We start from the raw sequence: 72,089 nt of genomic DNA, 5'->3' as shown, positions 1-72,089 counted from the left end.
CTTAGGAGCAGGAGGTCCCGTTTAACTATATATGAACTTCTGGTGCAAATCGTAAGTCACATTATTTCAATTTAATTAAAATATTTCCCCTGAAAGAAGTTAGAATAACCGGCACGTCTCTACTGTTAAAAGAAATATTATTATTATTATTATGATAAAGGAAAGAAAAACAACTGTTGGCGTGCCACGTTTATCACACATGCCAAGAGCCGCTTCCTAATAAATAGAGCAATTATCCCATTCAATTTTGGGGCTTAACTTTTAAGGGGAAAGAAGATAGAAAGGGTCGTGTTGCATACATATCTCCAGAGAAGTCTGTTTGGTTACAGCAACACCTATATAGCTTTTATGGAAAGCTGGCCTCTATTAAGGTGTTACAAACGTGATGAAAACCCGGAAAAATCCACGTGGTCAGCTAGTTGGTGAGGTGAGAATCCCGACTAACTACCATTGTTGAAAATTTTCTGAAAACAGTAAAAATAATTGCTACATAAAACAATCATATGAAATATTTTGTGGTTTTTAAAAATATGTTTTTCTCTTATTTCTACAATAGTAAGACAAACTGATTGCTTGCCCAGTAATGTTACAATAAAAATTGGAAAGTTACTAAATACAGAATATTCAACCGTTTTCAAATCAAGAGCACATTTAACAAAATATAATGTATTTCTAGAAAATATTGGCATTTACCAAATGTCGCCGGTAAAGCTAAGCAACTCGTTGCTAAATATTTCTGGTTTGTTATCAACCGCTCAGAACCTATCATCCTGTGACTAATGTACATTTAGAATACTTTCAGTTAAAATTCTTATATATTCGTTACACATTATCAATCTTCGCATTAATTATTCTGGGCAAAACGTTATTTCAATTCAAAAATTTTCACCTAAACAAAGTTAGATGACTGGCATGACTATTGTTAACAGGAAAAGTATGATTAAAACTTTCAGCCTATTTCCTCCCCATTTCAAACAAACAAAAAAGGCTGACACCAACGACTGCTTTTATATCTAGAACCCTCCTCCATTGGTACACTTTCATATAGAGCTTCATGACCTTAATAAGTTCATTAACCGATGCCACGTCTTAATAATTGGTTCCTTTTATTCTGCAGTTTTATATTTATGAGACTCATTGTGACTATTGCAACTCGACAGCAAAATGAAAGATGAGACAGCAAATCTTGAAAACCTTGATAAAGTTTTTATTTCACTATTAAAAAGAAGGTTTTTTTTACAGAATTATAACGTTTGTTTAAAAAATTTAAAAGTAAAATCACTGTTCAGAAAATTTCTTGGCTATATCTTTGCAGATGAAGTCCTATTTTCCACTTCGATACGATAACCATCGAAGCCACGTCAGTCATCTTAACACAATGTAGCATTATCTTCTCCACAGGAGCTCAATTGGAGGTATCATTATTATCGATAACAGCAGTAGAGTTTCTGGTGAGCATTTTCTGAAGGAAAAAAAGAAAAAAGGATTAAGACATAATTACAACTAAAATTTCAAGTAAAAAATAAAAAATTCAGTTACCAAAGTAAAATCTGAACAACTAAGAAGGTACAGAGTGATTGTAATAGTGTAAATCACAGTAGAAAAGTTTAAGACACTTTGTACAATATTAGTCGATTTCTCCCAATTAACATTAATTTTCTTTCGTTTCTCTTCACCATTTTCACCATTATTTTCTTTACCATTGTTTTCTTTACCATTGTCTTCAAAATCAGAGAATATTTCTACAAAACGTTGTCTCCATTTTTTTACGACATCGCTGGGAGGATTCAATATCCGCGGTGCCTCCTTATAGTCTATAACAGATTTCTTGCTCACTTCGTCCCATTCATAGTACAGCTTGTCCACACATTTCAGACAATACAAGAATAACATCAAGAAAATAATCGGTATGCCCAAAAAACAAATTGAAATGGCGATAATCTGTGAAAAAAAAAAAAGTACAGAAGAAGTTAATATCCATATAAATTCAATTACATCAAGTCTAATTCACTTACTTCGTACGAAGCAACTTCATGCGTGGCCATCTTAAGTTCAGAATTTACATAAGTTTTACTTAAATTTTCCAGTATCTTCCGTCCTATTTCGTAAAATATATTGGCCATGTTTAAACAGAATCGTGTCTCACACTATTTTGCAGAAAATAAGAGCGATAACGATAGACGAGATCGTCATACATTCACATTTATACTCGAGAAGGTAAGCGGTATGCAAATATTACGCTTATCTGTAGATGACGTAACAAAGGATATTGAAAGTACGTAATCTCGTATCGATTTTTAAAATGTTAATGAGATTTTTTTGCGTAAATATTTTATATTAAAGCAACCTTTATGCTTACGTAGTTGATTCAAATTAGCATATTTGGCTGCGTTATGTTCCTCCATTAATTGTCACCTCTGCAGTCTTGTGTATTATAGATGTGACTATTATTCTACTTAAATCTTGGATATCATTGGAAATTAATTAATAAAAATTTAAAAAATAATTTATATGTAAAGTATACTTTAAACTTGTATTTTATTTTTATTACGAACTTTATAGTTATAATAAAAAATATATATATATTTTATTTAAGAAGTATCCTAAATTGTTACTAGATGGCACTACACGTTTTCCTCCCATTATATTCTACAATATGACTTGATAAAGATATAAATGTTACTGCATGCACAGTATAACTTGTAATTCATAGAGTACGTTGCATACTTACGCTATAAATTATATTTATTCTTATTATCATGACATCATTGTTTAATTTATGTATTAAGACATATTCCTGCTAAAACTATCCTATTAAATTTAATTAAGTTAAGCAAACACTATATTAGAAACATCCTTGCATCCCTAATAGTTAGTGATATATATCTACATAATGAATGCTATGGATTTTTTGTAGTGGACCCGCAAATAAAATCCATACAAATTGCTTAACGTTACCAACTATAATAAGGTTCTTTCGTAAATTACGTAAAGGTATTTTTATACTTTTTAACTATCACCCCACCCCTGTGACGCTCCATAAGGCTGTCGCGTGTACCGACCCCAATATTATATAAAGCCTCTTCTTACAATAAGGAATAATTCACACAGAATTGCCAAGAATTCCATTAACTAATACTATATTTTCCCCCCTAAGTTTCCCCCCATCCTGCAGCCACTCCCTTGTAACTCATCGTAACAGTTACCTGCATGCCCACTCACTTATGGAAAGCCCCATATCAACAATACTAATAACTGTTTATTATTGGTGTTTTATTATTACAAGTATGTTATTATTATTATTATAGGTGCGATAATAGTTTCCTTACAAAAGATGGACCACCTGAAAAAATGTACAGTACTTTTAACGTGTTTATATGAGTGTGTACACATTAAAAGTGAATCTCATTAAATGCCATGGCATCTAATTGAAAATGCATATAAACATGTCTGATGTACTGTACCTATAGAAATGTATTTTTAATGTGTACACATGTATTTATATGGACATTCAATTAAACAGCATGGAGTGAATGCCATCTAATTAATATGCATTTAAATATATGTTAACATATCTGAGATGTGTTATTAATAGCTGCAAACAACGGAAAAGCCGTTTTATTTGTTACACTTAATCCAGAACACTGCAAATCTGGAAATGCTACAAGATAGTATCACATTGCAAGCGTGAAGTCCATCACAGGAGATCAATTATAGTCGTTGAACACGGTGTTTATTGTCTTCAAGTTATACAACTTCAGAATGGACAGTGTGCCACGCATGGGTTCCTGTCCACGAGGTCTTGTACAAATGTTTGTTGCTTGCAGCGCCAAAAGTGCCACAGAGGCGAGTTTCGGTGCTAATTTCAACTAGTTCAACTTTTTTTTGTGTGTATATTATTTTTTATAAATTAATAGAAAATTCTATATTATCATATTTTTTGCGTATGTTTTAATTTTGATTCCAGCAAATGAGAGAGAAAAAAATAAAATAGGAACAGATAATAGTTATCGTGCAAAAGTCTAATTATTTTTCCTGTTCAATTTTGAAAAGTTTTAGCATGATATCATTTGTATAATGCATTGAACCTTCTTTATTTAGGCTATTTTTCTTTTAAAATTGTTTAAAATTCTTAAATACAGCCGAATTTACTATAACGACCACCTTCCAACAACGACCATTTTTAGGAATTCACTCTTTAATAAAAATGCGTACAAAATAACCTCTAAACAACGTCAATTTTAAAGACATTTTTCATTAAAATGCATACAAAATAACCTCTAAATAACGGCCATTTTCAAAGACATTTTTAACTAAAATGCGTACAAAATAACCTCTAAACAACGGTCATTTTAAAAGACATTTTTCATTAAAATGCATACAAAATAACCTCTAAACAACGGCCATTTTAAAAGACATTTTTAATTAAAATGCGTACAAAATAACCTCTAAACAACGTCAATTTTAAAGACATTTTTCATTAAAATGCATACAAAATAACCTCTAAACAACGGCCATTTTCAAAGACATTTTTAACTAAAATGCGTACAAAATAACCTCTAAACAACGTCCATTTTAAAAGACATTTTTAATTAAAATGCATACAAAATAACCTCTAAACAACGGCCATTTTAACGTTCCGGTCAGTGGTCATTGTTTAGATGTTTGACCTTATTATTTTTATTTTCTCACTAATTTAATATTTCATTTTATTTCTAATTTTTTTTACAGTATTTAAATTTGTTAATATTTTTATAATATTAAAAATAACAGTATAAATTTTCTATTAAAATACATTACTTATAGTGGACTCTGACATAGTGAATACTCAATACAGTATAGTAAATTTTCGTTATACCGTAATAACCTGTCTGAAACGGAACCTAAATAAAAACGGAAATATCGGAACGTAAAACATATTCTGTACGGTTTACACAGGTTTTATCGTAATAAACAATTTTATTAGTTCGTAGAAAGGAGAATCGATAAACTATATACAGTAAAACCTGTGTAAACCGTGACAGGTTTCCGTTTTATTCAGGTTCCGTTTTACACAGGTTTTTTACTATTTTAAAATTACAGCAATTTAATTTTTTTTTTTATCTTTTTCAATACTGTATAACGAGGGTGCAAGAGGAGTAACCAGGGATAACGAGAGGTAAATTAAGGTAAACACAAACGTATTATTTCAGTTCAGTCAAGCATTTTAAACGATTTTAAACTAAGAAAAAAAAAAGGAAAAGTTAAGCAATAATTCACTTACTTCGTACGAAGCAACTTCATGCGTGGCCATCTTAAGTTCAGAATTTACATAAGTTTTACTTAAATTTTCCAGTATCTTCCGTCCTATTTCGTAAAATATATTGGCCATGTTTAAACAGAATCGTGTCTCACACTATTTTGCAGAAAATAAGAGCGATAACGATAGACGAGATCGTCATACATTCACATTTATACTCGAGAAGGTAAGCGGTATGCAAATATTACGCTTATCTGTAGATGACGTAACAAAGGATATTGAAAGTACGTAATCTCGTATCGATTTTTAAAATGTTAATGAGATTTTTTTGCGTAAATATNATTGAATTTCTTTTTTTTTTTTTGCAGTATTTTTTCATTCTAAATATAGAAACTTTCTTTAATTTTCTTCCTTTATATAATGCCTTGATACATTGATAATTCGTTATCCGGAACACTAAATCCAGGAATTAAAAAAAAAAAAAAAAATACAATACGTTGAACTTGATAATTTTATGAGGAATTAAATGATATACTGATTAAAAATAAACACTGTTAAACCTCTAAACAACGGACATTGAAGAATGTGTACGTTATTCGAATGTGGTCTTTGTTTGGAGGTTATTTCGTATACTTTTTACTTAAAAACAATGAAAAATTTCAGTAAAAATTGGCCACTGTTTAGAGGCCAAACCTCTAAACAACGGACACTGAAGGAAACATTTAAAAAAAATGGGCATGGTTCGTTGTTTGGAGGTTATTATGTTGTTCGAAACAAAGAAAAATCTCCTTAAAAGTTTTTGTTTACCGATGGATGGCCGTTGTTGAGAGGTGGCTCTTACTGGAGGTTCGATTATAGAAGATTCGGTTACTTACATATAGAATTGCAGCACAGCTGGAGGATCGGTTGAGAGCAAACGAAATTTAATTAATTTTTTAAATTACTCTTTAATAAAATATCATTGACTCTTACTAAACGAGATTTTTTAAATTGATTTTTAAGTCTATTAACAATCGATTTTCTACTCTATTTAATTCTATGAAATGCAGAGGATTTTTTTAGGGGGGATTCTACCAAACGGTGACATCAAGAGAAACGAGAATGAAATTACTTTTTTTCTGGAAGTTTGAATCAATCGATACAAGAGGAAACATCAAATTTCCTAGGTTAGAAGAGGTAAATAGTGCGTGAAGAACTTCCCTCTTGTTCGACAAATACGTAATCAGTCCAAGGTCAGGTTAAAGTACACTTAGTTATAAGCATTCAGATGCAAAGGGTCAATGAGTTGTCGTGGTGTTAGACACTAGAATTTTCCTTATTTCATAATATATTCGTCAATGAATATCGTTAAGGTTGCTTAATATCGATACTTTCCTCTATAAATATACCCTCAAACGCCTCCGACAGTATACTAAACTGTACGCTGTATACTAAAATAACCGTATGTAGAGAAGGGTATATTATACAAAACGTGTACTTTATCATTAAAAACGACCTGCATAAAAGTTGGAGAATGTTTTAGTATACTCTCCTGACCCATAAATCTATATTTTTTATGCCTCTTCACTAATTTTCCTTCTTCTTTACTAAAATATTTTGAAAATTTACATAAATCTAAAGAATTTTTCTTTATAAATGTCTATGAAATAAAACCTCCATTAATGGCTACCTCCTTACAATGGCCACCTGTAAACGGCGGCCATTTTTTTTTCAGGAACTTTTAAAATACCTTCAAACAACGGCCATTCTTTGTTTCCTTTAATGGTTCATGCCCATTGTTCAGAGGTTTTAGTGGATTATTTTTAATACTTCATTTTATTTTTAACTTTATTTCAGTCGAACCTCCGATAAAGACCACCTCCCAACTACGTTCACCACTAATAACAGCCATTTTTTTTTTCCAGTAAATTACTTTTCCTGAACAAAACAGCAAACAATAACCTCCAAAGAACGGTCAATTTTTAATATTTCCTTTAGTGTCCGTTGTTCAGAAGTTTCATATTGTTTATTTATTTATCGATTTAATGTTCTAGAAAATGTTTATTATCCAGAATACTCAAAATTATCCTTCCAGGTAAAAGTTTTCATGTGTTAAGTCATAGTTAACAGAAGTTATTGACACGAAACCATTATTACGTGATAATATTACTCACTTTCGTTTACTTTATCGTGATTTAATGTCCTAGAAATTTTAATTCTTTATCCATTGCTCTATAAATTTACATTCTAGATAAGATTTATAATACATTTTCATTGTAAAAAATTCTTTTTAAATAATACTTTCGTAGCGTGACGGAGCGTGAGACTTAACAAGGAATGAAACAAAGAGTTAAGAGATTAAAAAAAATCCAAGAAAAATCTTCTTAATTTACAGAAAAACGTGGTTTTGTTCTACTTTATAATTCAATAAAAATGAATTATAAGTTTAATGAACTTCAATAAATTTTATTCGTCATAAAAGTAAAATTGTTTATTTATCCTTTAAAATTTAATGTGTTTGTTTACGAATTGTAAAAATATCCAGGCTAAACTTAAGACTGGTTATGACCATAAGCTATAGAATATAACGGGAAGGCCCTTCTCTTTATTAAATAACGGTATATGTAAAAATATGAGGCCTTAAACTATAACATAACAGGCCCTTTTCCCGTTTACCACTACACGTTATAAAGGCGGGTGAGAGATCTAAACTATAAATAAACTCCCTTCCAAATAATGGTATAAGAAAATAAAGCCCTGTGCTTCTAACTCTTATCGTGAGGTTCTAAGCTAGTGTGGAAATTCGGTCCTATAAATTTATAGGCCTAAACATAACTTGTTTATTATAGATAAATCAGATAAGCTGCTCTTCAGATATAAAGCATAAAACCACTGAACACTGATACAGTTGGATGCGGGTTCGCGCCTCAGCAATATCCTGGCCACGTTGGAGCCATCTTTTCTTCACGAGTTTAACACCTAAATAGGAATCAGTAAACCACCCGAGAGGCATTTCCTATGGCCAGATAATCCAAATATTATATTGCATTATTGCACCAATCCTTGGGTGTATGATTTATGATGAAAGCATAAATTCATGCAGTCTACAATACAAATTGCGGCCTTACGAAAGACTTCTGTACCGGAATATAAATTAAATAAGATCGATCTAAAACAGTCGTGAGCAATACGCGGTCCTCGGGGTCATAATTTACATTATTTTAAAAATTAAAATAAGCATGACAATAGAAACAATGTTTTTTTTCTTTCTTGTAAAATGTCATTGAAGTTCATGAGTTGTTTGACACGGATAACACGGATATGTCATATCCATCCTCGTCATTTCGGTGTGTTGAATCCATGATAGACTTGCATGAAATGCTTTGTTGATACCCAAAGGGATTTTATGATCACTAATCAAAGGCATATCCGGGTGGGTATACCAAGGAATTTTTCATGGACACTGCTTTACTATTATGTCGTGTCTTTTATTATTAACTATTTATGTTAATCTGGCCGAACCCTGCAATGAGTATGAACTGAAGGCTCCCTTACTGCCCATAGGGCAAAAAATAATCGTATTGTTCTCGTGCATAAAAATAGGATAGGACAGGTAAATGAAGCGCAACACTTGGGTGATCTACCAAGAAGGGCACCTCCCGGAGGACGTTCTATAGGATTTAGGAAACTGGCCCCTATTTAGATGTTAGACGAGTGAAGAAACCAATCCATTGGTGAGGTGCGAATCCATCACTAATACCACCGTTCAATTGATGGGCGCATAAAAACAGCAAATTAATGAAATTTTCAAGTGATGTTTAGTTAATTTTATGCAAACTAAATATTGCTAAGTAACGGATTTTGTTCCCTTGAGATCCTACACGCAATTTTAAGACCTTTTATGTAATAGTGTCTTAAATATTCCTCAAAGAAGTGGTACCCACAAAGTATGGCCGAATGGATAAAATACTCTTAAAACACTGGTAGTTTCGAAGAATTTTTTTCTGTTTAAGCAGGTTTCGTTTTTGACAGGTTTACTGTATGTAAATATCATCAGTGTAATACGAAATGCCAAATTTACATGTACATTTTTACTGATCACTTCTGTATAGAATTATTTAGCTATAAAGTAAGTATTTATAAGAATGTAACCTGAATTAATAACACTAAACTTATTGTAAATAGGACAACTCGCCTTAAGACGGATCGTCTTAGCGAGGATTTTACCACGAACCAATTAACCTCATAAAAGTGAAATTCTACTAACTTATTTTGAATAAATTCAATTACTTTTCCATATATTTAATGAAATATTTAAGAAAATTTTACCTAAATATTTAATAAAATTCTCAGACTGTAAATTCATTTATATAAAATGCATGAATACAGTAAATAAACTGCATACTTATTCTTCATAACAGTAAACTATTGAATACACATTTTCCTCTTTCACTTATGTGATTAAAACAATGTTTTTTTGTATTATTTTATCCCCAAAATTTATTCTATTTGGGAATTTTTGTATCAGCTATATCAAGTATTTTGTTCTACTAATAATATTCTATTGTAAAGACAGGTAGAAAAAAAAAAAACAATAGTAAAAATGTATACAGTTACCCATATAAAATACAGTTATGCAAGTAATTTTATGCAGATAATAGATATATAGTTAAAATAGGTTTACAATTAACAATTATAAACACAGGTAAAAAAGCAAATAAACATAGTTAAGAAACAGTTAAATATATATAAAAATATAGGTATAAATTATACAAGTAAAGAGTTATTTGTATAATTTATACCTGTTATAATCAAGAAGTTATAATTTTGGTAATTATTTTCTACAAATTAAATGTAACAAAAGTGAACTTATACTTAAATTATGCATGCAGACATTGCTTAAAATAGCTTAAGTTATAAAAAAAATAAAATAAAATAAAACACCTGAAGATATAAGAAAGGTAATATCATAAAATTGCACTAGTTTTTTTTACAGAATATTAATTAATAAATTAAAATATTTATTTAAAAAAAAATATACTAGTTTCTGTAGTTAATTATAATGTAGGAAATTTTATTATTGTACACCTTGGTTATTAATATAACAAGATAAAAAATAAATTACTGACCTACTTCTTTTGTTATCCCAAAAATTGCTATTTATTCATTCAATACATGTTTGATTCCATTTATTTAAGTGAATTTTATGATCTATCAAAATAAGGAAATATATATATATGTGTGTGTGTTTCTGTGTCTTTTTAAAGATTACAAGTGAAGAATATCAAATAATTGTTTTTCCCTCTCGTTTGCCACCATATATTTTTGTAATAAAAATGCACTTTCCCTAACATTTTCATCTTAGGGATTAACCTAGATCTAGATACACCCTCTTGCAAATAGATTATTTACAGAATCATAAGGTCTATGGTATAGTAATAATAATGATTACATTGTTGATTAAGGAAAAATTTAATATTTATACAAAAATAAATTGAAAAATACAATGAATTGGTTTCTTTCTAAACTATAAAAATCAATAATTTCATTTTTTCCTTACTTTACAGACAATGTCTGTATTGTGGTGTCATGAATCAATGTACTAAACAATTTTCTATTATTATAAATATGATTTATGGAAAATAATTGAGATTTTAAGATTATATTTATTAATTTTTCATTGTTTATGGTATACCAGAATTTCTGTACTACTTTATACCAACTTATAATTATACAAGTTGACCCCCCTATAACACTGTTGATTATTCTGTTTTATGTGAATTCTATGTTGTACGAGTCACTTAGATTTTACAAATGCGTGAGCTGTTCACAGCCTGCACACGTATTTGTAAAATCTAAGTGACTCGTACAACATGGAATTCATATAAAACGGAATAATCAATAGTGTTATAGGGGGGTTGTATGTACTAGCAAAATGTTATTCTTATAGTGTAGCTGAATCACTGTATTATTGTATACCAATATATAGCATAGCCAGAATCATTGTACTACTATCAGTGGTGTGTTATACTATGGGTAAGAAGGGCAATTTCCTGGGGTCCCAAACTAATCTCTAATAATAAAAGGTTCCCTATAACATTCCTAAAAAGAAAAATGTCTGAAGTGAACACTGTACTTGGGCCAAACAAATAGAAATTCGCCTGGACCCATGAAGCTATACCAATTTATAGAATAGCAGAATTGTTATACTACTTTATACCAATTTATAGCATAACCAAAATTATTATACTACTGTATACATTGTAAATCAACAACTTTATTTTCCCTTGAAGATGAAAACAATATGGTTATTATATGTCATGAAAAAGTGTATTAAGAAACTTCCTATTTTAGAAATGTAATTTATAGAAAATAATTAAGATTTTAAGGTTATAAATTAATAAACTTTTCAGTATTTATAGTTGTATACAACCATTATGGGCCAGTGCTACCATTAGGCAGTTGGTCTCAGAGGAGTGCAACACTGATCTTTAAGAATCACTGTTTTGTATAAACTAACTGCTTCAAAATAAGCTAAAAACTAGCTTTAAAATAAGCTAGTTTTTAGTTTAAAAAATTAGGAGGAAAAATACCTAAAATAGTTTATAAATTTCCTTTACAAAATACATATTTTATGCATTTATTTTAGGGAAACAATAAGTGAAACATATCTTCATTTATTCCTTCATTCATTGCACCAATTCACACAATTTATGAGCACTTAATGATGTGCAATAAGTGAAAGTACATTTCAGGAAAAAAATTCCAAAAGTATCTTACAAATTGCTTTCACACTGCTCTAGGCACAGCATCAGTTAATGTTTCTAATTTCCCCAGGAACACCTATCACTTAATTTCATTACAATGGCCATGCAATGTAGTAATATCATCTCAATGCAATTGAATGTTAGTTAATTCTTCTCAGTGCACTCAAGTATATGCAGAATACATGCACACTCGGGTGACTTTTGCACTCGAGTGAGTATAGTTCTTTTTTTTTTTTTTTATACAAAAGCTAGCTGGTAAGATGGGGTTGGATGTTTCATACTCGAACAAAATGGTATATTTACGGATGGTTTACTTCTTAACACTTTTACATGTTGCATGATTACTGAAGAAAGGTTCCTGACATGATTATTATTGTCGGAATGAACAATATTGATACGTAAGTAATGGTATCCTATAAGTCACGCACCATAGTCAAACTGTAATGTAATGAATTTTTCCTTTTCAGAACTATGTTGAGGCATAATCGGACATCTTGCAATATGGGTAGAATGATTACTCTGTGTGAAACAGGATGACAATCACATCAAATATGTCATTTAGACAGATATTTCTCCTATAGTGGATGACTTATGGGACATTATCAATGCTGATGCAAATGCCCACGGGTCCTTGTATATCGTGATTTATAGTTTGTAATTTCGTAGATATGAGGAAGGCCCTCAATATTATGTACTTAGAAGCTCATGATCCACTACTATACTCTGTAATAATTTCCATAAGTATTTAAAATTATATGTAATCAGTTTTTTTTCTTATACAGCTAAGGGTAAATGTAGTTACAATTAATATTTTTTTTTTACATAACCAGCAACCGTATGGAGTTTTCAAGGTGTTTCTAATTGTTATATTATGCAATATCCTATTCAATTAGTGTTTTAAAATAATTTTTAATTATAACTTTCACTAGAAACCAGAGCAATTCAACAAAGTTTCATTCTTTGTGGTATGAAAAATCAAAAATTTAACAGCCTATAGCCATGATATGACCCACATTCTGTTTCTACATTTAAATCATTATCAATATGTCTAAAGATATATTTAAGAGTCTTATTAGTTTAAATATTATATCTAGATTAAAGTTTTAATAATTGGTGTAAGTACCATGACACGTTTTTGCTAATTTAAAAGTTTAATTGCGATATTTTATGTTCATATTTCCTTAAATGAGCGATAAAATAATTAAATTTTTTTCAATTTTCTTAGTCAAAAACTTTGGTAATCTCAATTTTAATTGATTATTTTCCGTGTCCTATTAATAAAATATATCTCTTCATAGAAATTCTTAAATTAAACTATAAATTTCAAGATATTATTTAGTTATTTTAAGCTATTTGCGTCATAAATTCTTTAATTTTCATAAATAATAAAGATTAAAGAACATTGACACTTAATATTATGCCCATTTAACCCAAAAAGTGGGGTGTTTTTTGCGTTTTATTTGTAAGTTTGCATCAAATCATCAACTTTATGGGCAAGTTTTCTTGATAATTCTAATCTGATTAAGTTTTAAATATATTTATTAATGAAGGAAATAGAACTTTAGAACGATACCTTTAATGTATTGTAGTAAGCAAATTAATTTTTATAATCTCTAGAAAAATACAATATAAAGATTTTTTTCGGAATTTCTTCAGTCAGTAACTCAATGACCGATTAAGATAAGAAATCATTAAGTTACCTTCCAGAAAAATGAATTTTCTACATAAATAATCATTATTTTGTGCCAGTTATGAGAAAATCAAACATGTAATTAAATCTGTTTAACATCCCCATGGCTGAATAGATAACACTACTGAACAATGGTAATTGGTGGCGGATTCGTGCCTTATCGATGGGCTAACCACAAATGCATTTTATCGGGTTTTCTTCACATATCTTCCACCTAAATAGCGGTCAGTTCCTCGTGAGCCATCCCACGTTGGCATTGCCATATTCCATCACATTCATATGCAAGATGGTTCCAGAGGTTATTCTTAGAAACGAAGAAGCATCTTGTAAAAAAAAAAAAAANTATATTTAGGATAGTAGGTCATCTGACAATGAACTCCACTAAAGACTAGTTGTTTTCATTCATATTCAACCCTTTAAGGTTTACCTCGATAGCTTAGACACAAGTACTAAAAAAAAAAAATTAACCTCGATAGCTTAGACACAAGTACTAAAAAAAAAAAAAAAAAAATTGCTTCATACTTCCTTTTATAATGTTAAATTTTAACTTTTTAAATGTTTTAAGCACATTTATTTTATTTTATTTTATTTTATTTCAATAAAAATTCTTCAATTGACAATTGAACTACTGAACAGTCAAATTTTGGAAAAAACCACGAAGAAAGCCACTTTACGTACATAAAGAACAATTCGTTTTTGTTTTTATTACAAAACATAATGACAAAAACATGATTTTAAACTGACTCAAGATCAAGTGAAGGAGTTTATTGCTCTAATTTACATAACATAACAAGAAATCCAGACTGGGAAAGTAGAATAAAATATAGTTCTAGTGCTTTATTTTTATATTTAATTCTGACATAGTTTAGAATATAAACAAAGTAAACTTTTTCCCCTATTTTAAACACCATTTTTAGTTTATTTTTACAAAATTTCGTGTATTATTTCAAAAATTTTATCGTGTCAGACACATTTTTCATGATTTTACAAGCGACAAATCTCGCAGATATCATGAATTTTCACACCATTTTAAACTAATATTTTATTAGTTTAAACGGGTTAAATTATAAATATATTTTAACTGATTTTTTTTCAATAAATAATAGCAAATTTATAAGAAATCTCTTCATTTTTATGTACATTTACCATCATCTTCCTTATATGATCCCAAGAATGATAAAGTATCCTACGAATTTCATAAGGTTAAAAATCAATGAACTGTTAGAAAATAAAAATTAAATTATTTTCAAATAATAAAAGTTTCTCTGTAATTATCATTTATCATCGTGTCACTTCTCTTTAAAGGGAAAAGTTATATACACGTACTACATTTGTCTAAACTAGAGTGCACTCGAGTGAGTATAGTTTTTTTTTTTTTTTTTTATACAAAAGCTAGCTGGTAAGATGGGGTTGGATGTTTCATACTCGAACAAAATGGTATATTTACGGATGGTTTACTTCTTAAATCATTCATTATTAGTCTTATTTTTTAAAAAAAAAATTAATTGAAGAACAATGAACTCCACTAAAGACTAGTTGTTTTCATTCATATTCAACCCTTTAAGGTTTACCTCGATAGCTTAGACACAAGTACTAAAAAAAAAAAATCTAGTTAAAAATCATAATAAGTCATACCCGGTAAATAACGATTGAAAATTTTTTATATTTATTTATTTATTTTTTTAATATTTTTTTACAATTTTTTTTTTCACTTATAAAAAGCTCTTTTCTAGTTCAGTGATGAAGTAATTTACTTTTTTTGCATGTTTCTTTATGACAAATTTACTTTTTTCTGAACTCTCTTTAAACTATGGAAGAGGTTAATGATGAATAAACTACTTTTTCATATTATGTAAACGTTTGTTGTACTATTTCAATAAGAACCGGTATTATTATTATTATCATTGTAGAAAATTGCAAACTTGTAGAAATCTATTCTTTATATCACTTTAGACATCTTCATCCCTCCTTTTTTTTACCTTTGAAGAAGGAAAAAAAAAAGAAAAAGGAGAAGGAAAATCAGGTTAAAGGGCCCAGCTCCTCTTCACTTTCTATTTAACAGCCTTTCATTGTAAACTATTCTTTGACATCTTACACTTTTACTTTCTTAACTGTCCTAATTTATGATAGCTTACTACTTATTAAACATTAAATAATATTAAAAAAATATATAGATTTTTACAAAAATTTAAATCAGTATTCTGGAAAAAATATACTGTAATAATTTCTATTTTAATTTCTGTTAGAAAATGGTAATTAATATATTAATATACATTAATAAAGATATATCAGGACCAACTGGAAAATTGAATAAATAATTACAAAATTATAAATTAGAGAAAGTGTAAATAACTAAAGATTATCAAATTTTATAGCCTTTTATAACCCTATCAACTATTTTATCTTGCTTATTATTTAAAGTATATTTTCAATAGATAAACAAGAAGTGTTGTTATATACAATACAATGTAATGTGTGACACTCTCCTTCACAGTATTACTTATCTTGAAGGAAAAGCATTGTATCTAATTATAGGCAAAGACATAAGTAAATATTTATATAAAATACAAAAGAAAATCACTTTAGATACATCAAACTCTCTTTTATATAAGAGTAAGCTTTTAATTTTTAACAGTATTCAAGGATATAGCTTGTAATTTAAAGCTCTTCCTATTTATATATAGCATACAATGAAACAATTGAGATTTGTTTTAAACAGTAAAAACTAAAGTAAATTTTATCAGAGAAAAAAATATACTATAAAATAAAATAAACATAAAAATATCTTTATACAAAATATGAACATTAGCAATTACCCTAAATTTTGTATAGGAATTGCCGGAAAAATGGTTAGAAACATTGATAGATAACATAATAGTTTAACTTTAATTCAAAGGCAACTTTCCTGGAAGGTTTTTCTTTCTTTCCTTTCAGATCTCAATGTCCATTTTTATCAACTCAGGTCTGTGTCCTTGTTTAAAATTTTCCTCCTTCAAAAAACCATTTTTATAATCAAAAATATACAAAACAGAACCATACATTACAAGATAAATTAAAGTAATACCCTTTAAAAGTACAATCTCTTATGACACTATTTATAAAAATTGACAATTAATAAATGTCAGAAACATTATTTAAATGTATTCATGAATACCTCTCTTACTAGGAAGAACATCTTTAAACATAGTAATAAGGAAAATGCATGATCTTGTTTTCATTTCCTCTACAGAATTCCTTCTCGAAGTTATCTAATTTTTTTTTTAATTATTTATAATTAAAAAAGAAACTTTATTTATATGCTTAAACATGGCATAACTGTGAAGAAGAGAATTAACAGTTGCTAGGTGCCATTTTTTTTTTTTTTTTGTTGTAATGCCAAGGTTGGATTCACTCCATTAAAGATTTACCAAATACTTAAAATATATGCAATTAATGAGATTTTTCAAGGCTCAGTATGCTATTTTAGTACAGGAAATGATGATAAATTGTTTAATAATTTAAGATTTTAGATAATCCATTGTTGTAATTTTAACAGAAGTTATTTAGTAATAGAAGTAGAAGGCCTTTACATAATAAGGAAATTTTGTATAACTCTTTATAAGGAATTTCATAACAACACTGAAAATGTTTTCTTTATAATATAAAGTGAAAAATGTTTTAAAAATTTCTTATTTCAATATATTCTTACAGTAACAAACATGACAGCATCAAGAAAATTGTGTTAAATTTCACATTATATGACTTCTTGTATGTAAAATATACTTGATTTTAAGAATTTAACCTCTTTATTCTGTATGTTTCAGGTACATCTGTGAATATCAATCATAAACTGAGCTCAGAGTAATGTGTTTTCTATTTATAAAACATGTAATATGTACTAAATAAAGTATTCAGTCTTTACACTTGTCAACTGACTTTAGGGCCACCCTCTCTGTTTAATAATTCATGTTAACATATACAGGCATTGGGTAGTTATGTATAAGAAATATTTTTAAATTAATTAATTGATTTTTATTGTTTTTTTTTTTTAATATCAATAAATAAATTTGAATATTAAAACTCATTTTATCAGAAAAGTAAACAATAATTACTGACACAGTTTACAGGAACTAGTTGATCAATAAATAGAGCAAGAAATAGTTCTCTTAAGCAAAAACATCATCATCATCATCAGAAATTCATATACTTTTTGACAATATAATGGAAGTATTTATTGGAAGTAAGGAAAAGATATAAAGAAAAAAAACACTACATACTCTTCCCCTTACTGATGTTATATCTACATACCTTATAACTGATTCCTATAATAATAATAATGGTAATAATAATAATAATAATAATAATACCATTTATATGCTAGCATCACTGAGAGGAAGTACAAAATTGTCACCATTTGAAATATGTTTTTGCTTTATTTATAACAAATTAGTTTTTGAAAATTATATATATAGGTTGAGTGAATCAATAGTTGATTCTATACAATGTTCTTATGTGTATAAGTTATTGTGGATACTATTTTCATCATATTTCTAGAATTGTTAAGGTTCGACAACCTTACAGCCTACGCTAATATCTCTTCTACAGTTCTTAGATTTCACACTTCAGTGATAAAAATATCGATATAATAACATCTGTACTACTGAAAAAATAATAATAACACTTCTTAACTATTTTTTTATGTATTTTTATGTGATTTTACCTTAAAAATCTCTATTTTTTAGCTTTGTTTTATTACATAAATGAAGGTAAAAAGTAGTTTTTCTCTATTTACTTAAGCATTAATTTGAAGAGAAGCAATTATTAAATGACGATTTAATTAATTTAAATATCATTTTTTTGTATTTTTTACATAATATTTTAACTTAGAAAAGTGTATTTTTACATAAATTAAGATAAAAAGTACAGTCGACCACCCCTATAACACTGCTACTTATTAAACATTAAATAATATTAAAAAAATANCCATGTTGTACGAGTCACTTAGATTTTACAAATATGTGTGTAGGGCTGTGAACGGCTCACGTCTTTGTAAAATCTAAGTGACTCGTACAACATGGATTTCATATAAAACGGAATAATCAACAGTGTTATAGGGGGTCGACTGTAATTATTTTGCACCATTTCCTTCAGCACTAATATGCCAGAAAGGAAAATATATATTTAAAAAAAAAAAACATTTAATTAATGTAAACATGATCTTTCTAATTTGTTTTTTTTATTATTATATTTTTAACAATATTTTCTGTTGAAAAAATTATATTTTTAATCATTTATTACACATTTTAAGTTGGAAAATAAAAATTATTTTGCATCACTTCCTGCAACACTAATTTGAAAAATAAAAAGGCCAAGAATTAAAAGGAAAAAAATATATTTAATATATAATAATTTAATACATTTTTTTAAAATCATTTCTTAATGAAAAATAATTATTTTGAACCGTTTCCTATATTTTAGATGTTAGAAAAAAAGTAATTTTAACTTAATTTCCTTTCAACACTTAGATTGAAAATAATGGTGACTAAACGAAGGGCCATTAAATAAACGAGGGCGAAACTATATTTTTAAGACTTTATTTCTTTTGTAGCTCTTTCAGGTTTAAAATAAATTTCCTTAGTAAAACTGTCTGGTGTGATTAAAACTGTTCAGTCACCTTGATCTTGAGAGTGCGTTGTCCCAGTTTAAAATACGATAGCAATATTTAAAATGGGTCAAGCGCAATGATTGGGTGATGTTCTCTTTATAAGTAAATGATTGTTGAATAACGATTGTATTATACGTACTGAACGGAGTAACAGATATAAGGTGGAACGAAAAATATACACACGCACTGAAAGGCCAACAGTGACGAGGTGAGTACGTTTACGAGCCGCAAAAATTCCCCATTGTCTTAACCCACAAATTTTCCATGTGTAATGGTACTTTTATAACTAATTGCATTCTTCTTTATTGATTTTATTACAGGTAGAATGAGGTCGTCCATATTGACCTTGTTGTTGCTATTCTTCTTATCTGCCGAAATTTGGGCGAAGCCAACGTGGCCGAAACATATTAAATATATTATTAAAGAAAAACCACGGTTGATAACCATCCCTCATCATGTACCGTGGCCTAAACCCGTGCCGATACCGAAACCGGTACCCATATTGAAGTCTCTACCTGTGGCCAAACCTGTGCCAGTGCCTCATATCGTACCGGTGATTAAACATATACACAAGTATGTTCCGGTTCCTAAAATTGTACCTATACCGAAACATGTACCGGTACCCAAGCCGTATCCAGTTCCGAAGATTGTACATGTCCCCAAGCCAGTAGTGGTGCCAGTACCGAAGCACGTTCCAGTACCCAAGCCTGTACCAGTGCCTGTATACGTTAAAGTACCCAAGCCATTCTTGGTACCCGTCCACAAGTATGTACCAGTACCAGTACCGAAACCGGTTCACGTACACGTCGAATTAATCCGAGAGAAACCGATCGTCATCAAAAAACCAGTGCCTATCATGTAAGTTTCCATTTTACTTTATCTCGATCAGTAATTTATCAATTTTACTTAACCTAATTAGATTTTCCGATCATTTTTTTTTATTTAATTGGCATATGTGTTACGTTAATAATTTGCGTCACAACCTCTTAATTATCATGTAAATCAGTAATTGAATCAATCCCCTTTAAACGTAAAGTAACAAGTCGATCGGTTAGAAAACACCATTAACTGATAGTTTAATTCTGATTAAGAATGTTAACAGTTGCTAATTATGTTACTGCATATTTAATTATGATTATTTTTACTAATTTACAGCCTTGAAGAGAAAAAATACCATCACCATCATCATGGTTGGCACGGATGGTAAACGATTAAAGGAATCAAAGGATCTCGTGTTCAATGTTCAACTGCTTACAATAAAATAACGCTCAAGGCAATAAAATATATTTTTAAAAAAATACTATTTAAGGATGTAACTATAGTAACAACACATATTTTTCCCTAAAAATCCTTAATAATTTAAGGTTTTTCGGTCTGGTAGGATCAAAGAATTTTTGGTGGCAAGAATTGATCTCGAACTGGCACCATATTTCCTTAATATTTGTAATGGTTTATTTACATTGACCCACATACCATAAATTTGGCAAAATTTATTTTATTTTTTCCTTATTTTTATAAATGATTTATTTGTCACAGTGTTTCTAATCTAAAATAAAAAAAAACAGGTTGTGTAACACAGGTTAGACCTGTCAAAGGAAACAAATCTCTGTATGAAAACATGGGATGCAGATGTAACTTAATATATTTTCTATGTATATATTTATATGCTGGTGTTGAGAAATGATACTGTTGATAACAATGAAGCTGAGCGTAACGGTTACTGGAATATAACTTCTGTACAGTTTTTTTTTGTTATGCTGTGTACATAGATTTTTATTTTGTTTTAAAGTTAATGATTTATAATAATAAATTTATATATTTTTTAATGCATTTACAAATTGTTTTAATTTACTTTTCAATAAATAACACAGTAAACGTTCTGAAAAAGATATATATATATATATTTAGTAACTGTAACTGTTAAGATACTGTAAATAAAACTGTTAACGAGGTCAAAGTTTTCATAATTGTATGAGAAAATTAATTTACAATCGAACCTTCAATAACGACCACCTCTAAACAGAAGACATTCTTTTAAATTTTAGCGAATTTTTGAAGTGATTTTACCCATCTTTTGGATGATTTTACTCGTCTTTTGGGTGATTTTACCCATATTTTGGGTGATTTTACCCGTGTTTTGGGTGATTTTACTCGTCTTTTGGGTGATTTTACCTGTCTTTTGGGTGATTTTACCCATATTTTGGGTGATTTTACCCATCTTTTTGGAAATTTTACTGACCACTTTTGAAGATTCTAACGGAATTTTTAGCGATATTGCTGAGATTTTAGCAAAGTAACCTCCAAACAACGGACACGCCCGAACAACGGCTATTTTTAATGTTACGTCGGTGGCCGTTGTTCACAGGTTTGACTATATTATAACCTTTTTTTGGTCTTGAGAAAAATGCCTTAAAATTTAATAACATTAAGCATAAATCTATTATTGTTTTTTGTAGGGCAGGTAATTAAGTTTTATGCCTTCCTGTATCGTTCTATAAATAGCGCATAAATGTTATAATTGTAATAATTATCATCTAAAAATATCAAGTTTAAATATATTAAAATTACGATTTTTTTTAAATCATAAACTTTTATATTAAAAAAAATGCATTAATCCAGCAAATTACCAAGCAAAATAGTTCGTTTATTCCTGAATTTTTTTACTTGTTTTATATATTTTCTTACTAATAAATATAAATTTTATTTTATGTAAAAATTAAATAAATAATTAAAATTCTTAAAAACTAAAGGTGTAATATAAAATTTAATTATGTATCTGTACCTTAAAATTTATAAAATATTTTAAAAATTTCCCTATAATTCCAAAAGAATCGTTAAAATAGCAAAGAGATCGCTAAAAGTTTTTAAAAAGATTACTAAAATTCGAAAACATTCAAAGAAAATACAAACTAAATTTTTTTAAATGCATTTAAAAATAAAACTGCCAAATAAAAATCGCCTAAACACACTAAAAATTACGTTTACAAAAAAATTTCATTAAAATACCTCAAAAAATTAATTCTCAAATAAAATCGTAAAAAATGTTTAAAATTACCCAGAGAACATCTTAAAATTGATAAAAATTATTCGGAGATAACGCTAAAAACTGATTAAAATTACCCACATAAAACCTTAAAAAATTATAAAAAATTACCCACAGAAAACCTTAAATAATTATATAAAAATTGCCCACAGAAACCTTAAAAAATTATTAAAAATTGCCCACAGAAAATCTTAAAAAATTACCCACAGAAAACCTTAAAAAATTATAAAAATTACCCACAGAAATCCTTAAAAAATTATAAAAAATTACGCACAGAAAACCTTAAAAAATTATTAAAAAATTACCCACAGAAAACCTTAAAAAATTATAAAAAAATTACGCACAGAAAACCTTAAAAAATTATTAAAAAATTACGCACAGAAAACCTTAAAAAATTATAAAAAATTACCCAGAGAAAACCTTAAAATAGTTTATAAATTTAAAGAAAAAAATTTAATATAACCGCAATTTTTGGAAAATAGAATATTTAATAAAAGGAATATCCGTAATGACACAATTTCTTTTGTTCTAATATTCAAATAAGGTCTATTATAATTTAATATTAGAAGCCATTTCCTTTTTTTTTTTAATTCGAAAAACATAAAATATTTATAATGGTAAGTATCCAAAAAATGTTATACATAAGCAAGCAAGCACAAGAGAATCAGACCTACTGAGTTACTTAATCTTGAACTAGAAATTGAGCAAGTAGGAAATGTTTAATATGCTAGTGTGTGAACTAGATAAACTTTATCCTTTAATCCTGACCGAACTCGTGTACCCAACTGATATTGCTTTCGTACGTATGTTGCCCTAGATATTTCGAAAGTGGACTTACCTCTGTGTTTTGGGAGATTTTTCTATATTTATATACAACGATAAGGGGTCGGGCATACACAAAAACAAATTCCTTTATTGTCTCTTAAAAAAGAACACGGGGAATCTTCAATACATTTTAATAAATACGGGGCCATAACTAATTCTCAGTAACGTCTTGGCTCATCTACTTATGCAAATTACGGTTTCTCAAGTTCGTTAACACCCCATCAAGTAAGTACTTTTAGTGTTTTTTAAAGGGGTATCGATGGGGGTGGAATTCCTTTCCTAGGTTAATCATTTACAAAAAAAATATTTCTTTGATTACTTAATTGATAAATTGTACCTTAAATTCGAATAAAAATACAGTTACTCAAGTGAGTAATTTAATTTTTACACCATAATTTCCGTATTTAATCTAAGATTATTGTGTAATTTACAAATAAAGAAAGGCATAACACGTTATCAATATTACATTCGGTGTAATTTCTGAAGTTCATACACTCCATTAGTAAGTAATTTATTGATTAACTTAATTATTTTAAAGGATAATTTAAATATAAATAAGTAAATTCATAAATAAATGCATTTTGAATCACCTCTTCTAGAGAAATGTAATTTTAGAATGCACCATTAACACGTAAAGAGGGGAATAATTCACTTATAATACAATTTAGCTCAAATAAATGGTAAAATGGATGATTAATGACTGCTCGAGTTCATTAATACTTAATTAAGTAAGTAATTTTTCGGTTATTTACGGGATAATTCCTGTATATAACGACAATAAAGTGAATGAATGCACGAAATTTCCTATGGCATGTTATAGATTACATAATTATATACTTTATAAACGTTTCTTCCTCGTTTATGTAATTTATAAGTGAAGTAAATATTGGTTCGTTTGCACGAAGATAAAGTTGGTTGCATTCATATACATGCAAAGTTAAAAATAAATACCACTAAAATGTCTTTATTGTTAAATAACAATTAGTTTGTTTTTTTTTTAAAGAATAAAAACCATTAAAGTAGTAAAGTTATTAAATGTTTCTAAATCGTAAAATCGATGCTGTTCCGTATAATTTGTCTTTATTTAAATTCTCTTACAGTGAATTTAATTCGAGCGTAACGGTTTATTATTTATGAAACCGTAAAGGACTATAATGGGAAGTTTTCTGTACGTAACTGCAAGATGTAGCTCAAAAAACAGCTTGATATACCTTATATTTTAAATATGCGAATCCAAAAATAGTTGGAGGGAATACCGTAAATTTTTAATGTGTTTTCGAGTTATTGATAGAAGAAACAATGGAAATTTTCTTCGATTTCAAAATGGAGAACAAAAAGAAGAGTAACTTGAATACATTTTGAAGTGTAGTTCTTGATAATCTAACAAATTTTTAAGGTGTAGATTAATCATTAATTTTAATATTCTCATTTTATTTAAATAGAATCTATAATAATTAAGAAAAAAATTATCTTTAAATATACAAAAGTTCACTTTTATGATTGCAAACTTAACCTAGATGATAAGATATCTCCCCGTGAAATTTATCTTATCAATAATTATAGTAAGAAGGAAATGATAAATCAGATTTACTACACGAAAATTTCTAAAATAAACACGATTAACGGGTTGAAATTGAGCGTTATAACCTTTAGAAAGAAAGTTTGTTATCCTGTAGGATGGATTTTCTCGTATTCGGTCAATTATTCGATAAAAATTGGGAGACAGGAATATATTTAGGATAGTAGGTCATCTGACAATGAACTCCACTAAAGACTAGTTGTTTTCATTCATATTCAACCCTTTAAGGTTTACCTCGATAGCTTAGACACAAGTACTAAAAAAAAAAAATCTAGTTAAAAATCATAATAAGTCATACCCGGTAAATAACGATTGAAAATTTTTTATATTTATTTATTTATTTTTCCGATATATTCCGAGTTTGGAGGGAAAAAATTCCCTCTTCCCCTTCTAAAGGCTCCATCTAGGTCATAGACACGGATCTTTTACCATCTATTTAAGGCTGATTCTCCTTTACGCGCGATTCATTTCTACAAGTTCCTTCCAAAGGATAGGTAAGTGTGTGCTCCTCTCTCTCTCTATTTATAAAATATGCATACAAGCATACTTAACTGAAAATGTTTAGTGTTGGGAATCGATTATAGAGAAAGTAGCTTTGTTAATTATTGTGTAGAGTGTTATTTTATTCCATAATTTATAGAGGAAATATATAATTATAGGCCTATAGTGTGTATAATTTCATAGTTTATATGTATTTATTTATAAATTGTCGAGAGTAAATAATGAGGTGGTTCTAAGGTTAGGTTCTAAGTAAACTAAGTTTACATGAGGTAGCTCTTAGGTTAGATAAGTAAACTGACTTTAATTGAGATAATTCTAAGGTAAATAAAGAGGTGGTTCTAAGGATAGGTACTATACTTATGTGCACATTATAACATAGGAGTTAATTTATAGTATTTATTCCTATAATATACCTATAATAATTTTGTAGGTCTGTTATATAGAATTTTTAATTATTCATACATATGTGAATCATAATAATGATTGATTATTTAACATTATCGGGTCAACGATTGCGTTCAGATGAATCTTCATAAAGCAAACCATTCAGACATTTTGAGGATGTGTTTGTGCTTGACTGCAAATATAGACGTTACGGTATTTATAGAGAACAGTAAACAGTTAAGTATTCTTTATATATGTACCATAGGCAGATAGTTCATTGATTGGTATTCTGTACCACGCTCCTGTTTTATTAAACTCGTCAGTGGTACCTTTTGTTGTGAGAACGAATATATCTCCCCCTTTTTTATAAGTTGTAAATACTTAAAATGTCATAAAAAGTAATGTTATACTTTCAAATTAATTTCCAATTGTCTTTGTTATGGTCGAAAGTTAATGACTTAATCATCTTTTGTGTTTCCTCAATTTGGAACTGTGTCACTGTGTAAGAAGGCCAGAATATCTTCCTTTAACCCAATTATTAAACTTTGCTAAGATTAAGTCATGAAAATAGAAAATAGAATATTAATTTTTTTTTTGATTTTTTCTGTTTTTTAAAAATACTTTTGTCTTAATCATATTTTTATTTTTATTTTTATTTTAGAAATGACGGCCATAATAGGCTATCAATTGATATTAGTGGCGATAGGAACACTACTACCGGGTATATGGGCGGGTGGAAAACATGGTCCCATTGTCCACGTGGTACACAAGGAGGTACCAGTGTTTCATAAAGTTGCTATTCCTAAAATAGTACCAGTACCGAAATTCTATCCCGTGCCCAAGCCCGTTCATGTACCACATCCAGTGCCTGTACCGGTAAAGGTACCGATTATCAAGACTATTCACAAAGTAATTACTATACCGAAACCAGTGCCAATTCCCAAGATTATCCATATACCTAAACCCGTGCCGGTCGGTGTACCAGTTCCAGTTTTTAAATCCATACCAGTGCCTATCTATAAACCACTTCATATACCAAAACATGTACCGGTTCCGGTTCCAGTGAAAATCCCAAAACACGTACCCGTACCNAGCTGGCAGCACTGTCACTTTTGTGTAGTGTTTTTCTGAGGACTATGTGTCATGCTGAATCGAACGTTTTTGATACTAGATAACTTCTAAAGTATAAATTTTTTTGTTTTTATATTTTTAAATATATTTTGTTTGTAAAAAATAAAGAAATAATTTTTAACGATACAATAGTCACGATTATTATTTTAAAAAGTTTACATTAGGCTTAACATCGACGAAAATTCAACGCGAAGCGACACGCAACGGAGAAAAATTTTAACACGGGATAGGTTAATGTATTTTTTCGTATATAATCGGTTATCCGAAAATAAGTTATCCGAACAACCCCAGTCCCCAATTGATTCGGATAAACGGCGCTCTACTGTATATACAGTACATTCTTCAAACCATAAAGATAACTTCTCAATTTACCTCATACTTAAATAAAGTAGTGGAAAATTATCAATTCGATCCTAAAAACAAGCTTAATTAAGCAAAATAAATTCGAAAATTCAAACTATAACTCAGATGGAATATAATAAAACCTGTGTGAGCCGGAATCGCACGAACCCGCTAGTGTTCGGTGGTGGTTTTATCCATTCCGCTACTGATGGGTTTGAATGAATAATTTTTATTTGCTCATAACATATAGGCTATATAATAAAGTTAAATGATTTATATTTTCTATCTTTTTCTCCCTCGGGGCTCCGTTCTATGTAATTTATTTTTTATTTGCAACACAAATCACGATATAGTTCCTACCCTTTCTGGTTACCGTTTAGTAGGCCTATAAATATTATCATCAGTTGTCTGTTTACACCCTCTTAAATCATTATCGGTTATCTATCCATAGTACTTTAAATAGATAACGGACGTTTTGTTCAATCAATCGATTCGATTTCGATTTCTGATTGATCAATCCGATCAATCAATCGATCGAAACAAAAGTTGTATCCTTAATGGACTTAATAAATCAAGAAAATTAATTAATAAAAGTAACAAATTTGCTTTTTAAATCGAATCATTATTAAATACAGTCAAACCTGTGAACAAAAAAATTGGCCGTTGTTTGGAGGGTTCGATTGTAATTGAATACCCTAATTCAACGTCCCTGTAAATATATAAATTTGGGTTAAAATATATATAAAAAAGAGATAAATTTTTATAATATAATTACCTTAATTCATGACATGAAACACAATCAGACCAAACACCTGCCTGTAGTCTTGAATTTGGGGGGCAGTTAAGTACACGGAATTGGATTGGAGGAGGGATAAGGCAACACAATGTCTTTTGGGTAAACTTTAACGGAATTTAGGTGTTTTTACACAAGACGAAAACCCGAAAAATTCCACGTGGTCCGACTCTTTTTAAGTGCGAACACGGGATCAACTAGTGGTGAAATTTGACTCATATATATAGGCTATATATATATACGCTATACTGAAAAAATTATTCTTAATAAACGGTATTCCGGGGTGTAAACTGTACTTCATTAATCATTTACAAGTGAAGTTCTCCTTATTTTAAAAATATTAATTCATTTCCTATCTTTCCATTTCAAAAATGCGTTAGACATTTTAAGATCACCTACTGTCCTTATTGTCCTACAATCGCACCTACAACTTTATCACTAACCTGAACCGAGAAGGGCAAAATATAAGTAGATTATACAGAAATCGTGTCTATTAACCTTTACTCAACCCTTCACCCTTGACCACAGTTGGGTGAAGTCGTGGGTTAAACCAGAACAACTATTTATTTTTAGTCAAGTGAGTTTATTAAACTTAGTCACAAGAATTTTAATGATGAAAATCTCTGTTATACATAAAAATCAAGATTATAAAAAGTGATTGTGTTAATATATGATATTCTAAATTTCTTAAATTTACTAATTTATTTAATTCTTTGGATATTTACACATCTGCTTATGCTCCCAAATAGAACGTGTTAATTAAATATAACAGGAATACATTACTTTATTACTGAAAAACTGCAAACTAGTTACAGTAGCTACTTATGTTTCCACATTTGGGTAAGAAGTAACTAGGCATTAAAAAATCATTATAATTTTTATTAGTAATAATGCAACCATAATAAAGTTTACATATTCGTGTACCGTAATCAATGTAATTTTATAATTATTTTATAGATGGGGTAAATAATGACCGTGGTAATCGTACGAGCAGCAGCAATAAAGATAGCCAACAGCTTGTTCGGAAGGAAACACAGATTGCTGCACACTACTAGCTGTGAAAATCAGTAGCTTGATATTCTATTTTTCGAGGAAGTTGATAGTTCCGTGCTTACATTAAATTTTAAAGTTCATTCATATTTCCATTTAATAAAGTATATTTTAAATAATTTTTATCTAATTGTTTTAAAAAAGTTTATAAATTATAATAATTTTTCAATGCCTAATTACTTTCAACCCTTCCCGTATATCGGTGATACGTAGTTTAAAAACGCAGTGTTTTTTTTTCTACAGTGGTAGCGCAGTTATAAACATTACCAAAACAGCAACAGAGGGCGCAGTTTGTTAAGCATTTTTCAAACGAACTGCGCCATCTATTGCTATTTAATAAAATAAATTTCTCTATTTTTACACCAAAAAATATTTTGGACTAGTGTCATTTATTATTACATATTTTATTTTTAAAAAATTTAATTATTCTGTTAAACAATAATTAATAATGTAATTATTGTTTTTTGATATATCTTGCGAAAGCTGCACTGTACCGGTGTCATGAAAAAGCATCAGGTGTTAAGGACTGCACGTCTCTACGCATCTATGAATGACCTTTCTCGTGAATCATCATACTTCTTTTGCAGATTGGGTCATCATGTGAGTTTGAAAGTTCTAAAAGATCAGACAATTCAACAACTCAGTAAGAGAGAAATACGCGTTACATTAAATTATCAATTAATATATTATCTTCGAATTGTTCTGGCACTTACTGAAGAAACTACTAGCATTTCGTGGAAGCCACTATAGAAACCAGTAACTCTACATGAAGAAATAACAGATGATGTGTTTTAATATGCAAACCAGAGAGCTGGCACGTTATATTAGCATAGCATGAATACAAATAACTGGTTACATATAGTGTATTTTATTTTGGGAATACAAGTAGTCGATGCATTTTGAAGCAAGCGTATCTCGGCTTACATGTAATGGTGGCAGAAGAACATAAGTACACGTTTACAAATGAGGAATCCAGCGATTTGATGATACTCCCTTTTATCTTGAGACTGCAGATCTGGTGTATATATATATATATAGAGTTTGTTCAAGAGAATAACTGTCATTACGTTCAAGCTCCTTCTTCCATCGATTGGGCAGGTCACGGATAAAACNAAAAAAATAGAGTTAAAAATCATAATAAGTCATACCCGGTAAATAACGATTGAAAATTTTTTATATTTATTTATTTATTTTTCCGATATATTCCGAGTTTGGAGGGAAAAAATTCCCTCTTCCCCTTCTAAAGGCTCCATCTAGGTCATAGACACGGATCTTTTACCATCTATTTAAGGCTGATTCTCCTTTACGCGCGATTCATTTCTACAAGTTCCTTCCAAAGGATAGGTAAGTGTGTGCTCCTCTCTCTCTCTATTTATAAAATATGCATACAAGCATACTTAACTGAAAATGTTTAGTGTTGGGAATCGATTATAGAGAAAGTAGCTTTGTTAATTATTGTGTAGAGTGTTATTTTATTCCATAATTTATAGAGGAAATATATAATTATAGGCCTATAGTGTGTATAATTTCATAGTTTATATGTATTTATTTATAAATTGTCGAGAGTAAATAATGAGGTGGTTCTAAGGTTAGGTTCTAAGTAAACTAAGTTTACATGAGGTAGCTCTTAGGTTAGATAAGTAAACTGACTTTAATTGAGATAATTCTAAGGTAAATAAAGAGGTGGTTCTAAGGATAGGTACTATACTTATGTGCACATTATAACATAGGAGTTAATTTATAGTATTTATTCCTATAATATACCTATAATAATTTTGTAGGTCTGTTATATAGAATTTTTAATTATTCATACATATGTGAATCATAATAATGATTGATTATTTAACATTATCGGGTCAACGATTGCGTTCAGATGAATCTTCATAAAGCAAACCATTCAGACATTTTGAGGATGTGTTTGTGCTTGACTGCAAATATAGACGTTACGGTATTTATAGAGAACAGTAAACAGTTAAGTATTCTTTATATATGTACCATAGGCAGATAGTTCATTGATTGGTATTCTGTACCACGCTCCTGTTTTATTAAACTCGTCTGTGGTACCTTTTGTTGTGAGAACGAATATATCTCCCCCTTTTTTATAAGTTGTAAATACTTAAAATGTCATAAAAAGTAATGTTATACTTTCAAATTAATTTCCAATTGTCTTTGTTATGGTCGAAAGTTAATGACTTAATCATCTTTTGTGTTTCCTCAATTTGGAACTGTGTCACTGTGTAAGAAGGCCAGAATATCTTCCTTTAACCCAATTATTAAACTTTGCTAAGATTAAGTCATGAAAATAGAAAATAGAATATTAATTTTTTTTTTGATTTTTTCTGTTTTTTAAAAATACTTTTGTCTTAATCATATTTTTATTTTTATTTTTATTTTAGAAATGACGGCCATAATAGGCTATCAATTGATATTAGTGGCGATAGGAACACTACTACCGGGTATATGGGCGGGTGGAAAACATGGTCCCATTGTCCACGTGGTACACAAGGAGGTACCAGTGTTTCATAAAGTTGCTATTCCTAAAATAGTACCAGTACCGAAATTCTATCCCGTGCCCAAGCCCGTTCATGTACCACATCCAGTGCCTGTACCGGTAAAGGTACCGATTATCAAGACTATTCACAAAGTAATTACTATACCGAAACCAGTGCCAATTCCCAAGATTATCCATATACCTAAACCCGTGCCGGTCGGTGTACCAGTTCCAGTTTTTAAATCCATACCAGTGCCTATCTATAAACCACTTCATATACCAAAACATGTACCGGTTCCGGTTCCAGTGAAAATCCCAAAACACGTACCCGTACCCGTCAAAAAAATTATAAAGATACCTAAACCTATTCCGGTTCCGGTTAAAGTTCCAATTTTTAAAGAAATTGTAGTGAAGAAACCATTCATTCTTCACGTTCCGTAAGTATCATTTTAATTGTTTATTTATTTAATTAGACTAAATAAACTCTTCTAAAATCTTAATTTTTCCATTGACAGTGTTTACATTAAGAAGCATACCAGCTACGGACATCATCATGGAGGATGGTGGTAATATCCCATTGTTTTTGGTGCTATATCGATGTAAATAATATATTCCAGCAACTTAAAAATCTATGTACATAGCTATTATTATTTTATATAATCTCATTATTAATTTTTGACTCAATAAAATTATTAAGCATTATTTTTTCTATAATATACTCCCTTTACATTATTCATCCATAAATATGTACCGGTGCCATAATATAAAGCAATGTCATTTTTCGAATGTAAGATCCATGCCAATGGAATAACTAGAACCTGTATTAGGAGGAGTCTAAGAACGTGCAAACCTATACCCTTATACGACTGTAAATGTGGCCATTAGCTCTGTGGATGAAGAGTAAATTCCCATGCGGTTTGCCATATTGAAATATTTTACCTGTACTTATTTCTTGATTAATTTAAAGAGGCCCGGACCTCCTGGAATGCTACTGGATCGTCCATTTGAATCTTTGACATCCTTAAATGACTTTCTATTCTAGTGATACACATGCAACTAAGTTTACATAGACCTATTTACTTAGTGAGATACATCCATGCACTCATGAACATGTAAGTCAAGAGAACTGGATTCATTGACCATGAACAAGTACATTTAATAAGGAAATAGCACGGTTTACTTTACATACAATAGCTATCTACGAAGCTTGAAAATCAAAATCTGACTCTCCGACACGAATTCTCGTCCATTCAGAACAGTAACAGTACGTTGGATACTGTAAATTTCAAGTAAACAAAATGGCCTCATCTAACTAAGACGCCATTTTGAATAATAATGATGTCGCCTGCATTTTATCTTAGATTTTTTAGCCTTTTTAATATATGATATAGCGTACTTGTATAACGATTTATCCGTCTACTGTCTCCTATAATATCTTCCCCTTCTTTATTGCGAATATACTGTAGTCAATATAGTGTAGGAATATCATAAACTCGATATAACCCGATACGCTCCACAGCCCTTAACCTTGTATGCATATATTGTGTGGGAGTTACGTTATTTTTAAGTTTCGAACCAAATTACTAACAAGGGGTCCACCCTCGGTATTTTGGATTAGATTGAATCTATGGAATAAGGCAATGTGATCTGCCAAAGGAAGAATTTTCTATGAGGAAACTGGGCCCTTGACACTTGATAAAAACCCCAAAAAAACCCTGCAACTGGACCGTTATCAAGTGCAAACTCACAATAGTTCATGGGTTTTATCCACTAGGCCATATATTGATGTAACAATTTTAACTGACCCCAATATTGATACGAGATCGAGCATCGATAATGATCTACGATCGTAATTCTATAGATAAAATGACCATCATTGACCTTACCTTAGTGTTTACTTTAATGGAAATTGCTAGGTTCAAGTAGGAACAGTTTAAACTCCCACATAATTTTATGTACACTTATATAAATACTCTCCAAAGCATTGAACCTCGATATAACTGACATATTAAAGTTATGCATAATATTAACAGGTGATTTGCATATTATGCTAAAGAATAAGGCGCGACAGTACGCCACGCGATCAGCTGACAAAACTATTAATAACTTTTATTTCCTCTAAAGAATTATTTAAAAATTTTCCATATATCATCGCATTGATGTAAGGGATAATCCACATGAAAATCCAACCATTTGTCAAATTACTTTTAAATTATAAGCAACTAAATTTTATAGTCACGAATTGGACGATAGAAATTCGTGACAAGTCTCTATCGCTTATATATTATAAATAGAACATTATTTTATACTATTTTCTAATAATAAACTGTAAGAATCTTCAGTTAAAAGCTATAATTTTTCTATATTAGCCATTTATAAAGTTTTCTATATTAAATAATTATGTCATCATCTCTTTGTCTTCGAGAGATATTCTAACTTATACAATTACTTCCTCCTTATCTATGCCCTGAAAGTATTTTTACATCATTATATTCTAATGATTATTATAAATTCCATGCATTTATATAATTGTAGACAAGTTATTGTGATTTATTATATAAAATTTGCGTGATACAACGATCCATTAAACATGGTATTTATATTTTCATGCATATGTTCAGGCATTAATACTCGTTAGCTTAATTAATAACGATTTCTAGTGTTCTTACGTGTGTTTTCTTTGTTTTTACTGAGTGCTGGGAATCTTGAGGTTGGAATGGCATTCACTTCACAGCTAACAAAGTTGCCTCAATTCTTAGAAAACACCAGCTGGGATGGAGTTAACCATTATATAGTGGTAGAATAATCAACCTAAATATTCTTCAGTTAACTCCGAGGAATTCTTTTTATAAATAATATTTATCATTTTATGAAGTTCATCCTCCCTTCTTTAATCTTGTGTTTTCAGATTGACACTTTGCACTTCATCCTGTGGTGGTTTTAGGTGTGTTCACGTGGCTATCTAGTAGGAACACGATTCTATTGCTGTCACTCCCCTATGGGATCCTTTCAATTTGCGTGTACTTTCCAACTATTTAACATCTTTTAATTGGTCAATAGACAGTTCTCGTCTTTCGCCATATTGTAAAGACAACATAATTTTCAATTCTGCAATTAAAAAAATAATAATAAATACGATAAAAAATAGTTTACACCAAATATAATATGTGGAAAAATAACGAGGAAAATGTGGAGAGTACGGAAGAAAGGAGGGAAATCTACACAACTACAGTAGAGCGTCGTTTATCCGAAAGTCGGTTATCCGAAATAATTTCAGTCGGCAAATTTAAATTTTCACTAGTGCTGTGGCGCTGCAATCTTTGGCTATATCTTGGGCTACTCCAATATTTTTTATGTTTGTGTATGTGCTTTGGCTGGCAGCACTGTCACTTTTGTGTGGTGTTTTTCTGAGGAATATGTGTCATGCTGAATCGAACGTTTTTGATACTAGATAACTTCTAAAGTATAAATTTTTTTGTTTTTATATTTTTAAATATATTTTGTTTGTAAAAAATAAAGAAATAATTTTTAACGATACAATAGTCACGATTATTATTTTAAAAAGTTTACATTAGGCTTAACATCGACGAAAATTCAACGCGAAGCGACACGCAACGGAGAAAAATTTTAACACGGGATAGGTTAATGTATTTTTTCGTATATAATCGGTTATCCGAAAATAAGTTATCCGAACAACCCCAGTCCCCAATTGATTCGGATAAACGGCGCTCTACTGTATATACAGTACATTCTTCAAACCATAAAGATAACTTCTCAATTTACCTCATACTTAAATAAAGTAGTGGAAAATTATCAATTCGATCCTAAAAACAAGCTTAATTAAGCAAAATAAATTCGAAAATTCAAACTATAACTCAGATGGAATATAATAAAACCTGTGTGAGCCGGAATCGCACGAACCCGCTAGTGTTCGGTGGTGGTTTTATCCATTCCGCTACTGATGGGTTTGAATGAATAATTTTTATTTGCTCATAACATATAGGCTATATAATAAAGTTAAATGATTTATATTTTCTATCTTTTTCTCCCTCGGGGCTCCGTTCTATGTAATTTATTTTTTATTTGCAACACAAATCACGATATAGTTCCTACCCTTTCTGGTTACCGTTTAGTAGGCCTATAAATATTATCATCAGTTGTCTGTTTACACCCTCTTAAATCATTATCGGTTATCTATCCATAGTACTTTAAATAGATAACGGACGTTTTGTTCAATCAATCGATTCGATTTCGATTTCTGATTGATCAATCCGATCAATCAATCGATCGAAACAAAAGTTGTATCCTTAATGGACTTAATAAATCAAGAAAATTAATTAATAAAAGTAACAAATTTGCTTTTTAAATCGAATCATTATTAAATACAGTCAAACCTGTGAACAAAAAAATTGGCCGTTGTTTGGAGGGTTCGATTGTAATTGAATACCCTAATTCAACGTCCCTGTAAATATATAAATTTGGGTTAAAATATATATAAAAAAGAGATAAATTTTTATAATATAATTACCTTAATTCATGACATGAAACACAATCAGACCAAACACCTGCCTGTAGTCTTGAATTTGGGGGGCAGTTAAGTACACGGAATTGGATTGGAGGAGGGATAAGGCAACACAATGTCTTTTGGGTAAACTTTAACGGAATTTAGGTGTTTTTACACAAGACGAAAACCCGAAAAATTCCACGTGGTCCGACTCTTTTTAAGTGCGAACACGGGATCAACTAGTGGTGAAATTTGACTCATATATATAGGCTATATATATATACGCTATACTGAAAAAATTATTCTTAATAAACGGTATTCCGGGGTGTAAACTGTACTTCATTAATCATTTACAAGTGAAGTTCTCCTTATTTTAAAAATATTAATTCATTTCCTATCTTTCCATTTCAAAAATGCGTTAGACATTTTAAGATCACCTACTGTCCTTATTGTCCTACAATCGCACCTACAACTTTATCACTAACCTGAACCGAGAAGGGCAAAATATAAGTAGATTATACAGAAATCGTGTCTATTAACCTTTACTCAACCCTTCACCCTTGACCACAGTTGGGTGAAGTCGTGGGTTAAACCAGAACAACTATTTATTTTTAGTCAAGTGAGTTTATTAAACTTAGTCACAAGAATTTTAATGATGAAAATCTCTGTTATACATAAAAATCAAGATTATAAAAAGTGATTGTGTTAATATATGATATTCTAAATTTCTTAAATTTACTAATTTATTTAATTCTTTGGATATTTACACATCTGCTTATGCTCCCAAATAGAACGTGTTAATTAAATATAACAGGAATACATTACTTTATTACTGAAAAACTGCAAACTAGTTACAGTAGCTACTTATGTTTCCACATTTGGGTAAGAAGTAACTAGGCATTAAAAAATCATTATAATTTTTATTAGTAATAATGCAACCATAATAAAGTTTACATATTCGTGTACCGTAATCAATGTAATTTTATAATTATTTTATAGATGGGGTAAATAATGACCGTGGTAATCGTACGAGCAGCAGCAATAAAGATAGCCAACAGCTTGTTCGGAAGGAAACACAGATTGCTGCACACTACTAGCTGTGAAAATCAGTAGCTTGATATTCTATTTTTCGAGGAAGTTGATAGTTCCGTGCTTACATTAAATTTTAAAGTTCATTCATATTTCCATTTAATAAAGTATATTTTAAATAATTTTTATCTAATTGTTTTAAAAAAGTTTATAAATTATAATAATTTTTCAATGCCTAATTACTTTCAACCCTTCCCGTATATCGGTGATACGTAGTTTAAAAACGCAGTGTTTTTTTTTCTACAGTGGTAGCGCAGTTATAAACATTACCAAAACAGCAACAGAGGGCGCAGTTTGTTAAGCATTTTTCAAACGAACTGCGCCATCTATTGCTATTTAATAAAATAAATTTCTCTATTTTTACACCAAAAAATATTTTGGACTAGTGTCATTTATTATTACATATTTTATTTTTAAAAAATTTAATTATTCTGTTAAACAATAATTAATAATGTAATTATTGTTTTTTGATATATCTTGCGAAAGCTGCACTGTACCGGTGTCATGAAAAAGCATCAGGTGTTAAGGACTGCACGTCTCTACGCATCTATGAATGACCTTTCTCGTGAATCATCATACTTCTTTTGCAGATTGGGTCATCATGTGAGTTTGAAAGTTCTAAAAGATCAGACAATTCAACAACTCAGTAAGAGAGAAATACGCGTTACATTAAATTATCAATTAATATATTATCTTCGAATTGTTCTGGCACTTACTGAAGAAACTACTAGCATTTCGTGGAAGCCACTATAGAAACCAGTAACTCTACATGAAGAAATAACAGATGATGTGTTTTAATATGCAAACCAGAGAGCTGGCACGTTATATTAGCATAGCATGAATACAAATAACTGGTTACATATAGTGTATTTTATTTTGGGAATACAAGTAGTCGATGCATTTTGAAGCAAGCGTATCTCGGCTTACATGTAATGGTGGCAGAAGAACATAAGTACACGTTTACAAATGAGGAATCCAGCGATTTGATGATACTCCCTTTTATCTTGAGACTGCAGATCTGGTGTATATATATATATATATATATATCTCAAAATAACTAATTAAATAACTATACAATTAAATCTAAATTTTGTACACAGATAAATATCAAAATTTAAATATAATTCCATAAATGTACATGATTTTTAGTACACTACCACATGTTGGTTTTTTCTAAATTTTGTGGGACTTTCTTGTCCTGAGTTCAGACTAATATGCTTAGTCTGATGGGCTGGTCCTTTGTAAATTTTGAACTTCTGTGTGTGTACAGCCAGACTAATTACAAGAATGTGCAGGTCTTTTTTTCAGATTTTAGTACAAGTGTATTGTACAAAAAATAAATAATTCGAATTAAATAAAATTATTGAGAACTTTTACCACTAAACAGTTCAGCAATTGAGTGACTTTTTCATTTTTAATGTGCCCTATTTTTCTATTTAAGCAATGTATATCAATGAGAGAGTATGGGAAAGAAATTGAGAAAACATCAGGAAAAAATATTTAGTAGAACTTATAATAATTAGATATTACCAAAAAAAAAATAGTACAAATTTGGAAATACTTAACCGTAATGTTCAATCATCATTTCCTGAGACCTTAAAAATTTCCAGCATGTAGAATGTTATAATTTACCACAAAATAATGCATTTAAATACTTCCTAAGCATTTGTTCCAAATAATTTTAACTTTTTTCCTCAATCTTCTTTACTGTGTTTTATTTTATTACTAACTTAATGTTATATCTCTTCATATGTCATCATGTCAATCAATAAAGGATAAATTCTGTAGTATGTATGGTGACTCATAAGTCAGTTAACCGAGTTAACTTAATTTATATACGTTATACTATATTTGGGTTAACTAAGTTTTGGGCCACTCTAAGTGTACTGTATGAAGACAGTTATAAAACAACAACTACGTTATGTTCGAAAACGTATAAACGTTATAAGCATATTAAATATTTATAATTATTAATAATGATAATTTTACAATATTTACTCAATTTTTATTATAATTATTAAAATTACAATTCATCCCATTTGCTTTCTTTTTCTATCGTCAGATGGCACCACAGTTCTTATGCCGTGCTTTATGCTCGAATGCCTCAGGCCTCAACCGAACGCTCTGGAGAGCCCACTGATCGAATTTGGGCGATCAGTTCCAGGGATTTTACGGGCGTAGTCTATCCTGGATATGTTGGGTCTCATTCTTCTTTACTGATGACTTCATTATGGGCATGGCCGAACCAACGATAAATATGATTAAAAGGCCCACTTCAGAGCGGATAATTAAGAAAACAAACGTGAACTCTCTTCAAGAATGCATGATAAAAAAATTAATTCATTAGCATTGTTTTTTTTTTCTGTTACAATTCAAAATTTTTTATTGTTACGTCATATTGCAAATAAACGCAAACTATCTGCGTCGCGACGTCGCAATTTGACGCAAACTTTACACGTTTTTAAACTCTAAATGAATAGAATAAATCTATATAAAAGTTTAATTTGATAAAACTAGTAAATATATAATATTTATCGCGTGTTGTACTGTACATTCTATAGTGTTTAAAAACTAATGGCAGCCATTTGTAACCACGTGATTTTTGAACTGTATTCGAAAACATTAAGTATATATTTGGAATTAAAGTACAATTAAGTTATACTTAAAATTATCTTACGTCACTTTTTTTTCTAGTAGCAAGGTGAATAATTTCTAATGTATAGATTTCTCACGTGATAAATAGAAGACGTAGACTTACTCGTTTGATAATGATCACTTTAAATCATTTTATACATCGAGGTCATACATCACATTATTAAAAATAGAAAAAAAAATTGAATATACTGAATCACATTTTCTTCTAAATAAGTTGGTTGACCCAAAAATAAATAAATGCAGCTAATTTTTCAGGGATAAACTTGTGTAATCCTTTATGTCACATTTTAATTATTTTCGCTGTTTGGGTATTAAGAAGAGCCTTTTAATTATACTCATTATGGGTTCGGACAGGCCTGGTGATGATCGAGGAACGGTCCCTAATATCCGAGACAGACGAGCTATGAAAACTTCTTGGGAGAGTTGTTTGCCTGAATTTATTGCCATAGCAATCTTAAAATCTAGAAGTTAATAAATCTGCAATATAAGGAGTAACTACCCGAACCGACAGCTGGATGGCTAAAGCGTTAAGGCATGCGTTAAAGCTTTAACACATACCTTAACGCATGTGTTAAAGTACATGCCACGGTTCGAGTCCGGATTAGAAACCTCTGGTGATGTGTGCCAGTGTTTAAAGAATGTTACCCTCTCAGCCATTGGTGAACTAAACTGTGATGGACTTTTACTTAATACCTCTAAAAAATTCTACGATACTTTAGCCATGATTTATAAGATAATTTTAAATCAGATAACAGTTAATTTAACAATATAAAGTTTAATTAGCACTCCTAAATGTTTGGTTTTCTGTACGATTCTTGGCACTCCTAATTGCATCGACTAAGAATATAGTAACAAATACAACATCAACTTTTGAAATTATCAGCTTCTATCATAATATCATCAACTCCTATAATATTTTAAGGATAATTTATGCTAATTATGTCTTCAAATAGTAAAAAATTTTAATCGCAGTGCTTGAAAACTACCTACAATCGAAATGAATTCGTCATTGTAAAATTAGTATTGTCATTTTGCAACATTAAACATCATCTCAGCATTAAAAATATCCTGAAAAATCCTTAGGTTATACTCGTATACAGGATGAACCAATAGTAGGTGTACAGTAAACAATAACATTAATTGAGATTACATATACAATTATATTTACTAATACAATACAATTTTATCAACGCAGGTGTTCAAACTGCTGTACAGTACATCACAATTTACACAGCTTTGAAGTGTACATTCCATCATTTCACGCTTCTTTAAACATTTTTGCACGAGTTCTTTGTGTATTAATTTCTTGAAATGAATCTCTGATGTAATTTTTCAACCATAACCAAGTTAAATATACACTATTGTTATAGTATAACTCTAACACAAACCGTATTCCACCTACCCTTTTTTTTATTATTTTATATATTTTTATTATATATTACAGTCATAAATTTATACAATATTAAATGGAAGTTTTTATTACTTTTCCTCATTAAACATCGTTTGCCAAATTTTCAAATTTACCAAAGATATAAAGGAAAAAAATAATAATTTATTAAATTATTTTATGCGGGACTTTCTTGTCCTGAGTTCAGACTAATATGCTTAGTCTGATGGGCTGGTCCTTTGTAAATTTTGAACTTCTGTGTGTGTACAGCCAGACTAATTACAAGAATGTGCAGGTCTTTTTTTCAGATTTTAGTACAAGTGTATTGTACAAAAAATAAATAATTCGAATTAAATAAAATTATTGAGAACTTTTACCACTAAACAGTTCAGCAATTGAGTGACTTTTTCATTTTTAATGTGCCCTATTTTTCTATTTAAGCAATGTATATCAATGAGAGAGTATGGGAAAGAAATTGAGAAAACATCAGGAAAAAATATTTAGTAGAACTTATAATAATTAGATATTACCAAAAAAAAAATAGTACAAATTTGGAAATACTTAACCGTAATGTTCAATCATCATTTCCTGAGACCTTAAAAATTTCCAGCATGTAGAATGTTATAATTTACCACAAAATAATGCATTTAAATACTTCCTAAGCATTTGTTCCAAATAATTTTAACTTTTTTCCTCAATCTTCTTTACTGTGTTTTATTTTATTACTAACTTAATGTTATATCTCTTCATATGTCATCATGTCAATCAATAAAGGATAAATTCTGTAGTATGTATGGTGACTCATAAGTCAGTTAACCGAGTTAACTTAATTTATATACGTTATACTATATTTGGGTTAACTAAGTTTTGGGCCACTCTAAGTGTACTGTATGAAGACAGTTATAAAACAACAACTACGTTATGTTCGAAAACGTATAAACGTTATAAGCATATTAAATATTTATAATTATTAATAATGATAATTTTACAATATTTACTCAATTTTTATTATAATTATTAAAATTACAATTCATCCCATTTGCTTTCTTTTTCTATCGTCAGATGGCACCACAGTTCTTATGCCGTGCTTTATGCTCGAATGCCTCAGGCCTCAACCGAACGCTCTGGAGAGCCCACTGATCGAATTTGGGCGATCAGTTCCAGGGATTTTACGGGCGTAGTCTATCCTGGATATGTTGGGTCTCATTCTTCTTTACTGATGACTTCATTATGGGCATGGCCGAACCAACGATAAATATGATTAAAAGGCCCACTTCAGAGCGGATAATTAAGAAAACAAACGTGAACTCTCTTCAAGAATGCATGATAAAAAAATTAATTCATTAGCATTGTTTTTTTTTTCTGTTACAATTCAAAATTTTTTATTGTTACGTCATATTGCAAATAAACGCAAACTATCTGCGTCGCGACGTCGCAATTTGACGCAAACTTTACACGTTTTTAAACTCTAAATGAATAGAATAAATCTATATAAAAGTTTAATTTGATAAAACTAGTAAATATATAATATTTATCGCGTGTTGTACTGTACATTCTATAGTGTTTAAAAACTGATGGCAGCCATTTGTAACCACGTGAATTTTGAACTGTATTCGAAAACATTAAGTATATATTTGGAATTAAAGTACAATTAAATTATACTTAAAATTATCTTACGTCACTTTTTTTTTCTAGTAGCAAGGTGAATAATTTCTAATGTATAGATTTCTCACGTGATAAGTAGAAGACGTAGACTTACTCGTTTGATAATGATCACTTTAAATCATTTTATACATCGAGGTCATACATCACATTATTAAAAATAGAAAAAAAAATTGAATATACTGAATCACATTTTCTTCTAAATAAGTTGGTTGACCCAAAAATAAATAAATGCAGCTAATTTTTCAGGGATAAACTTGTGTAATCCTTTATGTCACATTTTAATTCTTTTCGCTGTTTGGGTATTAAGAAGAACCTTTTAATTATACCCATCATGGGTTCGGATAGGCCAGTTGATCATCGAGGAACGGTCCCTAATATCCGAGAAAGAGCTATGAAAACTTCTTGGGGGAGTTGTTTGCCTGAATTTATTGCCATAACAATCTTAATCTGCAATATAAGGAGTAGCTACCCGAACCGACAGCTGGATGGCTAAAGCGTTAAGGCATGCGTTAAAGCTTTAAGTTTCCTGAAGCGGCAGGCTTATGCCTGACGCTTCAGGAAACCACGGTTCGAGTCCGGATCAGAAACCTCTGGTGATGTGTGCCAGTGTTTAAAAAATGTTACCCTCTCAGCCATTAGTGAACTAAACTGTGATGGACTTTTAATTAATACCTCTAAAAAATTCTACGATACTTCAGCCATGATTTATAAGATAATTTTAAATCAGATAACAGTTCAATTAACAATATAAAGTTTAATTAGCACTCCTAAATGTTTGGTTTTCTGTACGATTCTTGGCACTCCTAATTGCATCGACTAAGAATATAGTAACAAATACAGCATCAACTTTTGAAATTATCAGCTTCTATCATAATATCATCAACTCCTATAATATTTTAAGGATAATTTATGCTAATTATGTCTTCAAATAGTAAAAAATTTTAATCGCAGTGCTTGAAAACTACCTACAATCGAAATGAATTCGTCATTGTAAAATTAGTATTGTCATTTTGCAACATTAAACATCATCTCAGCATTAAAAATATCCTGAAAAATCCTTAGGTTATACTCGTATACAGGATGAACCAATAGTAGGTGTACAGTAAACAATAACATTAATTGAGATTACATATACAATTATATTTACTAATACAATACAATTTTATCAACGCAGGTGTTCAAACTGCTGTACAGTACATCACAATTTACACAGCTTTGAAGTGTACATTCCATCATTTCACGCTTCTTTAAACATTTTTGCACGAGTTCTTTGTGTATTAATTTCTTGAAATGAATCTCTGATGTAATTTTTCAACCATAACCAAGTTAAATATACACCATTGTTATAGTATAACTCTAACACAAACCCTATTCCACCTACCCTTTTTTTTATTATTTTATATATTTTTATTATATATTACAGTCATAAATTTATACAATATTAAATGGAAGTTTTTATTACTTTTCCTCATTAAACATCGTTTGCCAAATTTTCAAATTTACCAAAGATATAAAGGAAAAAAATAAATAAATTTATTAAATTATTTTATGCCTGATGGCCTTTAGCTTTTTTGCTTTTTCCTAAGAACTTTTCCTATTTTTGACAAAGAATAATTTTAGGTCATTCTTATTTTATAATATTCTTTTCAATAAGAACTATGTATATGGTGTAGGCCTATAAGTTTGAACCTCCTCCAAAAAGGCCACCTTTAAACTTCGGCCATTTTTAGGAATTTTATTTTTAAGAAATACAAAATAACTTCCAAACAACGGCCGTTTTGTATACCTTTCATTATATATCTCATGACAACTATAAGAATAATTACGTAAAAAATTTAATTTAAATAATAATTATTATTATTATTTATTACAGGGCAAGCCATTCCTTACTTTTAAGTAAATTTATAATAATAATAATTAAAGAACAATAGTTGGAGCGTTAACACACTCAACGTTCAACGACTTTCATCTACATAAATTGAACAAAACGTATCGACAAACGTGGGAAATGTAACGGTTATAATATTTTATGACCTCTTTTCTACTTTTGAAGAGTAGATTACTTGATATCCGTTAACATTCTCTTTTTCCCTCTTCCCACTTGTAATTTTTTACGTCTGTGCCCTTTCGTTCGAGTCTGTATTAATTACTGAAGAAGTAACCACGATTTCATCATTAGACAAAAACAAATTTCATGGCTTGGGGCGTAAAAATATCACTCTCAGTTATATCTAGAAGTGAAGAAGTACATCTGAACATTATCCTTACAAGTAAATATATTAAATTTTCTAAGGCTGCACCTGAAAATTTTACTGTGTTTCCGTGAAAACACTACTTTAAATGGTATTTTCAGTGTGGTTCTTTATATTCACGTGCATCGTTGTATCTTTAACACCCTTTTACTACATATATATACTCGATTATGTGATAGTTTTATTATATACGTCATACTTAATGTAGTGGGTTGAGTTTTATATTCGTGACGGAATAAATAACGGTCAAGACGATTTGGATCGATGAGATAAGGCAACATGTGGGCGATCTGGGAGGATGCTTTCCAGGAAGACTTTCTATATAGGAAACTTGCTCCTCCTTAGGTGTTAGACACGTAAAACAATTTGTGATTTTTGTTCTTTTTTCCTGCTCTCATCTCTTGAACTTTTTAAATTTAATATAAAAAAAAATTCGCTTTCTCTTTAAAAGGTTTCAATTTCTCACTGTAGATACAGCATAAGTGATTCTCTCCTAAACACCATTCAAAAAATGTACCAGGAGGAATTGAAACAGTAGATTTTAAGGGTGTGTTTAGTAAGTTAAATAATGACAGATTTTGAAGAAATGCTTTTGTTTCTAACCATCTCTAATACAAAGTTTTGTACTTCCAGAAAAAGCTGTCTTGCCTCTTCAGATGAGAAGGCGGATCGCTGAAGGGATAAAGGCGTTGACATTCTGTTCTAGGTGATCCGGGTTCGAGTAAGATCATTAGTCTACTATTTTGGGGAACCCTGCTTCGAGTCCAGACAGTGTCTGCTTCTCTGGAGGACCCATATTCAAGTACAGAGCTTCCATTCTTGAGGTTCCGAATTCGAATCTAGATCGGAATCACAGAAATTAATGTCAATAGTGTGATCCGGATATGTCGTGTCTTCTCTTTCACAGCTCAAAAAAAAACCCATTGTGGCCTTGGTTGAACCTACTATGGGCATTAAAATACTCCCCCATAGGGATGGAAAGAGGCATGACTCATATTTTGATGTACTGTTAACATTTTAGGATTGAATTTCAATTAATAAAGGTAATAAATATANAAGTCGCTCATCCGAAAGAATTCCAGTCGGCAAATTTAAATTTTCACTAGTGCTGTGGTGCTGCAATCTTTGTCTATATCTTGAACTACTCCAATATTTTTTATGTTTGTGTATGTGTTTTAGCTGGCAGCACTGTCACTTTTGTGTGATGTTTTTCTGAGGACTGTATGTCATGCTGAATCAAACGTTTTTGATACTAGATAACTTCTAAAGTATAAATTTTTTTGTTTTTATATTTTTAAATATATTTTGTTTGTAAAAAATAAAGAAATAATTTTTAACGATACAATAGTCACGATTATTATTTTAAAAAGTTTACATTAGGCTTAACATCGACGAAAATTCAACGCGAAGCGACACGCAACGGAGAAAAATTTTAACACGGGATAGGTTAATGTATTTTTTCGTATATAATCGGTTATCCGAAAATAAGTTATCCGAACAACCCCAGTCCCCAATTGATTCGGATAAACGGCGCTCTACTGTATATACAGTACATTCTTCAAACCATAAAGATAACTTCTCAATTTACCTCATACTTAAATAAAGTAGTGGAAAATTATCAATTCGATCCTAAAAACAAGCTTAATTAAGCAAAATAAATTCGAAAATTCAAACTATAACTCAGATGGAATATAATAAAACCTGTGTGAGCCGGAATCGCACGAACCCTCTAGTGTTCGGTGGTGGTTTTATCTATTCCGCTACTGATGGGTTTGAATGAATAATTTTTATTTGCTCATAACATATAGGCTATATAATAAAGTTAAATGATTTATATTTTCTATCTTTTTCTCCCTCGGGGCTCCGTTCTATGTAATTTATTTTTTATTTGCAACACAAATCACGATATAGTTCCTACCTTTTCTGGTTACCGTTTAGTAGGCCTATAAATATTATCATCAGTTGTCTGTTTACACCCTCTTAAATCATTATCGGTTATCTATCCATAGTACTTTAAATAGATAACGGACGTTTTGTTCAATCAATCGATTCGATTTCGATTTCTGATTGATCAATCCGATCAATCAATCGATCGAAACAAAAGTTGTATCCTTAATGGACTTAATAAATCAAGAAAATTAATTAATAAAAGTAACAAATTTGCTTTTTAAATCGAATCATTATTAAATACAGTCAAACCTGTGAACAAAAAAATTGGCCGTTGTTTGGAGGGTTCGATTGTAATTGAATACCCTAATTCAACGTCCCTGTAAATATATAAATTTGGGTTAAAATATATATAAAAAAGAGATAAATTTTTATAATATAATTACCTTAATTCATGACATGAAACACAATCAGACCAAACACCTGCCTGAAGTCTTGAATTTGGGGGGCAGTTAAGTACACGGAATTGGATTGGAGGAGGGATAAGGCAACACAATGTCTTTTGGGTAAACTTTAACGGAATTTAGGTGTTTTTACACAAGACGAAAACCCGAAAAATTCCACGTGGTCCGACTCTTTTTAAGTGCGAACACGGGATCAACTAGTGGTGAAATTTGACTCATATATATAGGCTATATATATATACGCTATACTGAAAAAATTATTCTTAATAAACGGTATTCCGGGGTGTAAACTGTACTTCATTAATCATTTACAAGTGAAGTTCTCCTTATTTTAAAAATATTAATTCATTTCCTATCTTTCCATTTCAAAAATGCGTTAGACATTTTAAGATCACCTACTGTCCTTATTGTCCTACAATCGCACCTACAACTTTATCACTAACCTGAACCGAGAAGGGCAAAATATAAGTAGATTATACAGAAATCGTGTCTATTAACCTTTACTCAACCCTTCACCCTTGACCACAGTTGGGTGAAGTCGTGGGTTAAACCAGAACAACTATTTATTTTTAGTCAAGTGAGTTTATTAAACTTAGTCACAAGAATTTTAATGATGAAAATCTCTGTTATACATAAAAATCAAGATTATAAAAAGTGATTGTGTTAATATATGATATTCTAAATTTCTTAAATTTACTAATTTATTTAATTCTTTGGATATTTACACATCTGCTTATGCTCCCAAATAGAACGTGTTAATTAAATATAACAGGAATACATTACTTTATTACTGAAAAACTGCAAATTAGTTACAGTAGCTACTTATGTTTCCACATTTGGGTGAGAAGTAACTAGGCATTAAAAAATCATTATAATTTTTATTAGTAATAATGCAACCATAATAAAGTTTACATATTCGTGTACCGTAATCAATGTAATTTTATAATTATTTTATAGATGGGGTAAATAATGACCGTGGTAATCGTACGAGCAGCAGCAATAAAGATAGCCAACAGCTTGTTCGGAAGGAAACACAGATTGCTGCACACTACTAGCTGTGAAAATCAGTAGCTTGATATTCTATTTTTCGAGGAAGTTGATAGTTCCGTGCTTACATTAAATTTTAAAGTTCATTCATATTTCCATTTAATAAAGTATATTTTAAATAATTTTTATCTAATTGTTTTAAAAAAGTTTATAAATTATAATAATTTTTCAATGCCTAATTACTTTCAACCCTTCCCGTATATCGGTGATACGTAGTTTAAAAACGCAGTGTTTTTTTTTCTACAGTGGTAGCGCAGTTATAAACATTACCAAAACAGCAACAGAGGGCGCAGTTTGTTAAGCATTTTTCAAACGAACTGCGCCATCTATTGCTATTTAATAAAATAAATTTCTCTATTTTTACACCAAAAAATATTTTGGACTAGTGTCATTTATTATTACATATTTTATTTTTAAAAAATTTAATTATTCTGTTAAACAATAATTAATAATGTAATTATTGTTTTTTGATATATCTTGCGAAAGCTGCACTGTACCGGTGTCATGAAAAAGCATCAGGTGTTAAGGACTGCACGTCTCTACGCATCTATGAATGACCTTTCTCGTGAATCATCATACTTCTTTTGCAGATTGGGTCATCATGTGAGTTTGAAAGTTCTAAAAGATCAGACAATTCAACAACTCAGTAAGAGAGAAATACGCGTTACATTAAATTATCAATTAATATATTATCTTCGAATTGTTCTGGCACTTACTGAAGAAACTACTAGCATTTCGTGGAAGCCACTATAGAAACCAGTAACTCTACATGAAGAAATAACAGATGATGTGTTTTAATATGCAAACCAGAGAGCTGGCACGTTATATTAGCATAGCATGAATACAAATAACTGGTTACATATAGTGTATTTTATTTTGGGAATACAAGTAGTCGATGCATTTTGAAGCAAGCGTATCTCGGCTTACATGTAATGGTGGCAGAAGAACATAAGTACACGTTTACAAATGAGGAATCCAGCGATTTGATGATACTCCCTTTTATCTTGAGACTGCAGATCTGGTGTATATATATATATATATATATATCTCAAAATAACTAATTAAATAACTATACAATTAAATCTAAATTTTGTACACAGATAAATATCAAAATTTAAATATAATTCCATAAATGTACATGATTTTTAGTACACTACCACATGTTGGTTTTTTCTAAATTTTGTGGGACTTTCTTGTCCTGAGTTCAGACTAATATGCTTAGTCTGATGGGCTGGTCCTTTGTAAATTTTGAACTTCTGTGTGTGTACAGCCAGACTAATTACAAGAATGTGCAGGTCTTTTTTTCAGATTTTAGTACAAGTGTATTGTACAAAAAATAAATAATTCGAATTAAATAAAATTATTGAGAACTTTTACCACTAAACAGTTCAGCAATTGAGTGACTTTTTCATTTTTAATGTGCCCTATTTTTCTATTTAAGCAATGTATATCAATGAGAGAGTATGGGAAAGAAATTGAGAAAACATCAGGAAAAAATATTTAGTAGAACTTATAATAATTAGATATTACCAAAAAAAAAATAGTACAAATTTGGAAATACTTAACCGTAATGTTCAATCATCATTTCCTGAGACCTTAAAAATTTCCAGCATGTAGAATGTTATAATTTACCACAAAATAATGCATTTAAATACTTCCTAAGCATTTGTTCCAAATAATTTTAACTTTTTTCCTCAATCTTCTTTACTGTGTTTTATTTTATTACTAACTTAATGTTATATCTCTTCATATGTCATCATGTCAATCAATAAAGGATAAATTCTGTAGTATGTATGGTGACTCATAAGTCAGTTAACCGAGTTAACTTAATTTATATACGTTATACTATATTTGGGTTAACTAAGTTTTGGGCCACTCTAAGTGTACTGTATGAAGACAGTTATAAAACAACAACTACGTTATGTTCGAAAACGTATAAACGTTATAAGCATATTAAATATTTATAATTATTAATAATGATAATTTTACAATATTTACTCAATTTTTATTATAATTATTAAAATTACAATTCATCCCATTTGCTTTCTTTTTCTATCGTCAGATGGCACCACAGTTCTTATGCCGTGCTTTATGCTCGAATGCCTCAGGCCTCAACCGAACGCTCTGGAGAGCCCACTGATCGAATTTGGGCGATCAGTTCCAGGGATTTTACGGGCGTAGTCTATCCTGGATATGTTGGGTCTCATTCTTCTTTACTGATGACTTCATTATGGGCATGGCCGAACCAACGATAAATATGATTAAAAGGCCCACTTCAGAGCGGATAATTAAGAAAACAAACGTGAACTCTCTTCAAGAATGCATGATAAAAAAATTAATTCATTAGCATTGTTTTTTTTTTCTGTTACAATTCAAAATTTTTTATTGTTACGTCATATTGCAAATAAACGCAAACTATCTGCGTCGCGACGTCGCAATTTGACGCAAACTTTACACGTTTTTAAACTCTAAATGAATAGAATAAATCTATATAAAAGTTTAATTTGATAAAACTAGTAAATATATAATATTTATCGCGTGTTGTACTGTACATTCTATAGTGTTTAAAAACTGATGGCAGCCATTTGTAACCACGTGAATTTTGAACTGTATTCGAAAACATTAAGTATATATTTGGAATTAAAGTACAATTAAATTATACTTAAAATTATCTTACGTCACTTTTTTTTTCTAGTAGCAAGGTGAATAATTTCTAATGTATAGATTTCTCACGTGATAAGTAGAAGACGTAGACTTACTCGTTTGATAATGATCACTTTAAATCATTTTATACATCGAGGTCATACATCACATTATTAAAAATAGAAAAAAAAATTGAATATACTGAATCACATTTTCTTCTAAATAAGTTGGTTGACCCAAAAATAAATAAATGCAGCTAATTTTTCAGGGATAAACTTGTGTAATCCTTTATGTCACATTTTAATTCTTTTCGCTGTTTGGGTATTAAGAAGAACCTTTTAATTATACCCATCATGGGTTCGGATAGGCCAGTTGATCATCGAGGAACGGTCCCTAATATCCGAGAAAGAGCTATGAAAACTTCTTGGGGGAGTTGTTTGCCTGAATTTATTGCCATAACAATCTTAATCTGCAATATAAGGAGTAGCTACCCGAACCGACAGCTGGATGGCTAAAGCGTTAAGGCATGCGTTAAAGCTTTAAGTTTCCTGAAGCGGCAGGCTTATGCCTGACGCTTCAGGAAACCACGGTTCGAGTCCGGATCAGAAACCTCTGGTGATGTGTGCCAGTGTTTAAAAAATGTTACCCTCTCAGCCATTAGTGAACTAAACTGTGATGGACTTTTAATTAATACCTCTAAAAAATTCTACGATACTTCAGCCATGATTTATAAGATAATTTTAAATCAGATAACAGTTCAATTAACAATATAAAGTTTAATTAGCACTCCTAAATGTTTGGTTTTCTGTACGATTCTTGGCACTCCTAATTGCATCGACTAAGAATATAGTAACAAATACAGCATCAACTTTTGAAATTATCAGCTTCTATCATAATATCATCAACTCCTATAATATTTTAAGGATAATTTATGCTAATTATGTCTTCAAATAGTAAAAAATTTTAATCGCAGTGCTTGAAAACTACCTACAATCGAAATGAATTCGTCATTGTAAAATTAGTATTGTCATTTTGCAACATTAAACATCATCTCAGCATTAAAAATATCCTGAAAAATCCTTAGGTTATACTCGTATACAGGATGAACCAATAGTAGGTGTACAGTAAACAATAACATTAATTGAGATTACATATACAATTATATTTACTAATACAATACAATTTTATCAACGCAGGTGTTCAAACTGCTGTACAGTACATCACAATTTACACAGCTTTGAAGTGTACATTCCATCATTTCACGCTTCTTTAAACATTTTTGCACGAGTTCTTTGTGTATTAATTTCTTGAAATGAATCTCTGATGTAATTTTTCAACCATAACCAAGTTAAATATACACCATTGTTATAGTATAACTCTAACACAAACCCTATTCCACCTACCCTTTTTTTTATTATTTTATATATTTTTATTATATATTACAGTCATAAATTTATACAATATTAAATGGAAGTTTTTATTACTTTTCCTCATTAAACATCGTTTGCCAAATTTTCAAATTTACCAAAGATATAAAGGAAAAAAATAAATAAATTTATTAAATTATTTTATGCCTGATGGCCTTTAGCTTTTTTGCTTTTTCCTAAGAACTTTTCCTATTTTTGACAAAGAATAATTTTAGGTCATTCTTATTTTATAATATTCTTTTCAATAAGAACTATGTATATGGTGTAGGCCTATAAGTTTGAACCTCCTCCAAAAAGGCCACCTTTAAACTTCGGCCATTTTTAGGAATTTTATTTTTAAGAAATACAAAATAACTTCCAAACAACGGCCGTTTTGTATACCTTTCATTATATATCTCATGACAACTATAAGAATAATTACGTAAAAAATTTAATTTAAATAATAATTATTATTATTATTTATTACAGGGCAAGCCATTCCTTACTTTTAAGTAAATTTATAATAATAATAATTAAAGAACAATAGTTGGAGCGTTAACACACTCAACGTTCAACGACTTTCATCTACATAAATTGAACAAAACGTATCGACAAACGTGGGAAATGTAACGGTTATAATATTTTATGACCTCTTTTCTACTTTTGAAGAGTAGATTACTTGATATCCGTTAACATTCTCTTTTTCCCTCTTCCCACTTGTAATTTTTTACGTCTGTGCCCTTTCGTTCGAGTCTGTATTAATTACTGAAGAAGTAACCACGATTTCATCATTAGACAAAAACAAATTTCATGGCTTGGGGCGTAAAAATATCACTCTCAGTTATATCTAGAAGTGAAGAAGTACATCTGAACATTATCCTTACAAGTAAATATATTAAATTTTCTAAGGCTGCACCTGAAAATTTTACTGTGTTTCCGTGAAAACACTACTTTAAATGGTATTTTCAGTGTGGTTCTTTATATTCACGTGCATCGTTGTATCTTTAACACCCTTTTACTACATATATATACTCGATTATGTGATAGTTTTATTATATACGTCATACTTAATGTAGTGGGTTGAGTTTTATATTCGTGACGGAATAAATAACGGTCAAGACGATTTGGATCGATGAGATAAGGCAACATGTGGGCGATCTGGGAGGATGCTTTCCAGGAAGACTTTCTATATAGGAAACTTGCTCCTCCTTAGGTGTTAGACACGTAAAACAATTTGTGATTTTTGTTCTTTTTTCCTGCTCTCATCTCTTGAACTTTTTAAATTTAATATAAAAAAAAATTCGCTTTCTCTTTAAAAGGTTTCAATTTCTCACTGTAGATACAGCATAAGTGATTCTCTCCTAAACACCATTCAAAAAATGTACCAGGAGGAATTGAAACAGTAGATTTTAAGGGTGTGTTTAGTAAGTTAAATAATGACAGATTTTGAAGAAATGCTTTTGTTTCTAACCATCTCTAATACAAAGTTTTGTACTTCCAGAAAAAGCTGTCTTACCTCTTCAGAAGATGAGAAGGCGGATCGCTGAAGGGATAAAGGCGTTGACATTCTGTTCTAGGTGATCCGGGTTCGAGTAAGATCATTAGTCTACTATTTTGGGGAACCCTGCTTCGAGTCCAGACAGTGTCTGCTTCTCTGGAGGACCCAGATTCAAGTACAGAGCTTCCATTCTTGAGGTTCCGAATTCGAATCTAGATCGGAATCACAGAAATTAACGTCAATAATGTGATCCGGATATGTCGTGTCTTCTCTTTCACAGCTCAAAAAAACCCATTGTGGCCTTGGTTGAACCTACTATGGGCATTAAAATACTCCCCCATAGGGATGGAAAGAGGCATGACTCATATTTTGATGTACTGTTAACATTTTAGGATTGAATTTCAATTAATAAAGGTAATAAATATAAATTTAAAATTTTATAGATAGAATTCTTTTGAGTTTATCTCAATGTTAAATAAATAAATACTATATTATTTTACATTTAACTGTATTTCCCGTAAAATTGGGAAGACGCAACAGAAATGCATGTAATATTTTCAATTTTACGATTGATTGATAAACGAAAGATTATTTAGAAAAATAAATTATTTATTTTCCTCAAAAAGGGAAAAAAATGTAGTTTTCCCCCCTTATATAAATATATATAATTTATATAGGGCCTATTTTTTTATATATACAGTATTCTAATTTTTATGCTCGATAAGTTAGACCCGATCCCATTCTTCTAATGCAGAAATAATAGTTTGTTTATAGGTTATTCAATAGTAAATATATATATATATATTATATGGAAAATATTACTATAAAATAATTTAAGAATAAAAGTACATGCTTTCATTGTTTATTCATAGAATAGAAACTTTCCTTTATAATTTCAGGCATGCATAATTTGATTATACCACAAATTGGGGTTAAGTACTAAAGTACATTCCATGTACATTAAAATAATATTTAAAATATTTATATTATAAGAACATATTATTTAGAAATTACGAATAGTACACGTAATTAACGGACAGTCCCAGAACATACGGTACGTTAAAACAATATACAGTAATTTGTAACGTGGGAAACTTATAAATAAAGTAAAAAATAAAAATATTTTATCATAAAAAGTGTTTAAAAACCGTTTATTATTTAAATTTTTTTTTAAAATAACGGTTAAATAGTTTAACCAATAAAAAAAACCACGTGTTAAATGAAACAGATTACTTTCGCGAAGTCTCTGTAAATTTCAAAAGTGCTTACGAAACAATGAAGAAATTAATATATTTTAACGAATCGAAAAAATTATTCTAAGGACTACCAATAAACAAATCTGTAGCTTGAATGAGAAAATAAAATAACAACTGTTGTAATTCTTACTCAATGAAGCGGGAAGGTATATGTCGTGTTCAAGAATTCAATATATAATATTAAATTTAATCACAGTAATAAAAAAAATCAGAACAAATTAAATAATGACACGAAAGAGGCCTCTTGAAATATAATTTCTATCATTCATTCTTCACGAATAAAGGACAACATACTTTGTAGTTTATGAAGGTCAAAAGACCTTGAGAATCGTTTGATATTCGCCTGAAGTCTGATTATGTTCTAGATTTTTAAAAAATTCCTAACCAAATAATAATTATAATAACATTTCTGGAACTAATTCAGTTTGTTTAATATACAAAAGAAAAAAAAGAAACCAAAAAATAAAAAAATAAAGGAAATATTTGTGATTTCTCAAGCATGTTTTTCCTGACTTTTTTTTTTTGTTTTTTTAGATTTTAATACGTTTATAAATATACTGGTAAGTAAAATAAATGATGAAAGCCAATGTCACGCTCGATTTTTTTCGTTATTTATAGATTTTAAATAGTTTAAATTTAAAAATAAAATAATTCGATAGTTTTAAAAATTTAAATTTTATTACCAAATTTGGTACGAGTTCAAGTATGTACATAATCATAACGTTGAACATATACATAATGTATATAAAAATATACGAATATATTTATTTATATATACACTCACAGCACGTTGTTTATTCGTATGTCAAACAGAGAATATTGACCATACCACAAACTGATTAAACAATAAGTTAGTGGTCTATTAGGGATATACATAATATATTTATATATATATATATATATAGATTCTTCTTTCAGATATTATTCAATTCCTCGAAGACATTCTAAGTGATTTTTTTTTCAATGAAAGTTAACAAGAGATGCAGACACGATCATCCGCAGTTGTAAGATGATGTTAACCCTTTATTAGTAGTACGATTACGATGACTATTTTACAGGATGATTAAGATTAGATACACGATGTGTTTTACCACCATTCGTGACCACCTCCGAATCCACCACCGAATCCACCTCCTCCTAATCCATGCCCGAATCCTCCTCCTCCTCCGTGTCCTTTGTAGTGTAATCCAACCAACGTATGGTGCTGAATACTGTATACAAATACAGGAATAATTATAATGGAGAAATTATACAGTGTATTGTAAAAATTGTACTTACGGAACAGGATAAGGGATCACTTTAGCGTGAGTGTGCTCCTTTAACGGAATGGGTAAAGGAAGAGGAATGATAGATAATGACTTTCCAGAATGTAGAGCTTTTAGTATCAATCCAGCTTTCAAGAGTTTCTTTAACTTGATTTTCATACCTGCTTCTACATTACTAATCGTGAATGCAGATAACACGAGAAATAAGCAAAGAATCCCAAACCTTCGACACTGCATGATCTGTAATAATTGTGATTGTTCTTCAATGTATTCTACTTCTATATAAATCCTAGTTTAAGCAATAAGCAAAAGCCAGCTTTACTCACCGTTATTTATGTATAATGCTGGATGATCTTGTTACTTCAACGTTCACCATTCACATGAGCCAGAATTTCCCGAACATCCCTTTAAATAGTCTAGGAGTTAGATGCTATGTAATCGTTCCTTGAACCCAATGTCGAGAGTAAAATCTTGACACGAAGTACACTTCCTGGAGGGAAGATGTTGCTATTTTAGTTTTAAAGGTCCGCAAGGAAGGTTAACATCAATAATGACCTAAATTCAAACACATTCATCGGGACAGGAACAAAAGTGAACTGACACTTCGTCTTTTTCTAAGGTAATTAGGTCTCTCGCCCAACTCGTACTTATTGTAATATACGTGTAAAAATTACAGTCGTTAGGGAAATTACCCTATCGAGTAGTAGTGTAAAGTCCTGCGGAAAGGATCTTTTATCTAAAGTGGAGTTTAAGGAAAGATTAAAAATCATTTTGTGAACGATACACAATGGTCGAGTAAATTTGATGAGGAAATTATGGTCAATTTACTTTTGGTCTAAACACTTTCTTTGTTGATATTGTTTGATAATACGAAATGCTAGACGAAAAGAGAAAGTTAGGAAACCACTCATGAAAGTGAAAGTTAAGAAAGTGATAGAGAAGACTCTCGAAACTAGGATCTTAATTCAAAAAACGTCTTCGTGTTCTTAACTAATTGTAGTAATTAGCACGGTCGTGTCACCTATTTTCATGTATTTATGATGTATTTATTTGATATTTCGCATGAGCAACATGTTACATTCCCTTAACCCAACGAAAACAATACAATATTTTCACAATGCATCGTCGACGTGTTAAATGAAACAGATTACTTTCGCGAAGTCTCTGTAAATTTCAAAAGTGCTTACGAAACAATGAAGAAATTAATATATTTTAACGAATCGAAAAAATTATTCTAAGGACTACCAATAAACAAATCTGTAGCTTGAATGAGAAAATAAAATAACAACTGTTGTAATTCTTACTCAATGAAGCGGGAAGGTATATGTCGTGTTCAAGAATTCAATATATAATATTAAATTTAATCACAGTAATAAAAAAAATCAGAACAAATTAAATAATGACACGAAAGAGGCCTCTTGAAATATAATTTCTATCATTCATTCTTCACGAATAAAGGACAACATACTTTGTAGTTTATGAAGGTCAAAAGACCTTGAGAATCGTTTGATATTCGCCTGAAGTCTGATTATGTTCTAGATTTTTAAAAAATTCCTAACCAAATAATAATTATAATAACATTTCTGGAACTAATTCAGTTTGTTTAATATACAAAAGAAAAAAAAGAAACCAAAAAATAAAAAAATAAAGGAAATATTTGTGATTTCTCAAGCATGTTTTTCCTGACTTTTTTTTTTTGTTTTTTTAGATTTTAATACGTTTATAAATATACTGGTAAGTAAAATAAATGATGAAAGCCAATGTCACGCTCGATTTTTTTCGTTATTTATAGATTTTAAATAGTTTAAATTTAAAAATAAAATAATTCGATAGTTTTAAAAATTTAAATTTTATTACCAAATTTGGTACGAGTTCAAGTATGTACATAATCATAACGTTGAACATATACATAATGTATATAAAAATATACGAATATATTTATTTATATATACACTCACAGCACGTTGTTTATTCGTATGTCAAACAGAGAATATTGACCATACCACAAACTGATTAAACAATAAGTTAGTGGTCTATTAGGGATATACATAATATATTTATATATATATATATATATAGATTCTTCTTTCAGATATTATTCAATTCCTCGAAGACATTCTAAGTGATTTTTTTTTCAATGAAAGTTAACAAGAGATGCAGACACGATCATCCGCAGTTGTAAGATGATGTTAACCCTTTATTAGTAGTACGATTACGATGACTATTTTACAGGATGATTAAGATTAGATACACGATGTGTTTTACCACCATTCGTGACCACCTCCGAATCCACCACCGAATCCACCTCCTCCTAATCCATGCCCGAATCCTCCTCCTCCTCCGTGTCCTTTGTAGTGTAATCCAACCAACGTATGGTGCTGAATACTGTATACAAATACAGGAATAATTATAATGGAGAAATTATACAGTGTATTGTAAAAATTGTACTTACGGAACAGGATAAGGGATCACTTTAGCGTGAGTGTGCTCCTTTAACGGAATGGGTAAAGGAAGAGGAATGATAGATAATGACTTTCCAGAATGTAGAGCTTTTAGTATCAATCCAGCTTTCAAGAGTTTCTTTAACTTGATTTTCATACCTGCTTCTACATTACTAATCGTGAATGCAGATAACACGAGAAATAAGCAAAGAATCCCAAACCTTCGACACTGCATGATCTGTAATAATTGTGATTGTTCTTCAATGTATTCTACTTCTATATAAATCCTAGTTTAAGCAATAAGCAAAAGCCAGCTTTACTCACCGTTATTTATGTATAATGCTGGATGATCTTGTTACTTCAACGTTCACCATTCACATGAGCCAGAATTTCCCGAACATCCCTTTAAATAGTCTAGGAGTTAGATGCTATGTAATCGTTCCTTGAACCCAATGTCGAGAGTAAAATCTTGACACGAAGTACACTTCCTGGAGGGAAGATGTTGCTATTTTAGTTTTAAAGGTCCGCAAGGAAGGTTAACATCAATAATGACCTAAATTCAAACACATTCATCGGGACAGGAACAAAAGTGAACTGACACTTCGTCTTTTTCTAAGGTAATTAGGTCTCTCGCCCAACTCGTACTTATTGTAATATACGTGTAAAAATTACAGTCGTTAGGGAAATTACCCTATCGAGTAGTAGTGTAAAGTCCTGCGGAAAGGATCTTTTATCTAAAGTGGAGTTTAAGGAAAGATTAAAAATCATTTTGTGAACGATACACAATGGTCGAGTAAATTTGATGAGGAAATTATGGTCAATTTACTTTTGGTCTAAACACTTTCTTTGTTGATATTGTTTGATAATACGAAATGCTAGACGAAAAGAGAAAGTTAGGAAACCACTCATGAAAGTGAAAGTTAAGAAAGTGATAGAGAAGACTCTCGAAACTAGGATCTTAATTCAAAAAACGTCTTCGTGTTCTTAACTAATTGTAGTAATTAGCACGGTCGTGTCACCTATTTTCATGTATTTATGATGTATTTATTTGATATTTCGCATGAGCAACATGTTACATTCCCTTAACCCAACGAAAACAATACAATATTTTCACAATGCATCGTCGTATCTCATTACATTTCAATTGGTCTGTTTATTTCGTTTTCAAAACAAAAAAAAAAAGAAGAATTGTGGTAAATTATATTTTCGTTTGTATTGAAAGATCACGTTTCCACTATTTTTGCAGGAAAAATAAAACATGACTTTCCAGAATTTGCAGGAAAGTCGCATTTTCATTTCTTTTTGTTTGGCTCTTGTATACAATTGTCTTGCAAAGAGAAAAAAAGAGGAATGACCCCTAAGTTTAGAACGGGTGTTGTTGTATATAGTTAGAATGAAGGTATAGCCGTCTCCCAACAGCGGACGATGACCTTTACTGGCAATGACCATGGAAGAGAGGTGAGGAGTCACGGGGTAAGTAGGACGACGATGCTTGCAGCAATCTTAAGAACTACCAGGTCGTTGCCGTTCTAAATGATATAAGGCATTATAGTTGCCGGGAAAATTGATTGCCTTTCTCTCCTATTGATAACGATTTCTTTAAGTAACAATTTCTAGTGAAAGGGATACACTTGTGTTCCCACCCCTATGAAAGTTTAAACGTTCCACGTGTTAAAAAAGAACTCAAATCCCTATAACTTTGCAGCCTTTACTTTTTGCTAAATTTGCAAAAAATTTTTCAAACTAGTTATTTCATTATCATTTACTTATGAACTTACGAGTGACATTTTTCTAATCTTCCTTCTTTTATGAGGCCCGAAGGCCTCTGGGTGGAGAGGAAAGCTGCATTATTTCCTGCATGTCTCTTTTTTTTCGTAATTAGGATGTCAGCCTCCGACGTTGGCCCTTTTCGGTGTTTTAGTTCAACTTGACCCAGTTGCAAGTGATATTATTTGAGAAAACTTTAAATATGAAGAGCATTCTTTGAATATATTAAATTTTGAACGAATTCTCTGCCATAAATTCGGTTGTATTGTACGTTCCTATTACTTTTTATTATTTATCGATACACCTTTCGAAGATAATAAAATTATATTTGATTCACTTGAAACGTTTCACATCATAAAAAAGTTATAAGGAAAAAAAAGAAATCATTGTTAAGAAGTTTAATTAACGAAACATTAAAATATACCACGTTACTTCATAGGGAATTAATTATATTAACATCCTTTACATTGTCCTCATTTTCTTCTCTGTATTTTTATTATTTTTGATTTTAAACCCTGTCAACTGTCAAACTTTCTTTTCTATAACAATTTTTTATGCATTGCTCTTGTTATTTATTTATTTTTTTGGATGATTAATTGTTTCCTTGTTGTTAATCTTTCGTTGTAACGTTTACATATATTTAGTAGTAAACAAACGTTGACATATTGGTGTATTAACGTAATGTAGAGCAACGAAACTTTAATGGGCGTGTGTAATATTCTTAACTGCACATTTCTAGAAATTTACACGTATAAGCTATTGATTTGTAATAAAGAATTTAAATTTTCTAACGGGTATAGAAATGGATATGAGCATTACCACCTTCATTTCTTCGCCTGCTAGAAATGAACTGAGTAGTGGTGTTGAGCACGTGAGCTTACCACCTTCAATTCTTCACCTGTTAGAAACGAAATGAACTGAGTAGTGGTGTTGAGCGTGAGCTTACCACCTTCATTTCTTCGCCTGCTAGAAATGAACTGAGTAGTGGTGTTGAGCGTGAGCATTACCATCTTCATTTCTTTGCCTGCTAGAAATGAACTGAATGGTGGTGTTGAACGTGAGCTTACCACCTTCATTTCTTCGCCTGTTAGAAATGAAATGAACTGAGTAGTGGTGTTGAGCGTGAGCTTACCACCTTCATTTATTTGCCTGCTAGAAATGAAATGAACTGAGTAGTGGTATTGAACGTGAGCATTACCACCTTCATTTATTCGCCTGTTAGAAATGAACTGAGTAGTGGTGTTGAGCGTGAGCTTACCACCTTCATTTCTTCGCCTGCTAGAAATGAACTGAATGGTGGTGTTGAACGTTAGCATTATCACCTTCATTTCTTTGCTTTTTGAAAGATGATAATGTTCTTTCTTGAATTAAAAATGGTAATACTCATACTTATTTCATTGTTTGTTGATAAGACCATGATCGTGAAGGGAGTCAAACACGAGCATTATCATCTTCATTCTTTGTCTATTAGAAATGAACAGAATCGTGGTGTTGAACAATAATGTTCCTTAAATGTATAAAAATAAATGTACTCGAAGTAATTTATTTATTATATATTTAATTAATTGCTTTATCGTTTTTTTTTCCTACTCATTTTAATGAAGATTATCGCCTGGAGAGTTAAATAACATAGATTTACCTTCTCTCGTCAGATTCAATTGTACGTTTTTCGATATTTAAAGGTCGATGACATATATTTATGAATTACATTGTCATTGATCCTACCTTTTGATAACTTGCCCCACTTTTTCTTTGGGAATTTAAGAAAGTTATTGCGTACATCGTCCATTTTTACGGTCGAAAAAAAATTCTATTTTTATTGCTAATCACGTTTTCAATTTCTTTAGCCCCATAAATTTTAGACATTAATTACAAATTTAAAAAAAAAAATTGTCGTAAGTTAGTAAGTAAATTAGCTTGATTTATGATTGTATATGCGTGTTTTTATATAAGTTATTAGATCTACGTACAGAGGGGGATCATTTGGCTAGGGCCCGGACACAGTGAGGCCTTAACTTTAGTCTTTCATACAAAAATGGGTGAAGGAAAAATGAAATGAATTTAATTTTTGTTAAAAAGTCCTTTTTCTCTTGTTTTCTGTGGTTTACGGAGACGAATAAGGCCTAGAGTAAATCTGGGCCTCACATTACACATGGGGCTATCTCATCCTGTATGTCGTTAGTAAATATATTTTTGTATTTGTGATTATTTAGGGAGCCTAAATAAAAAGGAGGCTTATTTAGCTAAGGCCCAAACAACAGTGAGGCCCGAATTTTAGTTCTTTATGGAAAAATACGTGGAGAAAAGTAAAATGAATTCGAGTTTTCTTTTGATAGGTGGTTAAAAAGTCTATTTTCATTTGTTTTTTTTATATCTTTTAGAGAGGAGTAAGGCCCTACAATAATTATGAATGAGGCCCGAATTAAACGTGCAGCCATCTCCTGCAAGTAACTTGTAAAAATATTTATTACGTGTGAATATTCTTAGTTAAAGGGTCTAAATAAAAGTGCGATTATTTGGCTAGGAACCGGGCATAATGTGGCCCTAACTTTGTCTTTAAGTAAAAACTACGTGGGCAAAAATAATATAAATTTATATTTTCTTTTGATAGGTGATTAAAAATCATTTTTATTGGATTAATTACTTTTATTTATATGACTTTCGTAGCGGTGTATGGGCCTTACAGTAACTATCAGGCCTCACATCAAACGTTTATAAATGTCCTGGGACTCATCTTCCCTCTCTTTAGCTCTTGTGAATTAAAAATATTTTTATTTATCAATAATTCCTTCAATAAATGATTATTAAAATTTATATAAGATGCATAAGTTTTGCAAAAGGGTCGAATGATTCCACTCAGTCACGAAAGGCCAATGTTAACACTACCACAATGATATTGCGTGGGGCACCTTCAACAGTAAAAATATACGAATACAGTTACTATACCATTCAATATAGTTCTTATACATGATTCTATAAGAAATTATACATCATACTTGTATATACAAGATTCTATTCAAGATTATTCATCACACGTATACATACAATCTTGTATAGGACTACGAAGGACTTTGTTTAGATCTATACATGAAATTTTGTATATATTACAGAATATTTTAGCCAATATTTCATTTACTAAATTTCAATTTTAATTTAGAATAATAATTTTTTTTTATGTAATTATTACTGTTATATATCAAAATTTGATTTATACATGCCTTATTCAGTAGTATTAATACAGATTTCATAGAAAAAATTGTTTAAAAATGTATATAAATTTTGACATTTTGACAATCTTTGAACAATGGTAGATCTGGGTACAGTTTTTTTTTTTTTTTTAACTTAATTTTTCATAATTTTATCAAAGTCAGTGATTGATCTGCGAGGAAATTTATGGCAAGGAAAGCCAGTTTTTATAACAAACAAAAAAAAAGAATAATCCCAGGTGAACTTTACTTATTGTAAAATATGTTTTTATCGTGAATTACTCAAGCAGAAATTTATCTTTTGTGCTTTTCATCATTTGATTTTTAGTTGCTATTTCTGATTTATCCGGGTTGATTCCCTTTTCGATCAGTGAAGCCATTCCCTTCATTATTTCACTTATTCCTAAAGGAAATTAACCTCTCCAATGCTAAAATATGTCTGTGAAAGGATATACTTCATATAATCCACTAAATTAATTTATAATTAATTAAATTAAATATTACTGTATCAAGTATAAATCAAAGAATTTTGATCTCTTACGTGACAGGTCATTTCTCTTAGTGTATCTACTAAATTACTTTTTTTTTAACTTAAATATTACATTAATAATGAATCGTTAACTGCAATAGTTATCACACTGGGAAATTTTGACATTACCTCCAGCGATTACTTACAAATGACTACACAAATCATTACTTTTTTGTGTGTGTAGACCTTCAGGAGATCCGATATTCAATTGTACGTTTTTCGATATTTAAAGGTCGATGACATATATTTATGAATTACATTGTCATTGATCCTACCTTTTGATAACTTGCCCCACTTTTTCTTTGGGAATTTAAGAAAGTTATTGCGTACATCGTCCATTTTTACGGTCGAAAAAAAATTCTATTTTTATTGCTAATCACGTTTTCAATTTCTTTAGCCCCATAAATTTTAGACATTAATTACAAATTTTAAAAAAAAAATTGTCGTAAGTTAGTAAGTAAATTAGCTTGATTTATGATTGTATATGCGTGTTTTTATATAAGTTATTAGATCTACGTACAGAGGGGGATCATTTGGCTAGGGCCCGGACACAGTGAGGCCTTAACTTTAGTCTTTCATACAAAAATGGGTGAAGGAAAAATGAAATGAATTTAATTTTTGTTAAAAAGTCCTTTTTCTCTTGTTTTCTGTGGTTTACGGAGACGAATAAGGCCTAGAGTAAATCTGGGCCTCACATTACACATGGGGCTATCTCATCCTGTATGTCGTTAGTAAATATATTTTTGTATTTGTGATTATTTAGGGAGCCTAAATAAAAAGGAGGCTTATTTAGCTAAGGCCCAAACAACAGTGAGGCCCGAATTTTAGTTCTTTATGGAAAAATACGTGGAGAAAAGTAAAATGAATTCGAGTTTTCTTTTGATAGGTGGTTAAAAAGTCTATTTTCATTTGTTTTTTTTATATCTTTTAGAGAGGAGTAAGGCCCTACAATAATTATGAATGAGGCCCGAATTAAACGTGCAGCCATCTCCTGCAAGTAACTTGTAAAAATATTTATTACGTGTGAATATTCTTAGTTAAAGGGTCTAAATAAAAGTGCGATTATTTGGCTAGGAACCGGGCATAATGTGGCCCTAACTTTGTCTTTAAGTAAAAACTACGTGGGCAAAAATAATATAAATTTATATTTTCTTTTGATAGGTGATTAAAAATCATTTTTATTGGATTAATTACTTTTATTTATATGACTTTCGTAGCGGTGTATGGGCCTTACAGTAACTATCAGGCCTCACATCAAACGTTTATAAATGTCCTGGGACTCATCTTCCCTCTCTTTAGCTCTTGTGAATTAAAAATATTTTTATTTATCAATAATTCCTTCAATAAATGATTATTAAAATTTATATAAGATGCATAAGTTTTGCAAAAGGGTCGAATGATTCCACTCAGTCACGAAAGGCCAATGTTAACACTACCACAATGATATTGCGTGGGGCACCTTCAACAGTAAAAATATACGAATACAGTTACTATACCATTCAATATAGTTCTTATACATGATTCTATAAGAAATTATACATCATACTTGTATATACAAGATTCTATTCAAGATTATTCATCACACGTATACATACAATCTTGTATAGGACNAGATTTTTTTTTAAATAAAATAAATAAATAAAGATAAGAGATTTGTTATTAAATTAACGTTATCAGTTTCAATAACAATTTCCTTATTGTTTTTATTTATTTTATTGTTATCCATCAATCTTTAGTTTTTAATATGGCATATCTTGTTGATAAACTGATACGTTTAGACCCATATCAATTTATTATAAATATACCTGTAGAAGATTATACATTCATACGAGTTTATAAGATAAATAAGGACCTTTATTATTAACTGATTTAAAGCTATCTTTCTGTTTCGCTTTATCTACTATTAGGAAAACTCTTCATTCAGTATGGAGGTCTATCGTTCCGCATAACGTATTAAAGGAAACCAACTCTTTAAATAGATTAAAATCTCTCTCGAATTTACATGTAAATATAATTGCCGAATGTACTTTAAAATCTGTACGAATAAATTCTGTTTTTGTTGCGCTACAATAAGCTTATATGTCGATTTATTTATTTATTTTTTCAGTTAAATAAAAACAAATGTAAATTTAATATATTATTAATTAAATAGAAGAATAATTAGCTGGTATGCACGGTTTTATACATATCAAAGCTTAGTACTTGTAGAGTATGTTGTACATGTAAAAGAGGATGCTGGTCGCGAGTTTGCTCCTCATTAACGGTCTGTCCACGTGTTTTCTTCACCTGTTTAATATCTAAATAGGGGCCAGTATCTCATAGAAAGTCCACCCTGAAGGCTGAGTTCATCTCTTGATAAATTGCCATGTGTTGAGTTGTCTTATTTAATTAATCCTACATTTTTACATTATACAAGTGTTGTACTTCTACTGCTAGAAGAACTTCACTCTTGTAGGATAAGCTTCAAGGGGTGTCAGAAATTTCCCTGATACCAATAATTTATTTTAGAGTAGCCTATTTTATTATATCTCAGATGAATCACACACATAAAAGAAAATCTGTTTAGGGTATCAGCTACAAAAACAAGGTTGAAAAATTACTTGTGCATATGTTCCGAAAATTAATTAAATACTGCGATAGTTTAAAGATTAAACAATAATGTATTATGCTAATCAGATACTGTATTGTATTGAAATTAACTTAAATATTACTTTTTTTTTTAACTTTTTATTGTTATTAACATGTCAGCAATGCTTTTTACGGGTAATTGAAATGATTAATAGGTCAATGCCTGTAGAAGGCAGACAAGTGAAAAATTCGGTCAGGATTTGTCTCCAAGCTGTCTGGATTTTTGAAAGTTAATTGTATTTTAATCATTCTGAATAACTTATTTATATAATTAGGTGATAGACCTATGTCTTATTTAAGCTATTATATCTTAAATAAGACATAAGTCTTCTTATTCTTTAACCTATTCTTTCCGTTCTGTAGGTATTAAGAAGGCCATGTCCATGATGAGTTCTACCAGGAACACAATGGAGACTTGATGATGAGAGGGGAACTTGGCATATCCCGTATAGACCATCCACAATAACTTCTAGAGTTGGTTGTATGGAATCGATGCTGGGCCCAACATCTGTATGCTTTGGGGCCTGGTATCGTGCTGTGTTTTATAAGTTTAAGTTCTTTATTTAAAAAAAAAAAAAAAATAATGGTCTGGAATAAGATCTAGGGTGGGATTAAAGGAAACAAAAGCTTGCACCAGTAGTAAATTGAGGTCTTATCTATTAATAGACTAACTAAAATATTCTTTTTTCATATTAGATTTAGGTAATATCCTATTTTTAGATTAATTTCAAGAGTTAAACTTTTTTTCTCCTTTATAAAAACGTGTTAATGTCATAAATCATTAACCCTTTCATTATCAGTGTCGCCATCTGTTGACGATTGAATGAAATGATACTTTTTACTTAATTGTAAACATTAACAAAATTTTATTGTTATTTTTAACAGTAAAAATATAATTATTATTATTTTTTAAATTAGTATTCTGATTTTTATTGCAATTTCTTATATAAAGATACATTAGAAACAGTTAAAACTATACATAAAAGAAGTTTCAGTTCTTCACACCTAGATGGCTGTTCTGAAGCTATGCAAATAGCAACACTTTGTTCAATACTTAATCCTCCTCAAAATAAATTACATCATATTTTCATTTAACATAAAATTATAGTGAAATAAATTATTTTTGTGATAAAAAATAGAAAAATTACCAACTTTTCAGAGTGGGTGTAAAGTAACTAGTCATTAAGAAATTTCTATAATTTTTTGAAATAATAAGGCAATCATAATAAAGTTTATGTTTACATGTACATTAATCAATTATATTTTATATATTCTCATTTATAATGTGGGTAGTAACCGAGAGGTCGCACGTACAGTGTCAAGGAAAGATGGCTGACAGCTTGTCTGTTCAGGAGAGAGCACATTGCTGCACGCTGAAATGTGGAAATTAGTGGTTGCTGTGTAAAGATGGTGGCGTACGGTAAAGAAACGTGCTATAATCCGCCCGAAAACAATCAGGAATTGTTATTTAAAGATAAAAGTTCATAAATTCAGTTGATGACAATCATAGAAGTTTCCGTCCTTCCACATCCCGATCCTCAATTGTTTCAGAAAGTTGGTGGATGGCAGCGGCACCTGCATCGAATTTTAAAATACGCTATTTCCATTTAATATCGCACGTGTCAAATAATTTTAATCATTTTTGCTTTAGAATTATAGAAAGTATCTCGATTTCTGAATGCCTAGTTACTTTTCACCCACTCTTTATTAAGCAGAGCAAGCAAAAAATGATAAAAAAAAAAAAGTGTAGTCGAATAAATTTATCTGTATTAAATTTCTGTGGCTGTTTAAATGTATTAGAGGCTAAACTATGGTTTTTCCAATTATATTCTTAGATATGCAATAAAACACAATATAGAAAAATGAAAATATACACTTATTTATCAAATAAACACGCTATTTACAGATACAGATAATTATTTACAAACTTTACATACAGAATATGTAGCAATATAACAGCTTTAAAACAAAGGTATTTAAATTCTTTTGAACAGGCACATTTAGAATTTCTAGCAGGTACAGCCTACAAAACCACATAAAAATATAAAAGGACAGCAGTTAAAGTATATTTATGATTATTTTACTTATTCTGCATGCTGTTGTTGTTGTTGTTTTTTTTTTTCTCGTAGAAAAAAATAACAAAAATGCTTAAAAACAACAAAGTTATCTATTAATCAAATAAATAAAACAACTTCTTCTCGCCTCAAAGCGATTTGAGCGCCACTATCGGCTATCTGATACATTAACTCTACTTTAGAACATATCTATTGACACTGGTTACACTAATATTAGTCGTTACCCTGGTTAATGCCTACAAAAAGAGTGGAGAAAATACTGTACGCTCCTTATTACATGTTATTCAATGTTGCCTCGTTAATTCTTCCAACATTTCCGATGTTTCCTTTCAACGTATATGTACTGTACAGTGTACAGTACATCTATATACAATACCAAAGAGTTTATACACAATAATACAGTGGTGAATGTAGGTTTGTACCGGTCCCCTAATAATTGTTCTAGTTAACAAAAAGCCCGGGATGAAACAAGTATTGTTTGATAATTAAAAATAACTCAAACTAAGACATAAGAATAAATTGATTTATTTAATTGTTATGCGTGTACATAATTTATGTAAACTAACACACAAATTTCACCATTAACTTCGCGATTTGTTGTTATATTTTACGCATAAAATTAAATAATTTTATATTGTTTTTTTAAAGTCAATTAAGCCGTTATATAAGAAATTATATATGATTGTTAATCTTGTAAATTTCTTCACAGTTGAATAAATAAAGAAAAAGACACTCTTCATCGAAGACTAGATTGTAATTAAGATGAATAACTTCTAGAGTTAGTTGTATGGAATCGATGCTGGGCCCAACATCTGTATGCTTTGGGGCCTGGTATCGTGCTGTGTTTTATAAGTTTAAGTTCTTTATTTAAAAAAAANTACTCTTCATCGAAGACTAGATTGTAATTAAGATGCCTGAAAAAATAAAGATAAATTTAAAATATAATATTAATTTACTATTTAACTAACTATTATTAATTGCTAGCCCCCATATATTTATAACACCATTATTCATAGGCCTGTACAGTCGACTCCCCTATAACACTGTTGATTATTCCGTTTTATATGAATTCCATGTTGTACGAGTCACTTAAATTTTACAAATACGTGAGCCATTCACAGCCCGGCACACGTATTTGTAAAATCTAAGTGACTCGTACAACATGGGATTCATATAAAACGGAATAATCAACAGTGTTATAGGGGGGGTCGACTTGTATGACACATAATTGAAGTGCCGTAACTAGGCAAGTGTAACCGGGTGTAATAGCATAGGAACCGGAACAGGGAACCTCGAAATATACTGTAATAATATTTTCTTAGGTGTTTAAATAAGTATCTACACAATTATTATTATAATTAACACATATTAATCCCTACAGATACACGTTAATATCTAACATTCTGCAATTGTTCTATATTGTAGGGGGGAAAGAAATAGGGAAGAGAAAGATTATTTGAATAGTTTAAAGTACAGAAAAAGTATCTATTAGACAGTTAGAAAGAAATATACAGATAGAAATCTCATAGAAGTAAGCCCTATATCTTGATCTAGATACATTAATTTATATACATATTGTACTTACATTTATAGAACTTAACCAAAGAAAGAAAGGAACATCTTTCCCATTTTCTTCAACCTGGCTTCATTTGGCTTATCGGGTCTAAGTACTTCGCTTAAATAAACCAAATTTTTGCTCATAGGCTCCACATAAGAGTAAGTAGGATCGAAAAATGCTTTTATCCGGTGTTTAATATCTTTATCCAAACCAGTAAATTTCTCCTGTCTTAAAGTCCTATTAGGCATACCCAACATATAATAAGGATAGTATGTCATAGCGTAGGGATTATAATAATACGATGAAGCTAGTTGAACAAACAGTAACAAGAGTGTTAAACGGTAGATATCCATAATTCTAGAACAGTAAAATAAAAATTTGTAGAGAGAGAGAGAGAAAAAAAAAGGAAGTCTGTAATAACTAGTTTGATATACAGTATATACAAGTGAAGCTTCCTTACCTGTTTACAGAGGATATAAATGGCAGATAGAAAGATTATTGGGTTTATATTATCCACACCTTGACCTAGAGAACTGACCTAGACAACTCGTCGTGTGCTGATTGGCAACCAGCGGAAAGTTTCTCTTCCTGAATTTATTATGTTGTAGTTTTTCGAAAATAATGTCGATCATCTACCCCCCCCTCCTCTTTCCTTCTGTTTTCATACTTGTAATAACAAAAATCTTCCGGGAAGACATCGAATTATTTATTTATTTTTTTTACGAGAATTTTTACAATGAAATCTAATGTATCGTAACCGGAAGTAACACTTAAGTGCTTTATTTAATGGCTCTATACCGAAGCAGAACGAACTCGTATATTTAATTGTATAGGAAAAACATCCAGTTTTAATTGTCATTAATTAAAATTATTAATAATTATATATATATAAGTCTTTAATTTTGATTAAAAATAGAATTTTAATTGTTCTAGGTGAGGTAGTTTTATTCGGTGAACTTCGTTATAAACGTATAACAGAGCAAAAGTTATTATAATTAATGTTATTTTAAGGAGTTTTAAATTTAAATTTTTGGTGTTTTCATTGTGTTATTTAATGCCGTTTAGTTAATATTTTAATAAGTATTTAATAAAATAGTTTCATGTGCTTATAAAATATTCGAATATTTTTATATTAATGAATAAAAAAAACTATAGAAATTGAGACTTTAACGAAGCTTTTATTCAATATTTTGGAGAATTTAGTTAAATATTAAGAAGTATTTTAAAGAATTAACAGGGAAATATCACTTTCAACATAGAATTTGAGTTTAATTTGTAAGTAATTAATTATTATTTAAATTTTAACGTAATTTAACCAACACTTTATAATTTGAAGTGTTAAAATTGACCTCCCCCCAAAAAAAACTCATAGAAAATTGTACTTTTAGGTCTTTTATTCCATTTATAAG

At 30.0% G+C, this 72,089-nt stretch overlaps 3 protein-coding genes and 2 long non-coding RNA genes across 5 annotated transcripts; 2 read left to right on the top strand and 3 right to left on the bottom strand.

The window, feature by feature from the left end:
• Positions 1-1,171: 1,171 nt before the first annotated feature.
• LOC111621615 lies at positions 1,172-2,187 on the bottom strand. The gene is made up of 3 exons (XM_023363807.1): positions 2,016-2,187; positions 1,540-1,941; positions 1,172-1,462 (listed from the first exon to the last, which is right to left on the bottom strand). Exons 1-3 carry the CDS (start codon positions 2,121-2,123, stop codon positions 1,406-1,408), a joined length of 567 nt encoding a protein of 188 aa, XP_023219575.1. The 5' UTR covers positions 2,124-2,187; the 3' UTR covers positions 1,172-1,405.
• Positions 2,188-19,644: 17,457 nt separating this feature from the next.
• Positions 19,645-20,181, top strand: LOC111621641 (zinc finger protein 512B-like). Its single transcript, XM_023363852.1, has one exon. It carries the CDS (start codon positions 19,645-19,647, stop codon positions 20,179-20,181), a length of 537 nt encoding a protein of 178 aa, XP_023219620.1.
• A 2,882-nt stretch (positions 20,182-23,063) lies between these two features.
• On the top strand, positions 23,064-32,132 carry LOC111621640 (anti-sigma-I factor RsgI2-like). Its single transcript, XM_023363851.1, has 5 exons — positions 23,064-23,412; positions 26,313-26,748; positions 30,214-30,311; positions 31,364-31,895; positions 31,974-32,132. The coding sequence occupies exons 2-5, from the start codon at positions 26,315-26,317 to the stop codon at positions 32,026-32,028; spliced, it is 1,119 nt and encodes a 372-aa protein (XP_023219619.1). The 5' UTR covers positions 23,064-23,412; positions 26,313-26,314; the 3' UTR covers positions 32,029-32,132.
• Positions 32,133-37,527: 5,395 nt separating this feature from the next.
• LOC111621614 lies at positions 37,528-39,413 on the bottom strand. The gene is made up of 3 exons (XR_002756104.1): positions 39,079-39,413; positions 37,768-38,069; positions 37,528-37,669 (listed from the first exon to the last, which is right to left on the bottom strand). It is a non-coding gene; the product is annotated as an uncharacterized LOC111621614 (long non-coding RNA).
• A 9,471-nt stretch (positions 39,414-48,884) lies between these two features.
• On the bottom strand, positions 48,885-50,770 carry LOC111621619. Its single transcript, XR_002756105.1, has 3 exons — positions 50,436-50,770; positions 49,125-49,426; positions 48,885-49,026 (listed from the first exon to the last, which is right to left on the bottom strand). It is a non-coding gene; the product is annotated as an uncharacterized LOC111621619 (long non-coding RNA).
• Positions 50,771-72,089: the final 21,319 nt, after the last annotated feature.

This window comes from Centruroides sculpturatus, unplaced genomic scaffold (genome assembly GCF_000671375.1).
Source record: "Centruroides sculpturatus isolate CEXI.00-Female unplaced genomic scaffold, Cexi_2.0 scaffold232, whole genome shotgun sequence".
In the NCBI taxonomy this organism is placed as follows: domain Eukaryota; kingdom Metazoa; phylum Arthropoda; class Arachnida; order Scorpiones; family Buthidae; genus Centruroides; species Centruroides sculpturatus.
Note: the sequence above shows the minus strand (reverse complement) of the source record. Positions and strands in the feature narration are given on the sequence as shown.

Coding starts and splice junctions, on each gene's coding strand:
- LOC111621615 (XM_023363807.1), bottom strand. CDS start 2,123: ATGGCCAATATATTTTACGAAATAGGACGGAAGATACTGGAAAATTTA. Junction 1,942..2,015: donor ATGAAGTTGCTTCGTACGAA/GTAAGTGAATTA, acceptor TTTTTTTCACAG/ATTATCGCCATTTCAATTTG. Junction 1,463..1,539: donor GTTGTTCAGATTTTACTTTG/GTAACTGAATTT, acceptor TTTTTCCTTCAG/AAAATGCTCACCAGAAACTC.
- LOC111621641 (XM_023363852.1), top strand. CDS start 19,645: ATGAGGTCGTCCATATTGACCTTGTTGTTGCTATTCTTCTTATCTGCC.